At 37.4% G+C, this 67,450-nt stretch overlaps 6 protein-coding genes, 2 long non-coding RNA genes and 1 other non-coding gene across 11 annotated transcripts; 6 read left to right on the top strand and 3 right to left on the bottom strand.

Moving 5' to 3' along the window:
- The first annotated feature begins 11,628 nt into the window (after positions 1-11,628).
- LOC125584709 lies at positions 11,629-11,735 on the top strand. The gene has a single exon (XR_007321618.1). It is a non-coding gene; the product is annotated as a small nucleolar RNA R71 (small nucleolar RNA).
- Positions 11,736-31,216: 19,481 nt separating this feature from the next.
- On the top strand, positions 31,217-31,877 carry LOC106374437. Its single transcript, XM_022698292.2, has one exon. It carries the CDS (start codon positions 31,305-31,307, stop codon positions 31,602-31,604), a length of 300 nt encoding a protein of 99 aa, XP_022554013.1. The 5' UTR covers positions 31,217-31,304; the 3' UTR covers positions 31,605-31,877.
- A 3,140-nt stretch (positions 31,878-35,017) lies between these two features.
- On the top strand, positions 35,018-39,165 carry LOC106383101 (proline-, glutamic acid- and leucine-rich protein 1-like). Its single transcript, XM_013823216.3, has 13 exons — positions 35,018-35,581; positions 35,676-35,792; positions 35,881-35,945; positions 36,114-36,219; positions 36,338-36,409; positions 36,511-36,570; positions 36,669-36,801; positions 36,886-37,070; positions 37,168-37,352; positions 37,481-37,608; positions 37,717-37,964; positions 38,076-38,319; positions 38,403-39,165. Exons 1-13 carry the CDS (start codon positions 35,309-35,311, stop codon positions 39,002-39,004), a joined length of 2,418 nt encoding a protein of 805 aa, XP_013678670.1. The 5' UTR covers positions 35,018-35,308; the 3' UTR covers positions 39,005-39,165.
- A 695-nt stretch (positions 39,166-39,860) lies between these two features.
- LOC106375934 (elongation factor 1-delta 1-like) lies at positions 39,861-41,583 on the bottom strand. Of its 2 annotated transcripts, XM_013815955.3 has the most exons (7): positions 41,469-41,582; positions 41,074-41,185; positions 40,863-40,979; positions 40,688-40,781; positions 40,481-40,601; positions 40,117-40,392; positions 39,861-40,022 (listed from the first exon to the last, which is right to left on the bottom strand). In XM_013815955.3, coding segments are annotated over exons 2-7 (693 nt in total). In that variant the 5' UTR covers positions 41,157-41,185; positions 41,469-41,582; the 3' UTR covers positions 39,861-40,020. The 2 variants fall into 2 exon arrangements, with proteins under 2 accessions (XP_013671409.1, XP_022555687.1); XM_022699966.2 differs by lacking the exon at positions 39,861-40,022 and having other exon boundaries at positions 40,088-40,392; positions 41,469-41,583.
- A 1,711-nt stretch (positions 41,584-43,294) lies between these two features.
- Positions 43,295-46,118, top strand: LOC106375935 (probable inositol transporter 2). Its single transcript, XM_013815957.2, has 6 exons — positions 43,295-43,552; positions 43,639-43,709; positions 44,085-44,420; positions 44,496-44,603; positions 44,813-45,415; positions 45,503-46,118. The coding sequence occupies exons 1-6, from the start codon at positions 43,417-43,419 to the stop codon at positions 45,986-45,988; spliced, it is 1,740 nt and encodes a 579-aa protein (XP_013671411.1). The 5' UTR covers positions 43,295-43,416; the 3' UTR covers positions 45,989-46,118.
- Positions 46,119-49,009: 2,891 nt separating this feature from the next.
- Positions 49,010-53,539, top strand: LOC106383147 (transcription factor TCP24-like). 2 transcript variants are annotated; one of them, XM_013823288.3, is made up of 4 exons: positions 49,010-49,162; positions 49,346-49,532; positions 50,521-51,648; positions 53,299-53,539. In XM_013823288.3, exon 3 carries the CDS (start codon positions 50,693-50,695, stop codon positions 51,614-51,616), a length of 924 nt encoding a protein of 307 aa, XP_013678742.1. In that variant the 5' UTR covers positions 49,010-49,162; positions 49,346-49,532; positions 50,521-50,692; the 3' UTR covers positions 51,617-51,648; positions 53,299-53,539. The 2 variants fall into 2 exon arrangements, with proteins under 2 accessions (XP_013678742.1, XP_013678739.1); XM_013823285.3 differs by lacking the exon at positions 53,299-53,539 and having other exon boundaries at positions 49,011-49,162; positions 50,521-51,886.
- Positions 53,540-58,562: 5,023 nt separating this feature from the next.
- LOC106375144 lies at positions 58,563-61,793 on the top strand. The gene is made up of 7 exons (XR_001275213.3): positions 58,563-60,315; positions 60,458-60,630; positions 60,722-60,807; positions 60,895-60,976; positions 61,042-61,159; positions 61,237-61,375; positions 61,539-61,793. It is a non-coding gene; the product is annotated as an uncharacterized LOC106375144 (long non-coding RNA).
- Positions 61,794-61,937: 144 nt separating this feature from the next.
- On the bottom strand, positions 61,938-63,315 carry LOC106374438. The gene is made up of 3 exons (XR_001274951.3): positions 62,438-63,315; positions 62,218-62,345; positions 61,938-62,135 (listed from the first exon to the last, which is right to left on the bottom strand). It is a non-coding gene; the product is annotated as an uncharacterized LOC106374438 (long non-coding RNA).
- Positions 63,316-64,166: 851 nt separating this feature from the next.
- On the bottom strand, positions 64,167-64,980 carry LOC106383321 (protein TIFY 5A-like). Its single transcript, XM_013823436.3, has 3 exons — positions 64,831-64,980; positions 64,632-64,746; positions 64,167-64,537 (listed from the first exon to the last, which is right to left on the bottom strand). The coding sequence occupies exons 1-3, from the start codon at positions 64,896-64,898 to the stop codon at positions 64,286-64,288; spliced, it is 435 nt and encodes a 144-aa protein (XP_013678890.1). The 5' UTR covers positions 64,899-64,980; the 3' UTR covers positions 64,167-64,285.
- Positions 64,981-67,450: the final 2,470 nt, after the last annotated feature.

Raw genomic sequence — 67,450 nt, 5'->3', positions numbered from 1 at the left:
TTGATTCAAGAGATGACTTTCCAAAGGTTTTTGGTGGTTTTTCTTAAGAACAGAGATGATCTGCCTCCTGGTGGCTTACAGAGTATTAAAACATAGGTTTAGAAAATAAAAACGTGCATAATGAAATGACCAAAAGGCCCTTGAGAAATCATAAGTTCGAGCAGAAATAAGACGCGCAGCGACCTCGGCTCGTCGCTCCATGCTTCGGGAGCGACCTCGCTGTGTCGTTGCGAGAGGTCGCTCCGGACTCGTTCTCGTGTCTCCGGGTGATGAAAACGCGAGCGACTCTTCCCTGTCGCTCTGGTAAGGTCGCTCCGATAGGGAGATCAGAGCGACTTGATGGTGTCGCTCCGGACTGGTCGCTCCCATGCGCTGCTCGCCCAATGATCACTTTAAACACTTCTTTTCAACTCCAAATGCACTCAAATGTCTCCAAGAACTCCATGTGGTACTCCAATACCTGATAAGAACTCATGTATGCAAAATGCAACCTAAACATGGCTAAATCCTAATCTATATGATCAAAATGCACATGGGTGAATAGATAAAACAATAGAAATATGCAAGATATCAACTCCCCCAAACTTGTTCTTTACTTGTCCACAAGTGAACTTTCTAGAACTCATAGGGAGATAGGTTTGAAGGTGGGAGCTCATAGCCAAAAGAAACACAACTAGCTAACACAATTAGCACACTCTCTTATTACACTCTAGCTTCTCTAGGCCTATTTCAACTCTTTTTGCCCTTACACTCATCATCAAGCATCCACACATTCAAATCAACCAACTCTCACATTCATTAAGCACAAAACATCTAGTGAATTCTTGCAAATGGTCAGTCGGTCCAAGTCATTTGGGTAAGGGAAGGCTTTTATTCAAGTGATTCAAGAGGTTCGAAACATAAAATCTTTAAGGTGGTTTACTCTCGAAACAAGTAGCTTTGACATTGCACATAATATATCTAAGAAATGGACCAACTCATGCATACAATGCTCAATCTCCATTGTTCTACCCTTTTCCCAAACATACAATTACACAATCTTCCCCAATGTCAAGCCCAACTCACATCTCTCACCAAAAGATCTCAAGAACACCCTGCACACAAAACTCTTTTCTTTGAAATCTCATAAGGATTTTTCTCAACTTCAAAACAAAACTTAGCTTTAAACAGTTTTGCTAGCCCCCTTTCTTTTTTTTTTTTTTTTTATATATATATATATATATATATTTTTTATATATATATATATATTTTTTCTTTTCTTTTTCTTTCTCTTTTTTTTTTTCGGGGGCCAAGACTTTTCATAAACTGAGCTAGAAGTTTCTCTACTTATCCCATAAAGACTAGTCAATTAAGCACAAGAGTTCACTCTTTTCCTTCCACTTTCTCATACTCCCAAATCAAACTTTACAACACTCACCCCCATCTATGGCTAGACAATGATGTGCCTAATCTAGCAAGAATGAAGATCAAGCATTGTCGTTCCCGATACTCTCAACATTATGCACATGTAAGACTTTCCTAAGAAGGCCTCACTCATCAAACAATGAAAGCTTAAAAGGAGGGAAAGGTTTTTGGGAGTGGTCTACCACTAGAGTTTGTCAAAAAAAGATTGGCATAAAAGATGTGACAACTCAAGTGTGTATAGCCATGACTCAGTACACAAGAGACCCTAAGCAAGAAGCATTAAGTTCGTTTAGTTCAAATAGGGTTGTAGTTGGCTTCAAAGACTAGGTTTCAGCAATCAACAAGTTTCAAGAAGAGTTTTCAAGGCACGAAACATACAAGTCTTTTCGAGAGGTGCATAGCTTTTCAGGTGAAACGTAGTGTTCTTTATAAGGCATTTAAAATCATTGCTCCCAATGCAAGTGAATGCAAACTATATGCTCTAGACTCTCCTAGAAATGCAAAATGATGCAAACTAAATGAATTTGTTTTTTTTTTATGCAAATAGGTATGCAATGCATGACTCCATGAAACAACATCAAAGCAAACATGATCAAATGCTTGGTCCCTCCCCCAAACTTGAGTTACACAGTCTCTGTGTTGTCAAGTAAAGAGAGAGATACCGAAAAGAAAACTAATATGCAAAAAGGAAATGGTATATACAAGGGAGAGAAAGAAGTACCTCCTATGGATAGTAGGTGGGGGCAGATGCCCCAACATCGTCGTCGTCAGGTGGGAAGGTGGTGTAGTAACCACCGGATGCTGAACCGGAGCCTCCATACCATGGTTGGCTCTCAACCTCGTCAATCTCGACCTCACTATCAGAAGAAGCGAGGGATGGGGACTTGTTACCGGAAGTGGAAGGTTGAGTGGGTGGGTTCCTCCACTTACGCTGAAGATGCGCAGCAGTGAGGGGGAAGCCAAGAGCATCAGGCAGAGGTGGAGGCTGGGGGTTTGAGGTGTTCGCAAAAGCGAAGTTTGCTGAGCTACATCCAGCTATTCCTCCCCTGGTTAAGACATCAGCTACTTTCTTTACTGTCTTGCTTAGTGCATTGCACTTATCCTTCAGCTTTTCTATCGTTCTGTCCTGAGCCTTGTTCCACCTCTGAAGGCGACCAATGTGGTCATGAGCATCACGAAGAGCTCCAGGGGGAAGAACTCCATCATGTGGCTTGAAGTAGTAGTGCGGAGGTCCATAGATATGCTCAGAAGTGTCTGCAACAGGCGAGTCAGGTCGCGTAGGAACACTCCTTCTCCTTGATGGAGCAGCATGAACTGGATCGAGATGCCCGTGTTCTCCAAGAAAGTACTCCTGGGGTATGTTGAAGCTGATAGCTCCAGGTATCTCTAAACTCGTCAGGTTCCGGTTTGGAGGAACCACTTCGACAGGCTTGCCCTGCAAGTAGTAGTGGTAGACGTAGTCCTTCCCATACATCCCACTAAAATAGGTGGCAATCCTCAAGTAGGTGCCATCAATAAACTTAGGTCCCGCCGCGTCCTTTCCCAAGGGAACATTCAGAAATTGGAGCAGTGGTGTGATCATTCCACCTATCCCCATCTTTGGGCGCGAATCAGTGGTGTACCACGCCCAGTCTCTGTAGTGCTGGAGATGACCCAAAAAAGAAACTAACCATCCCGAAGGTAGCATAGATGTCGGTGCTGGGAAGGGGTAAAACTCCAGGTTGGGCGTAGGGACGGATAGCCGGACAGAGCAATCGCATGTCTTCCTCAGTAACAGTACCAGCTTGGTTCCGTGGGTAGAATGCATGGACGAGCATCCTGTGGAGGTAACGTACGGACGGGTAACGGATGTGTGAGTTCTTGTCAGCCCCGGTAGAGTGTTTGTTTCCAGTGATCAACTTCCAAAGCTCCGTGGGAAGGTTCTCACACTTGGGTAGGGAGTGGTCTTCTAGGTCTTGGAACCCCATGACTCTCCCAATGTCCTTGAAGTTCATGTTGTATTCTCGTCCATTGACCTTGAAACTGATTTTGCCCCATCCTTGCCTCACATGCGAGGTGTCGTGGTAAGTGACCGCAAGAGAAGATAAGAACTGACAAGTGACATCCTTGTAGAAAGGATATGCCATGGTGAGGAGTTTTGGCATCTTCAAATGTCCTAGCATCTCCTCAATGTCAGATTCAAGACCCAACTCCTTCAGCAGATCAAGGTCGGCGAACCTGGTTGGAGTCCAAGTGACCCCATTCTTCAAGTGATCATACAGCTCCTCCACAGATGGAGTTTTCGCCCTATCTCGATCAGCCGCAACCCCTTTGCCTTTGGACATCTTGGCTTTCTTCGTAGGTGCCTGCTCATCAGCACTCTCAGTTTCACTTTCCTCATGGTTGGGAACTGCTACACTTTTCTCTGCCCTCTTCTCCTGTTCTTTCGATTTCCTTGCAGCCAAAGTCTGCTGTCGAACAGTCCTCTGCGTCCCTGAGCCAGTTGGCTCGCAGGCTAAAGCTTTTCCTCTTAGTGCAAACTCTTGTCTTTCAGCTTCTTGCCTCTCAGCTTCCAACTTTCTCTTTGTCTTCTTAACCATTTTCACCTGAAAAATTAAAAACTTGAAAAGGGATAAGTAGATGGAAGTAAAGAAGGGCAAGACTTTGCAAGTGAAAATTGCAAAAGTGAACTTAACAAATGAATTATCAATTTAAACTCAAGTTCAACACAATGCAACAATTCTCACTCTTGTAACACCTTAACGCATCTAGTTCACCCACAAACACACCCAATTAAGGTCAAATTCGAAAACTGATATTAGGAGTTTTCAAGGCTCCTAAGACAAATGTTGTAGTATAGTGATTGTCGAACCAGTTCTGAGGAATATCAAAGCACTGAGAATGCAAGTACTCACTTAATCTAAGTGCAACCAATGATTTAAATGAGTTTTAAGCTATGACTAAAACTAGAAAGCAATAACAGAATGATACTTTCTTGACTAATGGAAAAAAGAACTCATGGGCATAGGGATTAGACCTTGGGTGATCAAGTATCAAACTAAGGATGGCAAACGATCAATCAAACTATCAACCTTAAGCCTAGACACAATTCTAAGCAAGCTCTATGTCTAGATGAATGCTCATTTGCTAACATATCTCAAACATCAAATATCTTTGGTTGAATAATATGAAAGCAATCATTACTAACAAGTCTATTAGCTATCTTAGCATCTTTAACAATAAATGTCTTTGGCAAAGTATACTAAAATCCTAGGAGAGTTGTCTCAGGCATTTCATCAAACACCTTTCGGGTGGGAAATGCCTATTGATCAACTTTTGAGTGGCCAACTCAGAAGATGCATTAAGAATACTCTACTAGCAAGGAACAAGAATGATCTACACTAAAACATCCTAGAACTAACCTAATCACCCTTAATCTCCCTAACCCATGAATTCAAAAGGTGATTACTCACTAATCTCCATGATTCCTCTTAAACCCATATTGGATTTCAGATTAATCATGTAGAGAAATAGATAAGAAATCAACAATAACACAAGAACATAACAATCAAAATCCAAGAGATGAACTTCTCAAGAGAGTTTTTGTGTATTTTTCAATAGATCAAAGATAATCTGCCCTGGTGGCTACAAAAGATGTTTAAAAACATAGGTTTTCAGAAGTAAAAACGTGCATAATGAAATGACCAAAAGGCCCTTGAGAAATCATGAATTCGCCCAAACAAATAGACGCGGAGCGACCTCGACACGTCGCTGCGAGAGGTCGCTCCCGGGTCGTTTCTTCGCGAGCGACCTGGCTGTGTCGCTCCGAAGACGTCGCTCCCGGGTCGTCTCCTCGCGAGCGACCTGGCTGTGTCGCTCTGAGGACGTCGCTCCGGGCTTCGTCGGGTGTCGTCTCGCCATGGAAACGCGAGCGACCTTGGATCGTCGCTCTGGCAAGTCGCTCTGGGAGGGGTATCACAGCGACTTCATGTAGTCGCTCCAGGAAGTCGCTCCCAACGCTCTGCTCGTCCAATGATCACCTTTATCACCTCTTTTGAGCTCCAAATGCACCCAAATGTCTCCAAGAACTCCATGTGGTACTCCAATACCTAATAGAGACTCATGTATGCAAAATGCAACCTAAACATGTCTAAATCCTAATCTCTATGATGAAAATGTTTATGAATGAATGAATAAAACAATGCAAATATGCAAGATATCAAAAACCCCCAAATCCATGAACCCTAATTTTGCCAAAGTGCAAATTAAACTCAATTTCACCATTTATTCGACAACACAACTTGATAGATAAGCTTTCCCTAGTCTATTTCACCACAATCTAGCAAGAAAATGACCAAATTTCGATTTTCAAATCCTAGGGTTCATGGACCTACGAATTTGAATTTAAAAACTCAATACCTTGCTTTGGATGAAAGGAAATGGTGAATGGGTGGTGAGGAATAGGCTACAGGGGCGAAAGCTTGGATTTAGAAACAAGAACTAGTTGATTTGGGTGAGAATTGAGAAAGTTTTGGGATTTTTGGTGTGGGTTAGTTCGAGAGAGTTTGAGAGTTTGTGAGAGGAGGGGAGAGTGAGAGAGATGGAGTCGAGGGGGTTAGGGTCATCCGGTTCGGTCTAGGGTGGTTAGGGTCGGTTTACTTGAATTAAACCGGGTTTTAGAGTTAGAAAACTTACCTGGACCGGTTCGGGAGCGACGTGAGGGTGTCGCTGCGAGAGGTCGCTCCCTAGTCGTTTTCTCGCGTCGTGATTCGACGAAAACGCGAGCGACCTTGGAGTGTCGCTCTCGAAACCTCGCTCTGGAGCTGGAGCGACTTCGAGGTGTCGCTCTAGGACGTCGCTCCAGGCCAGTGTTTGAGTTCCGTGACGACGAAAAAGCGAGCGACCTCGAGGTGTCGCTCCCGTAACGTCGCTCCCAGCTGGAGCGACTTCACGTGCTCGCTCTGAGAGGTCGCTCCGAGAGTGTTTTTGGAGCACAAAATGTCTTTAAGCCGAGCGACTTCGAGGTGTCGCTCCCGTAACGTCGCTCCCAGCTGGAGCGACTTCGAGGTGTCGCTCCCGTAACGTCGCTCCCGAGACCTCGCTCCCACGCACGATTTTTGCTCAAACCTGCATCGATCAAGCACCTGCACACGACTTCTCCCTTCCCTTTTTTTTTTATGCAATAAGATGAAAATGAAAATACCAATGCAATATATACAAGGATACGCATGAGACTTCCTCCCAAGTGAGCTTGTTTTAAGTCTCTAGCTTGACTTTGCCTCTTTTTGGATTAGCCCGGGGTAGGGTCAGACAGTGGAGTTGAAACCCCATCTTCCTCTGATGCAGTAGCCATGTAGAGCTTAACCCTTTGCCCATTGACTGTGAAGTCTCTTCCATCAGTACTCCACAAAACTATTGCTCCATATGGCCTAACCTCTTTGACTTTGAAAGGACCTGACCACCTTGATTTAAGCTTTCCTGGAAATAGCTTCAGCGTAGAGTTGTAGAGAAGAACTTGATCTCCTTCTTTAAACTCTCTCTTCAGGATATTCTTGTCATGGAAAGCTTTAGTCTTCTCCTTGTAGATCCTTGAGTCCTCAAAAGCATCCATTCTTATCTCATCAAGCTCATGTAGCTGAAAAATCCTTTTCTCCTTGGCACTCTTGATGTCAAAGTTCAGCAACTTTATTGCCCATAGTGCCTTGTACTCAAGCTCCACTGGCAGATAGCAAGCTTTCCCATACATTAGGTTGAAAGGTGTGGTGCCCAGTGGTGTCTTGTACGCTGTCCTATAAGCCCAAAGTGCATCATCAAGCTTATTGGACCAATCCTTCCTTGTGATCCCCACAATCTTCTCCAAGATAGACTTGATCTCCCTGTTAGAAATCTCAACTTGGCCACTTGTTTGGGGGTGATAAGGAGTTGCCACCTTGTGCTTCACACCATTCTTCTTGAGAAGTCCCTCAAGTAGTTTGTTAATGAAGTGGGAACCTCCGTCACTGATCACAACTCTTGGGACTCCAAACCTTGGAAAGATGATGCTCTTGAACATCTTGGTTACAACTCTAGCATCATTGGTGGGGCTTGCAATAGCTTCCACCCATTTGGAGACATAATCAACAGCCACAAGGATGTATTTGTTTCCAAAAGATGATTGGAAATGGTCCCATGAAGTCAATACCCCACACATCAAACACTTCAACTTCAAGGATTGGATTCTGAGGCATCTCATTCCTCTTGGTGATGTTTCCTCTTCTTTGGCAAGAATCACACTTTGAAACAAAGTCTTGTGTATCCTTGAACATATGTGGCCACCAGAATCCAGCTTGTAACACTTTCGCAACTGTCTTGAAGGTGGCAAAGTGGCCTCCATAAGATGATCCATGACACTGTGTAAGGATCCCATCAATCTCCTCATTTGCAACCACTCTTCTATAAAGCTGATCCTTGCAGAGAATGTATAGATAAGGTTCATCCCAGTAGTATCTCTTCACATCCTTGTAGAACTTCTTCTTGGCATAGCCCACAAGATTCAAAGGTTCTCTTCTTGTGGCTAGGTAGTTCACCAAATCAGCATACCAAGATTCCTTCTCTTCTGTTGCCTTGACTTCTTCCAGCTTCCTACCAGTCTCACAAACTGCTATCACTGCTTCAATAGCCATGATCTGCTCTTCAGGAAGTCCTTCGTCAATAGGAATACCAGACTCTACCCTCAACCTGGACAAATGATCAGCTACACCATTCTCAACTCTTGCCTTGTCCTTAATCTCCATATAAAACTCTTGAAGCAAAAGGATTCACCTCAAAAGCCTGGGTTTTGCATCCTTCTTGGCCAAAAGGTGTCTCAAGGTAGCATGATCTGTGTAGACAATGACTTTAGACCCGACCAAGTAGCTCCTGAACTTCTCAAAGGCAAAAACAATTGCCAGCATCTCCTTCTCTGTTGTGGCATACCTCATCTGAGCATCATTGAGGGTTTGGCTGGCATAGTAGATCACATGGGTTTTGCCATCTTTCTTCTGCCCCAAAACAGCTCCCACAACATAGTCACTAGCGTCACACATGATCTCAAAAGGGAGATCCCAATCAGGTGGCTGGACAATTGGAACACTAATGAGTTCACCTTTCAGCTTCTTGAAAGCTTGTAGACATTCCACATCAAAACTGAAGGTGACTTCCTTGCACAGCAGCCTGGTCAAAGGTCTAGTGATCATGGAGAAGTCCTTGATGAACCTCCTGTAGAACCCAGCATGACCAAGAAAACTCCGGATGTCTTTCACTCTCTTTGGTGGGGGCAAACCAACCATAACATCGATTTTGGCTTTATCCACCTCAATCCCCTTCTCTGAAATCTTGTGTCCCAGCACAATCCCTTCCTTGACCATGAAGTGACACTTCTCCCAATTCAGCACAAGGTTGGTGTCTTCACATCTCTGTAGGACCCTGCACAAGTTTGACAAACAAGCAGAAAACGAAGATCCGTAGACGGAGAAATCATCCATAAATACCTCCACAACATCCTCAATCAGATCAGAGAAAATTGACATCATGCACCTTTGAAAGGTGGCTGGAGCATTACATAGACCAAATGGCATCCTTCGATATGCAAAGGTACCATAGGGACATGTGAATGTCGTTTTCTCTCGATCATTGGGATGTATGGGGATTTGGAAAAATCCTGAGTACCCATCAAGAAAGCAATAGAATGGGTGATTTGCAAGTCTCTCAAGCATCTGATCAATACATGGTAATGGGAAATGATCCTTTCTAGATGCGGAGTTTAGTTTTCGGTAATTAATGCACATTCTATGACCTGTGATGGTTCTTGTTGGTATCAATTCATCTTTGTCATTTTTAATCACAGTGATACCACCTTTCTTTGGTACAACATGCACAGGTGATACCCATTTAGAATCTGAGATAGGGTAAATAATAACAGCATCTAAGAGTTTAAGAATCTCTTTCTTTACAACATCCTTCAGGTTAGGATTTAACCTTCTTTGATGCTCGATAGAAGTCATTGATTCATCCTCAAGATGTATCCTATGCATACACAAAGAGGGTGATATTCCCTTGATGTCATCAAGTGAGTAACCTATTGCTTTTCTAAATCTTTTAAGTGTTTTCAAAAGTTCAGATAGCTCAGTTTCAGTAAGTTCACTACTCACAATGACTGGATAAGTTCCATTAGGACCAATAAATGCATACCTTACACCATTGGGGAGAGGTTTAAGCTCCACCTTAGGCGCCTTAAGTTCGCTCCAGTCGTTTTGCTGGGTGTCCCCTTGTTGAATGACTGAGGCTTCCTGATGGACAATTTGAGGTAGCTCCTCATACTGATCCTTACTACCAAATCCTCTGTGTGAATCCAACATCATCCCATAGGCAGCACTCTCCAGGTTCTGAATCACTTCAGCTGGCCTCTCTATCGTCAAAGCATGCTGTAGAGGGTCTTCAATTGACAATTCTTTAAGGAGCTCATCAGCAAGGGCATCCATCTCTTCAATGTAGAAAACTTGCCCTTGAACTTTTGGTTTCTTCATTACCTCCTTGATGTCAAAGTGAAGAACATGCCCTTTACCCAAATGGAGATCAATCTTGCCCTCTTTCACATTAACAATTGCTCCTGCTGTAGCTAAGAAAGGCCTTCCAAGGATTAAACGATCTGCAACTTCCTCACCCATCTCAAGCACCACAAAGTCTGTAGGGATCTCATAATTTCCAACCATCACTGGGAGGTCCTCTAAGATACCCACAGGGTACTTTACTGAACGATCAGCCAATACCAGAGAAAGTTTACACTTCTTGTACTGAGTGAAGCCGAGCTTCTTAGCAACAGATAGGGGCATCAAGCTGACACTAGCTCTCAAATCGCAGAGACATCTATCAAATACCATAGGTCCAAGAGCACAAGGTAATGTGAAGCATCCTGGATCTTCTAGCTTCTTTGGAATGACAAGCCTCTGAATGATAGCACTGCACTCATGAGTGAGAATCACCATGCCCTCCATCTCTTTCTTCTTTGCAGCTACAACATCTTTCAGGAACTTGCTGTATTGAGGAATCAGCATGAAAGCATCAATAATGGGCATTGTGACCTGGACTTCACTCATTTGCTTTTCAAATAGAGCTTTGTACTTCTCTAGCAGCTGTCTCTTGAATCGACCTGGGAATGGGAGCTTGGGTTCATAGGCAGGAGGAACAAAAGAACTTTCACTTGCAGGAGTGACAACTTCACCATCCTTAACTGTTTTCTTCTCTTCTCCAACCTTTCATTTTCCTTTGGCTTCCACTATCTTCTCCAAGATCTCGTCATTGATCTTCTCATCAACAATCACCACTTCATCATCTATGTTGATGGCAACCCACTCACTTTGTTTCTCAGCATCCTTGGTGAGAGCTCTCTGAGGTAACTCCTTACCACTCCTAAGAGTGATAGCTTTCACGGTTTCCTTTGGGTTTTGCTTAGATTTTCCAGGTAGAGAACCTTGTTGGCTATTTTGTTGAGTGTTCATGGCAGCAAACTGGTTCTCCAAAGCTCTGAACTTGTTGTTGAGCTCATTGTAGCTCTCATCAATCTTTGAGTGAAGGTTCTTCAACTCATAGCCAACATGCTTCTCACTTCTTGTTTGAGACTCCAGGATTTGTTTCAGTAGAGCATCAGTGCTGCTGACTTGAGGAGTTGAGGTAGAGGGATTAGATTGCTGTTGGGAAGAATGGTTGCCCTTGTTGTTGAAACCAGGAGGAGGATTTTGCTGAGGTTGATAGCTGCCTTGCTGATTATTCCGAGGCTGATAACCACTCTGTTGGTTGTTGGAATAGAATTTCTGTTGGTAGTTGTTGTACTGAAAGTTGAGCTCTTTCTTGTACCAGCTACCATTGTTGTTGATGAAACACAGCTCTTCTTGACCTTCCAAACCCTCAACTTCATGGACAACAACTGGTGTCTCTTGGCTTGGGTTGCCAACAAAGTGCAGCTGCTCTTGGGTAGCTTTATCAGCAATGAGGATGTCTATCTTATCCTGTAGAGCCTTCAACTCCTTCCTCGTCTGCTTATCATCTGTTCTACTACCTCTGTCGTGGTCTCCACTGTAGACTGCATCACTCTTAACCATGTTGTCAACCAGCTCCTCTGCATCCTCCTCAGTTCTCCCCAAGAAGAACCCATTGCTAGCTGTATCCAGTCTGGCCCTGTACTTAGGAGGAGCACCAAGGTAGAATGTGCTCAGCAGACTCTCCTTAGAGAAACCATGGTGTGGGCATTGAGCTTGGTAGCCCTTGATTCTCTCCCAGGCTTCACTGAAGCCTTCTAAGTTCTTCCGTTGAAAGCTGGAAATCTCGTTTCTCAGCTTAGCAGTTCTTGAAGTAGAGAAGAACTTCTCCAAGAATGCTCTCTTGCAATCATCCCAAGTGGTGATAGAGTCGCTGGGTAGAGACTTCTCCCACTGACGTGCCTTATCCCCCAAAGAGAAAGGGAATAACTTTAGCTTCAGGGCGTCCTCAGACACACCATTGGTTTTTGACAACCCACAGTAGCTGTCGAACCTATCCAAGTGATCAAATGGGTCCTCTAGAGCCAAGCCATGATACTTGTTGTTCTCGATCACGTTGAGGAGTCCTGATTTGATCTCAAAGTTGTTGGCTGCCACAACGGGTGCTCGGATTCCTAGTCTATGACCATGAATGTTGGGCCGGTCATAAGTACCAATGGGTCGAGCTGCTCGCTGTTGGTTAGCTGGAGCATTGTTATTAGCGCCATTGACGCCCGCATCATGCTGATGAACGTCTCCCATATCAGTGTTCAGTCTTTGCAGTTGAGCCTGTTGCTCTTCTTCTCTTTTCTTTCTAGCACTCTCTCTCTCTAAAGCTCTGATGTCTGCAGCTCATGGAACTAGGTTTGTTGGACCCTTGCTCCGCAAGTTCATACACCTGTAGATTAAAGGGAGGTGAAAAAGAATCAGTAACAAAAGAAAATATAAATGACTTAGTCTCAAGCAATTGACTAAATCTCAATGTTTAAATGTACTCAGAATTTGGCAACGGCGCCGATTTGATGTTAGGAGTTTTCAAGGCTCCTAAGACAAATGTTGTAGTATAAAAGATTGTCGAACCAGTTCTGAGAGATATCAAAGCACCGAGAATGCAAGTAATCATTTAATCTAAGTGCAACCAATGATTTAGATGGGTTTTTAAACTATAACTAACTAAAAGGAATAACTAAATGATACTTTCTTAACTATGGGAAAAGAGAACTCATGGATATAGGGATTAGACCTCGGGTGATTAAGTTTCGAAATAAGGATGACAAACAATCAATCAAACTATCAACCTTAAGCTTAGACACAATCCTAAACAAACTCTATGTCTAGATAAATGTTCATTTACTAACACAATTCAAACATCAAATGTCTTTGGTTGAATAATATGAAAGAAATCATAACTAGCAAGTCCAATGGTTATCTTAGCACCTCTAACAACAAATGTCTTTGGCAAAGTATGCTAAAAGCTTAGAAGAGTTGTCTCGGGCATTTCCTCGAACACCTTTCGGGTGAGAAATGCCTAAGGATCAACAACTGAGTGGCCAACTCAGAAGATGCATTATGTTCACTCTGTTAGCAAGGAAATATGAATGATCTACACTAAAACATCCTAGCTCTAACCTAATCACCAGGGCTGTTCAATATGGTAAAACCGAACCGCACCGAACCGAACCGAACCGAAATAGACAATATGGTTTGGTTTTGGTACATACCATATAAACCGAATGGATATAATTTTATAAAAATCGTAGGATTTGGATATGGTTTGGTATATAACCGATTAAACCGAATAAACCGAACAAAACCGATTAAAAGTAGAAACATGTAAATATGTATCTATTTTATAACAATACATGAAAATCTATTTGTTACATAAGTTAAATTTTTGTTAATAACTATTACCATAATTTTATAGTAATAAAGAACCTTAATTTGTAAAACACTTGAACTATAATTAAATAACAATACATCGCAATTCAAACATCTTATTTTCTAAGTCTTCTATTGATCTTTTTGCTTTATTTTAGTCTTCACTAAATTAATATGAAGATTATAAATTTGATGAACAATAATTAATGAAAAATTTTCACAACTTTTTTCTTATCTGTAAACAAACAGAGTTTTGTATTCGATTGAAAAAGCATGACGTTAATGAACACTAAATATGGAAGAGTGGAAGAACTTTTCTTTCATGTTTCTGTTTTGTTTCATATTTTTATTTTCAAAATTTGAAGCTTTGATTTTAGTTATAGATTTGATTATTTTATTTGATGGTAGAAGCATTTTTACTTTTTTTGTTTATTTATTTGAACATGTAATATATTTTTAATAAATGACTTTGTTGACAATATGATTCTAAAATTCATATAATATGATCTCAAACTAAATAATTATGTTTTTTGGTATAAAATCGAATAAACCGAAAACCGACGGTATATAAACCAAACCGAACCGAAGTAAATATGGATTTAGAATGGTAGTTATATTTTACTAACCGAAATACCGAAAACCAAAAAAACCAAACCTAAACCGAACCGATATCCGGATTGAACACCCCTACTAATCACCCTTAATCTCCCTAACCCATGAATTCAAAAGGTGATTACTCACTAATCTCCATGATTCCTCTTAAACCCATGTTGGATTTCAGATTAATCATGTAGAGAAACACAGAAAATAGATATAAGAACACAGAATTTCAATAGCAAAACTGATCAATTGATTCAAGAGATGACTTTCCAAAGGTTTTTGGTGGTTTTTCTTAAGAACAGAGATGATCTGCCTCCTGGTGGCTTACAGAGTATTAAAACATAGGTTTAGAAAATAAAAACGTGCATAATGAAATGACCAAAAGGCCCTTGAGAAATCATAAGTTCGAGCAGAAATAAGACGCGCAGCGACCACGGCTCGTCGCTCCGACAAGTCGCTCCATGCTTCGGGAGCGACCTCGCTTTGTCGCTGCGAGAGGTCGCTCCGGACTCGTTCTCGCGTCTCCGGGTGATGAAAACGCGAGCGACTATTCCCTGTCGCTCTGGTAAGGTCGCTCCGATAGGGAGATCAGAGCGACTTGATGGTGTCGCTCCGGACTGGTCGCTCCCATGCGCTGCTCGCCCAATGATCACTTTAAACACTTCTTTTGGACTCCAAATGCACCCAAATGTCTCCAAGAACTCCATGTGGTACTCCAATACCAGATAAGGACTCATGTATGCAAAATGCAACCTAAACATGGCTAAATCCTAATCTATATGATCAAAATGCACATGGGTGAATGGATAAGACAATAGAAATATGCAAGATATCACCTATCATGTAGGATCCGGATAGCGTTGCTCACTTGGTGAGGCATTTCAAACCTGCTGGGTGTCCACATCCTTCTTTGTGAAATATGACGGAGCGTGAGGCTTATGTGAAGATGGTTGTCGATCATGCTAAGGTTGTCTTATTTGATATTTGGAGCTTTTGAATCTGGTTGTTTTGTTGGTGCTGGCTTGTTATGTTCCAGGCTATGGAGGCTAATAACGAGTTCGCGATGACTTTAGAAAAGCACCTGCAGGATGTTCCGCATTCTGACACTACAAGAAAACACAGTTTTAGCAAGGAAATTTAACGAGGAAAACTATTCCTCGTGAAATTACGATGACTTAACGATGAAATTGCGAGGAAATAAAGTTTCCTCGTAATGGCCTTGTAAAATACCGAGTAAAGCTTTTCCTCGTAGAATCGTCGTAAGTTGACGTGGTTTTTCCGAGAAAAATGTGTTTCGTCGCAAATTCGTCGTAATTTTAGCATGATTTTTACGAGGAAATAACTTACGAGGAAAGAACGAGAAATCCACCAACTTAACACGTTTTTTTTGCCACCAACCTAATTTTTCGTCGTAAATTCCTAGCAAAATTCAACTACCAGATTCGAAAATTTTATATATATATGGAGGTTTGAACATAATTTTAAGCACACCAACAAGAAAAAAAACGTGAAAAAAATGTCGGGCTTGGGAAATATTTTCGAGTTGCGGAGGTGGATGTATATGCATAGAGATGCTAACGGGAGAGTGACGAAAGAATCTCTTGCTGGGTTGGAGCGTTTTATGCATCAAGCAGATTCTACACCGCTCGCCCAAGAAAGCGGTAAAATATTCTGTCCTTGTAGGAAATGTAACAATTCAAAGTTGGCAAATCGTGAAAATGTTTGGAAGCATTTAGTAAATAGAGGTTTCACGCCAAATTATTATATCTGGTTTCAACATGGAGAAGGTTATAGTTAATGAAGCTAGTAGTAGTAATAGCAACTTTCAAGAAGAACCGGTTGATCATCAATTGCATAATGCACATAGTTACCATCAGGAGGATCAGCCGATGGTAGATTATGATAGGGTTCATGATATGGTAACTGATGCATTCGTAGCTCATGATGATGAAGATGAAGAACCTAACATAGATTCAAAAAAGTTTTATGAAATGTTAGATGCGGCAAATCAACCACTTTACAGTGGTTGTAGAGAAGGTCTCTCTAAATTGTCATTGGCTGCTAGAATGATGAATATTAAAACTGATCACAATCTACCTGAAAGTTGCAAGAACGAATGGGCAGATTTATTTAAAGAGTATTTGCCGGAAGACAATGAGTCTGCTGATTCTTATTATGAGATTCAGAAACTGGTTTATAGTCTTGGGTTGCCTTCGGAGATGATAGATGTTTGCATCGACAACTGCATGATCTACTGGGGAGATGATGAGAAGTTGGAAGAATGTCGATTCTGCAAGAAACCACGATTCAAGCCGCAAGGAAGGGGACGTAATAGGGTACCGTACCAAAGGATGTGGTACCTACCAATTACAGATAGATTGAAAAGATTGTACCAATCGGAGCAGACTGCTGGAAAGATGAGGTGGCATGCCGAGCATACTCAGACGGATGGTGAGATGACTCATCCATCAGATGCAAGAGCCTGGAAACATTTTAACAAAGTACATCCGAATTTCGCTAGCAATAGCCGGAATGTGTACCTCGGATTATGCACAGATGGATTTAGTCCATTTGGAATGTCAGGGAGACAATATTCATTGTGGCCTGTCTTTCTTACGCCATACAACCTGCCACCGGAGATGTGCATGCAACAGGAGTTTTTATTCTTGACCATATTAATACCCGGTCCGAAGCATCCAAAAAGGTCACTTGATGTTTTCCTACAACCACTGATAAAAGAGTTGAAGGATTTGTGGTCAACAGGGGTGAGGACGTATGACTGCTCAACGAAGAAGAATTTTACGATGCGAGCTATGCTTTTGTGGACCATAAGTGACTTTCCTGCCTATGGGATGTTGTCTGGATGGACTACACATGGGAGATTAGCTTGTCCATATTGTAATGGAACGACAGATGCATTTCAACTGAAGAATGGTAGAAAGACAAGTTGGTTCGATTGTCACCGTCGATTTCTTCCAGTTGGCCATCCGTACCGAAGAAACAAGAATTTGTTTAGGCACAAAAAGGTTGTGAGAGACACTCCTCCTCCATATCTAACTGGAGAACAAATTGAAGCGCAAATCGACTACTACGGAGCTAACGAAACAGTTCGCTGGGGTGGTAATTGGCATGTCCCTCGTAATATGCCTGATTCTTACGGTGTTCATCACAACTGGCACAAGAAGAGTATATTTTGGGAGTTACCATATTGGAAGGATCTTCTTCTGCGCCACAACCTTGATGTGATGCATATAGAGAAGAATTTCTTTGAGAACATCATGAATACAATATTGAATGTCCCAGGGAAGACAAAAGACAACATAAAATCGAGGTTGGACTTGCCGGATATTTGCTCAAGAAGTGAGTTACATATAAAAAGCAATGGCCAAGTTCCCGTTCCAATTTTTAGATTGTCTTCAGAAAAAAAGTCGGTTTTGTTCAATTGGGTGGCATCAGAAGTGAAGTTCCCTGATGGGTATGTTTCAAATCTTTCAAGATGTGTTGAAAAGGGTCAAAAGTTCTCCGGGATGAAGAGTCATGATTGTCATGTCTTTATGCAACGACTTCTGCCATTTGCATTTGCGGAGCTACTTGCAACAAACGTACATGAAGCACTTGCAGGTAGTTTACAATAGGACAATAATATTAAATTGGTTTAGTTTACAATAATAGTATTTGACTAACAATGTGTTTAATTGTTTTTGGAATAGGCATTGGAGCATTTTTCAGGGATTTGAGCACACGCACTCTTAAAGAAGAAGTCGTAGAACAGCTTCAGGAGAACATTCCTATCTTATTGTGCAACTTGGAGAAGATATTTCCTCCAGGCTTTTTTGACGTGATGGAGCATCTAGCTATCCACCTCCCATATGAGGCATTGCTTCGTGGACCGGTACATTACGGATGGATGTATCAGTACGAGCGAGCCATGAAATATTTGAAGGGAAAAGCAAAGAACCTCGCCAAAGTTGAAGGTTCTATAATTGCTGGAAGTTTGACAGAAGAAGTTTCTCACTTCACATCGTACTACTTTGCGTCAAAAGTACGTACCCGAAGAAGAGCTCCAAGAAGATATGATGATGGTGGCGTTGCGCCCACATATGCAGTTGTTGGTGTTCCAGAAATCTTTAGCCAGATTGGACGACTTGGTGGGAAATCAAAACAGGTTTGGTGGTCGAGTGAAGAAGACGCTCATAGTGCACACACCTATATTCTACTCAATTGCGAGGATCCATTGATGCGTTATTTTGAAAGGTAACTTAAATTGAGTATACATTATATAATTGAGAGAGATTAATTCATGTAAAATGTGAATTTACAGCATGTTTGTTTCACAAGTCAAAGAAACATTTCCTGGTATATCCACAAGTGACGTAGACAAAAGAAAAGATCAACACTTTGTTAAGTGGTTGAAGAATCAGGTATTAATCAAATACTTTTAAAATTTTCATACATGAATGATTTGTATTTCAACGTTCTTTTTATTTTTAAATAGGTTGATTATGACGACGATGCAGATTATCCTAAGTGGTTACACGAAGTAATTCAATCTCCACTTGTAAAGGTCACCACATCACAGATGTATTTCACACGAGGCTATACTTTTCACACATATGAGTATGGTAAACAGCGGGCAACCAGTAACTATGGAATTTGTGTGAAAGGAGAAACAGATTTCTACGGAATCTTGACGGAGATTATTGAAGTCGAATTCCCAGGGATATTGAAGCTAAAATGCGTCCTCTTCAAGTGTGAATGGTTCGACCCCGTCGTCAATAGAGGTGTTCGGTTGAACAAATTCGGTGTAGTAGATGTCAACGGTGGCCGGAGGTACAACAAATTCGAGCCCTTCATCTTAGCTTCACAAGCAGACCAAGTTAGCTTCCTTCCATACCCACGGATGAGAGAGTCGGGTATAAATTGGTTAGCCGTGATCAAAGTTACACCTCGAGGACGAATCATCGTAGGAGAAGAACCACCATTGCAAGAAGAACAAATAAATGAAGTTCATGAACCTGAACAAGAAATTGATGACATCCTTCTCATTGATCCGCATAATCACGAGTATGAAGATCTTACCGAAGATCCCACGGAGGAAGCTGTTGAAGACGAGTTTCATGTAAATGATGATGTTTCAAGTGATGACGAGAATGTCGATGAATCCGATTAATGTATTTCATATTTGTATGAGTTTGATTTATTATATATAATTAAAGATAATGGGAGTTTATTTATAAATAAGATATCGACATTAATTATAAGTAAAGGAATTGTGTTTTTATAATTTTCGGTTTGGATTAGAATGAATTGCTTGAGGTTAAAGGATAGAAGTGTTTGATATATGAAGTAGAAGATAAAGAAGATGTGGTTTGGGATTTGGGGTTTCGTTTTAGGGGTTTAGAGACAGTCGTCGTACTTTCCACGTTATCTCACGGGAATTTTACGACGATTTATAATACATTACCTCGCATATTCCACGGTAACAGTAAACGTCGTAAGAGCCTCGTAACTTACGTGGACTAAGCGACGATTTATAATTAAAAAAGCGGACCTCGCTTATTCCACGTAAGACCAAAACGTCGTAAGAGCCTCGTTAACTTACGTGGAATGAGCGAGGTTAGCTTTTTTATTTTACTTTTCGTCGTTAATTCGTCGGTAAATATAAACCCTAAACTAAAATGAAACCCAAATCCCTAAACCCCAAATGTGCAAACCCTAAAACTCCCCATCCTACTTCATATAAACTAAAAAAAAATTAATTTTCAATTTTATATAAACTTAAAAAAAAAGAGAAGAAAGATATTGGAAACACATATGACGAGATACGTAAGTGTAGCCCACATAAATCTACATCATTTGTATTCAAATATCTTCTTCTCTTTTTTTTTTGTTTTTAAACCTTTCATATATGATTTGTAGCGTGTGTTTGATTTGTTGTGTGATACGTCAAATTCAAAATTTGTAAAATTGTTTTCCAACGTATTAAACCTTTCAAATTCAAAAAATATATATATTGAAGTTAAAGGGTTAGAAATATATGAAGTATTAGATAAGAAATATAAGAAAGATAGGGTTTGAGGTTTGGAGATAAGAAAGATAGGGTTTGAGGTTTGGGGTTTAAGATTTTAGGGGTTAGCAAAAAAAGCCTCGCTATTTGCACGTAAAATCGATGATAAAAACAAAAATCGTCGCAAGAACGACGTTAAATAAAACACGGGCCTCTGTATATCCTCGTTAATTTGCTTGGGCCTTGCGACGAAACGAAAGACGGGCCCACGTAAAATCGATGATAAAACAAAAATCATCGCAAGAACGACGTTAAATAAAAGACGGGCCTCTGTATATCCTCGTTAATTTGCTTGGGCCTTGCGACAAAACGAAAGACGGGCCTCTGTCTTTCCTCGTTATTTTGCGACGAATTTTCGACGAACACTAATCCTATATATAGGCGAAACCGCAGCCCTCTTCATTTCCTCTCTAATTCCTCTCTACAGCCTCTCCATTTCCTCTCAACATGGTAACTCTCTTTCCTCTCTAAGTAGTTTAGGGAATTTAGATTAGGTGGTTAGTTTAGGGAATTTAGTTTACGAAATTAGTTTACAAAATTTAGGTTTCCTCATTTTATTAATTACGTAGTTAATACTGTTCATAATTTTTTATTTACTCTTGACTTTAATTTAGAAATTTAAATTTTGCAGACTATTCGTAGACACCAGCGTAGTGCTCACTACTCGCAGATGTTCGGTCCACCGGGTAGTCGGTTAGACCCGCCTTCACTTCCCGGTTCTTCTTCAGCTCCCGGTTCTTCGGGTCAGCAGGAGACCGTCCCCGAGACTCAATCTTCTCAGAGAGTCTCGCCTTCTTCTACGGCATCGCCATCAGTTCCTCATGTGCCTCCTCCGGTAGCTCCTCCTCCGATGCCAGCTCCTCATGTGCCTCCTCAGATGCCCGCCCATCAGGTTCATGCTGATTTGATGGTGCCAGCGAGTTGTCCTTACTCTCAGTACACTGTTGAGGACATTCTCGGTTTGCCAGGCAGAGAAGGCTTACCGATCATAGACCCCGACCGACCTGAAGGAACACTTTGGTATGTATGTTACATTTATTTTTTAAAATTCATTTGTGACTTTAATAAATATTTAAAACTTTGAATTTTTTTTTTTCCAGGTTTGGGGTTGATAACTGCCTTGCAACAGAAGTAACCGAGACGATTAAAGGTTACTTCTCCATGGCACATCCCAACTGGAAATCCACTCCGATCTACATCAGAAGGACGTGGTTCAAGATTTACGCTGTAAGTTTTTACAATTTATTCCTGATTTATATTTTTTTAAATTTTATTTTTCTAAACTAATTATTAATATTTTTTTTTTTGCAGCAAAAATTTAATTGGTCCATGGGGGTCACTGAGAAGGTGCGGAAAGAGTTTATCGACAAGGCGAAGAAACGTTTGTTGGACACGGTCTCCAACTGGAAGGGTGACTGGATCGTGAAGGGCTATGAGCGGGGCAAACCCACAACCATCACCACGGACGTGTGGGATGGCCTCATCCGTTACTGGAGGGATCCTGATGCCATGAGAGTCGCCCAGTCTTGCTCCGCCTCCCGTAACTCGGTAGATGAGCACGGCCACAGGGCGATGCAACATAGTACGGGCCAAAAGCCACACGCCCGCGTCCGTTTGGAAATGGTACGTAATTTAAATATTTAACTTTTTGATTTTTAATATATATATATATATATAAAAAAACTTTCTTAACTATTTTTAGGCCAAGGAGTTGGGACGTTTACCGACTCTTATGGAACTTTTCGATCGGACCCACAAGAACAAGGCGGGCGCATTTGTAGATGAGAAGTCTGAGAAGATCTACAATGATGTGGCAGCTCGTATTGACGAGCGTGAGACCCAGCTGGCGCAGGAGTCCGCCGACGGATCACCCGTCGTCTTATCCACAATAGAAGTGGATAGAATTTACGAGGAGGTAAATTTTATATAAATTTTTTATTAATTCCATTTTACTTTAAAATTTAAATTTTAATATATATTTTATTGTTTTTTAAGGTCGCTCCCAAGAAAAAGGGACGTGTGTTGGGGATTGGTTCCGTCAACGATGTTCCGAGAGCGACTTCCTCTTATGGCCAGAGACGGGATGATGAAGTCTCTCAGCTGCGCGACGTGTTGGAGACGACACAACATCAGCTGTCGTCGACACAAAACGAGTTGGCCTCGACAAAATCGTCGTTCACAGCTCGTATGACTGGTCTCGAGAACTTCTTGGACGTCATAGCGGCCACAAATCCGGAATGGGAGGCCATGTTCAGGACCATGAGACAACAAAACCCCATTCCAGGCGAGACATCCGTGCAAGTCAACGAGGAAGATCTCTCGAGAAGGAGCGAGGAATTCTACGACGCGGCAATGCAGCATTAGTTTTTTTTTTGTTATTGTATTTTAAAATTCAAAACTTATTTATATATTATATAATTTCATTTTAATTCGGCCAAAAAAAATTTTCTATTCGATTTAATTTCAATTAAAATTTTATTAATAAATTAAATAAATATAATTTTTATTTATAAATTCAGTAAATAGAAAACAAAGTAATTGCGTCGCTAATTCCCGATGTATTAACGAGGAAAATTAACGACGAAATATCGAGGAACAATTAACGAGGATTTTACGTGGATTTAGTTACGATTCTATTACGACGAATTGTTTTCGTGTTCCTTACGTTTTTATTACGACGAATTTATTTAAAGGTTTTTGCGGGTCTTTTACGACGAATCATTTACGAGTTTCTTACGAGGAAGCACAACGACCGCGTTAAGTGGAAACCCCACGTGGTCTTTACGACGAAAACTTAATTCTTATTTACGAGGAAAATATAACCTCGCTAATTAACGAGGAAATGGCGACGAATCTTCTCTTACGACAATCATATAACGACGAAACGCCTTTCATCGCCATTTCCTCGTAAGCCTTCTTTTCCGAGGAAATAACGACGATTTTGGCCGTCCTTAAATTTGTGTTTTCTTGTAGTGTGATGAGCTTATTGAAATAAAGAAGGTCGTTCGGGAGCTAAAAGTCGGTATGAAAATGGCTCAGGATCGAGAGCGTGCTAATGCTGCTCAGCTAGCCGCTGCTGAGAAGCCTGGGAATCATGCTGCTTCGCTTGAGGCTCGTCTGCGAGTCGTGTGTAACGAGAGGATGTCGGCTCTCGAACAAGTTTCCCTTTTGGAGACGAAGGTCGAATCTTCTACTAATAAGTTCTCTGATGATCTTCGTCGCGCAACTTATGACGCTAAAAAGACTCTGGCGATATCTACTTGGATGTGTTGATATCTCTCAAGGAGAAGTGGGAGAAGAAGAAGGCCGCAACTGATTGTGAAGCTCGTCTTAGGGAGGTCATGGCAAATATAGATCTCTTGAAGGAAATCATGAACAATAGTCTTTTGGCCTCGGATGAGTTGTTGCGCCTTCGAACGAAAGAGGTCGAGCTCGGGTCCGAGCTTGACGTGATGGCGGTTTCGGATTTCTCTGTTGGGAAGCTCGATCTGCCTCAGATTTCGGAAGATCTGTAAGAAGATTTCTTTGCTAAAGTCCCTTATGTGGTGAATGGTACAGATGACGTGAAGAAATGCGCGGGTGACCAGTTCGAGGATGGCGAATTCGGCGTCGACGAGTAGTTCTAGGGATTTTTTTTTCCTTTCCCCTTTTGTTTTTGTTGCTTTATTATCATTATTATTTAATAAGGAGGGGGAGGGGGGTCGTGAGTTCCCGGGTTGTTTGTTTCTATTTTTATGTTCATGCGAGGCCGATCTTTTAGGACCGTGTGTCGATTTGTCGTAGATACTTTCATCGATGGTTTTGATGTAATAAAAGATTTTGTTAACTAGTTTCGCCATGCTTGTTGGCAGATTTGGCTGCAACCAAAGACTTGATCAGGGTCCTGGTTTACAATCAACTGTCATGGTATCGCGATTTTCGGATATAGGAAATCTAATAAATTTGAACTGCAAAGTCTAAGAACTGAATTTTATTAAGATGTCGGGTTCCGGTTTGTTACAAATTTGGGACAAAGTAGGCAACTTTATCTTTTTGATTCGAAATCGATATTGTCGTACCAGCGTTCTTCGGGTGTTGTGACACGCATCCTTCGAGCTTTGTAATTCGTGGGTGACTGAATTCGTGTCATGAGTTGCCTACGTACCCTCGGCGAGGGATCAAGTTATAGCGTAGTTCGGTTATTTTTCCCATGGATAGGGTAGGTTGTTCGATGTTTCGTGTACGTGAGTACTTCTGTTGTTAGTCTTGATAGCTTAGTTAGGAGTGCTGATCGATGTCTTTGAATCTTGCGAGGTAGCATGTTCTGGAGTTCTTATGGCTTCTTTTAATAGTCTCGATTCCTTTCGGAGTTGGGAATTTCAGGCACTGGTGATAGGTTGAGGGGACTGCCTTCATCCTGTATAGTCAGGGCCTCCCAAGGATTGCGTTGAATGGGGCTAGACGGTCTACCATGATGAACTGTAAAATTTCCCTGACTTCTCCAGCGGTTACAGCGAGCTCGATTGAACCGAGGGAGTACGTGGTTTCCCCTGCAAACCCGATGAGAGGGGTTCGTTCTTGCTTGAGAAGTGCTTTGGTGAATCCCATTCTTTTGAATGCGTCGTAGAAGAGGACATCAGCCGAGCTGCCGGTGTCGATCATTACTCGAGACAGTTCGCAACCGCCGACGTCGAGTCGTATCACGAGAGCGTCGTCGTGTGGTTTGTCGAGATCTGCGGTCTCATTTTCGTCAAAGGTGATTTCGTGGTCAGGACCTGACAGGGGCTCTCTGACTCCTATGATGTTTTCGGCTCTTCGTTGGTATGCTTTGATTGAATTGACCGAATTGCAGAACTTGGAGCCTCCGTAGATAAAGTTGATTCGTTTTTTGCCTTTGTCATGGGCCGAAAAATTCCATCTTTTGGTTAGTGCTGGTCGGTAGTGTCTCTGTCCCCCAGATAGGTTGCGATTAAGGGTTCGCATGCTATCTTTCTTCTGAATTTGTGAGGCAATCGTTTTTTCTAGCAGTTCGCAAATTTTGGTCATCTTGTGCTTTCGCTTGAAGTTGAGGATTTTTCTAAAGGGAAATTTCGTGCTTGGGTTGTACTGAGGGACGCTAGGAGGAGGGGTAGCTTCATTGGGGTTTCTAATGCGCGTATTGCTACCGTAATCTCGACGCATATTTCTCCCTCATTCTGACTTTCGATTTCGTTAGTTGCATTGCTGTTTGGCCCCCATGAAATCATGTCAACTCTTTTCTTTGGTGCTGGGGGTGGAGAGCTCGGCGATTCCGGCTCGATTTCCCTGCTTCTTTTATTTGACGAGACTTTAACTTTTCGGTTGGATTTTGGAGTTGATGGCTCTTCATATTCTTCCCCGGTTTCTTCGCTGGTCTTTTTGGTTTTGTTCTGACTGCGAATTGCTACTCAACATTCTTCTGTCGAAAGACCTTTACGATCATGGAAGGCGCAATATTTGCCGAGATAGTATGTTGACGATTTATTTTGCGGCGAGTTGTTTATCGCATAGGAATGTTGTCCTTTGGTCGCTGGCTCTTTAGGAGCGGTAGTCTTTTTGGTGACGTTATTATTTTTCGCGCTGTACTGTTCCTTTAAGGTTGTGACCTCCTCCTCATGGGTTGCGAAGTACGAGGCTCGATTCAGGGCGTCGTCCAATGAGATAGGTGCTTGTACTGCTAGTTCCTCCCTGAATTTGGATGAGAACCAAACGCCATTTTCAACGCTGCCAGGGCCACGACCTCGTTTGGATGCCAAATTTTGGCTTTGATTTCTCGGAACTTGTTTATGTACGCTCTTAATGGCTCGAAAGGTGCTTGCTTGAGATTCCAGATGTCAGTCTCGGTAAGTCTTGTCTCTATGAAGACTGAGTATTGTTTGAGGAGTGTAGATACTAACTGGGTGAAATTGTTGATCGAGTTTTCTTCTAGTCCAGCGAACCACTTGAGGGCTGCCCCGGTGAGGTTTTCGGCGAAGAAGCGGCAATAACCAGCCTCTTTTTCGTCATCGTTGAGGTGTGCTCTTGATATCACTAGACGGAAGGCTCGTACGTGGGCCTTTGGGTCCGTGTTCCCTGCGTACTCGGGGAATTTCAACTTTCCTACATGATGTAGCCTCACGCTGGCAATTCGATTCGTGAATGGGGTCCTTCTCGTTTCCTCGATGACCATGTCGATATCCGGGGTGGAGCTCGTTGCCATATGCATGATGGCATGTATCCTTTTAAGCTTGGCGTGGTTCCTTTCAATGTAATTTTGGAACGCTCCGGTTTTATTCGGGATCCCTAGGTCTTCCCATTGGAGATCCATATCGACGGGCCCATGAAGGTCGTGCCTCCGAGCTTGTTCTATTGGGTTACCGAACCTCGCTTGATGGAAGGTCCTCGTGGTGGATGGAGTTCGATTTTCGGGGTTCGGATGATTCGGCGGTGGGACCTGCGTTCTCGGCTCCCGCGGTCTTTCTGTTGATTCGTTTTGCAATTGGGTTGGAGTGCTTCGTGGACGTTGCAGCCCAGTGTCTATTTCTTCCAATCCATTGTAGCTTAAGCTTCGGTGAGTCATGCCCTGCTGCGGGGGTCATTTTGAATTTTCTCTTGTGTAGCGCCCGGATCGGGCGCTTGGGATCTCCGGAGTGCCGAACAGTCATGTATTTTGAGGGTTCGACGTTCCCCTTAATGGATCAAGCGGTGTTTGATTTATTTCTCGAGCGTTGGCTCGATATTCAGCGAGCTCCTTTTCAGCCTGGTCTAGTCGGTTAACAATGGTTTGATTGGCGATCTTTTGGTTACGAATTTCATCGATTAACGATGAGACCATTCCTCGAAGCTCGGTCACTTCTTCTCGAGTCTGGGCTAGAGGGATCGGTGATATTGGTCTAGTCGATTGAGATCAGGTTAGATCATCGGCGTACTGCCTTTCTCTGGGACGGTTCCAGACTCGAGCTCTGACTCGTTCTGGGATGGATGTTCGATTGGTCGGGGAAGATCAATCTTGACTCGATGTCCCGATCGAAGGGATTCGTTGCGTCTGGGTTGTTCCGGTTGCGCCATCGGCTCCCGTTGGCCCAGTGGGTATGGTTTCGGTCCCTGAGTCGGGTCCGATAGGATCGATGTCGTTGACTCTCGAGGGTGTGGTTACGACGGTTTGATTGGGATCCATAGTCGCGCTTAGGAAACTTAGATCGGTTTCTTAGCAAAGATGTTTTTCGTTTATCTTCCCCACAGTCGCCGCCAAAATGTAGATCCTAAAATCTACACTAAGAATTTGATAGTGACCAGGAGTTTAATCAAAGGAAGATAAATGATGTAGGCAACAATATCTTTAGAACACAACGATATAATCAGTTTCCGGTAGGCAAAAATGGACTTTTATTGATGAATAAGATCGAATACAATGAGTAAAACAAGATCGAACGTTACAACGAGATCGTTAAGATAAAGGATCTAAAGATGGATTAAAACAAGGTCGAAGTGCGGGTGTAGCTCTCTAGGGTTTTCAATGTCTTCTTCTCCATGTATGTTCTCCTCTCTTTATAGTAGGTCGATTTTGTAATCTCCGTAACCGCTCCGCGACCTTCGTCTCTTGTTCCGCGACCGCCGGGCCCTCGAAATTTCCGCCTCGAGCTCGTACACTCGCTATGGGCTTCAGCTCTTTACGGCCCATATCCGCGATCGTGGCCCATTAGCATGTTGACCGAAATTGGGTCCAACAAGGACCACGCCATATCTATCTGATATACTCTTGAGCTTAACGTTATTTTGGGTTTCAGTGCTTCAGCCCTAATTACTATAGATGTATTTGGATATCTACGTACTTTGTGGCCTTATCTTAATATACGGCAATGAAGACCAAAAGCAGTCACTATTAGTCTGTTATTGACGGACCTCGCTCATGTTTGCCGTCAGAGACACGGCAGATCCACCGCCAAAAGGAAAAAGAGCTTTTAAGCTTTTTGCCATCAATTTTTTTGCCCTAGTGAAGACAAAGGTTTTGCAGAACCCACCAAAATTCTTAGTTGTATTTTCTAAACTTGGAGGGTCCCTTACCCACACCATATAATTCCATAAATGAAATAACATTAAAGCGTAAAAGTGTAAAAGTGTAAAACTGGAACATAGCCATCGGCCTAGCCTCTTGGTCAGTTTCACGCGGTTTCTTCCATAATTAGAGCGTAAGCATGACGAATATAACAATTAATCTCCACACCTTTTCTTTTCTATACTGATATTAAAGAGAGTACTACTACTTTCTCATAGTTATTTTGCTTTCAGGAGAACGTGGTAGGATCTCAAAGTGGGTTAATCAGTTAATCTTCTTTCATATTAGTATATTACTCTAAGAACTCGATCGGAACACTAAATATATGCCTTGACTTGGATGATCTAGTTCTGGAGAATGACAGTGTCTTTTTCAACATATTGTTCCAAACTAGTGAAGAGGACATACATCCCTATAGATTAATTAGCCTGCTTTCTCTACTCACATAGATAAGTTTATGAGGATCAAGCAAAAGTTTTCTTCATTCTGCTTTTCTTATTTCCACGCAATTTTGACACCAAAATCGATTGTTTAGCATATAGTGTTATGTTATATTCTTATGATATCACCTTTCTAGAACCATATGCACCGCTAGTTTGGGATTATGAAACATTTTAATTTATTTTTATGTATCTTGACAAAAAAACCTTGTTAATTTTGGATTAGAACGAGAATATATTAATGTATTTATATTAATTCTAAGAATACTTCTTTTCAGTCAATGAGCATACATGAGTAATTATTCTGCTAATTTACTAGCTAGGTTCTGGTTCGGTTTATCAGTAAGTACAAGTCCACTTTAGGTAATGATAAATCTTTAATTTTGTGGGGGCAGGTTAGTTCTTAGACTTTATCCATGTTAAAATAGGTCAGTGTGGAATTAGGAACACGCCATATCTATCTGATATATGCTTGAGCTTACTTCTATTTTGGGTTTCAAATTTTCATATACATGTATCTGGATATACACGTATGTGTACACCTTATCTCATGTGTTCAAAAAAAAAAAAAAAGTGTACACCTTATCTCATAAAGGAAAAGAGAAAGCCAAAACCCATCAATGTTATACTTATAGACAGGCCATTCTTACATTTTCCGTCAGAGCCACGGCATAATCCACCGTCAAACAAAAAGAGACAGTTTAAACGCCTTTTCCCATTAAATTTAGCACACACATCGATACACAAATTTTGCAGAAACCTCCAAAACTCTTCTTTTTTCTTCCATATATTCATAGGGTCCCTTGCCCACAAAATATAATTACGAAAATGATATGGTAACCACATTAAAGCGTAAAAAGAGAAAACGCTGTATTCTAGCCATCGGCCTCTTGTTTAATTTTACGTGGTTTCTTCAATAATTATGGAGACTCAAAGCTTCTAAGAGTATGTCAGTCAACCGCAGCATATTTTGTTTTCTCTACACCTTATAACAGTTAGATCATTCTAATCAAATTCCCAATATGTTATGGTTAGTGGTTACCATTTGAGTTGGATTGCCTATCACCGTCTATCCATTTGAGCTGTATATATATAAATTATATGCTCATAAATTTAAACTATTCTAAGTATTTTAGAAGAAGTGAACAAGGTTTTTACTGATTAAATGAAGAGAAAAAGACAAAAATAGCACTAAATCAAGTTTTTGTTCCCAAACTAGCACTCAAGATCAAAAGTCATAAAAATAGCACTTAATGTTTTATCAAAAGTCACAAACTTAGGGTTTAGAGTTAAAGGGTGAGGTTTAGAATTTAGGGTTTAGGGTTTAGGGTTTAGAGTTTAGGGTTTAGAGTTTAGGGTTTAGGGTTTAGAGTTTATGGTTTAGGTTTTAGGGTTTAGGGTTTAGGGTTTAGGGTTTAGAGTTTAGGGTTTAGGGTTTAGAGTTGAGAAATGAGGTTTTGGGGATAAGATTTCAAATTTTGAAAAATAAAAAAATTAAAATTTTCAATGGATAAACTTAGAAATGTGCTATTTTGGTCATTTTAGTTTTTGAGTGCTATTTTTGTGATATAAACTTAGAAATGTGTTATTTTGGAGATTTGCCTTTAAATGAAGAGAAAAAGATAAAAATAGCACTAAATCAAGTTTTTGTTCCCAAACTAGTATTCAAGGTCAAAAGTCACAAAAATAGCACTTAATGTTTTATCAAAAGTCACAAACTTAGGGTTTAGAGTTAAAGGGTGGAGTTTAGGATTTAGGGTTTAGGGTTTAGGGTTTAGAGTTTAAGGTTTAGGGTTTAGATTTTAGGGTTTAGGGTTTAGATTTTAGGGTTTAGGGTTTAGGGTTTAGGGTTTAGATTTTAGGGTTTAGGGTTTAGGGTTTAGAGTTTAGGGTTTATGGTTTAGGGTTTAGAGTTTATGGTTTAGGGTTTAGAGTTTAGGGTTTAGGGTTTAGAGTTGAGAAATGAGGTTTTGGGGATAAGATTTTAAATTTTGAAAAATAAAAAAATTAAAATTTTCAAATGATAAACTTAGAAAGGTGCTATTTTGGTCATTTTAGTTTTTGAGTGCTATTTTTGTGATATAAACTTAGAAAGATGCTATTTTGGAGATTTGCCCTTAAATGAATTAGAAATATATTTTTTAATCACAAAGGGTATATGTGTTTAAAAAAAAAAAAAATCACAAAGGGTACATAAAAGCGATAAATGTAAACACGTTGCAGCAAGTACGTAGGAGCAGCAAGAATGACATCTTATCTAAAAATGATAGACTATCGCTATTTAGGTTTTGGATTTTGGAAGAAAGAAGAATGAAGAAGCTAGCTGAGTTTTGAAAACTCTTTGATTATGTCCAAAACTTGCATTTAATTCATAAAGTTGTTACTGTCCAAAACTTGCATTTAATTCATAAAGTTGTTACTGCTGTCTTTTTTTCTTGTCCTTCGGATTGAATTCAATCTTACTCAAAGCAAATATATTCTTTATCCAATTATTTTATGACATTTACAAAGTAGAATATTAACATAATTTGATCTAGAAAACCCTTTCTCAAAAAAAAACCATAATTTAATCTAGTATATAACTATTAAATAGTAGTTTAATGTTTTATATTATTATGCAAAAAAATATTTAGATAAACGTTTTTTCTCTGCTTCATTATTAATTTATTATTATACTAACCGCTATAACGCTCTAATATACATCCGTCAAATATACCATTTTGAAACAAATAATTGAGGATAATATGGTCCATGCAACTCCTATATAAACATAGAGTTATCCATCTTCCAATTCAACAATACAACATCCAAACGCAAAAAAGTTCCACTTCTAAGCCCTAACTCCACAAGGAACACAAAACCCATTGATAAAAATGGCTGATACCCAAAATACCATTTTCGTCTTCCGACCAGACCAGCAGAATCTGGCACCTAAACCTCTGACTCCATTCTCTGCCGTGACCCCTCACCGTGCTACGGCCTCACGAGCACGCCGCCTCATCTCTACCACAACCCTCGAAATGATTATTGAAGAAGATACCGCACCGGAAGAAGATCATCCTAGCACTGTCGCTGCGAGGGATACTCTTCCGGTATTTCCGTCGACCTCCTGTTTCTTGATGGCCAATAAACAAGTCTCTTTCATGTTATACGGAAGCTGCAAGTGCCCTTGATTATTTTCACTACAAACCGACTGAAGAATGGTGTTTTTTTTCTTGTACTAGTCAAGTTAGTAATATCTGATGTCAGTTATGGTCGATGCTTTGTTTTTACAGAAGTTTATTTTCTGTTATACGGAAGCTGCAAGTGCCCTGGATGTTTTTTCACCACAAAGCAATTATGGTGTTTTTTTTTTACTTTTCTTGTAATAATCAAGTTAGTGATGTCTGATGTTCGATAGTGCATGGTGCTATGTTTTAATAGAAGTTGAATCAACTTTCTCCGCTTTTACAGTTTCCACTGGAATATAATTATGCCAAATTGCCAACCATTAATTTGAAAATTATTCCAAACATGTCCAACGGGATATCTCACACATGAGAGAAAATGAGAGCCGATTAATTTTCGGGTTTTAATCATCAAAAACTCTTATGCAATTTCTACATTCATGATTGGTTCAATTTTCTTATATAAGAATACATCTAGTGCAGGTAACACAAGTATGTAGAGGAGGAGAACCAAGCGTTTGTGGCTTGGTGGTAAAGGAGGTACAACTGTACTGCCCGCCATCCGGGTTCGAGTCTCGGCCACAACGGATTTAACATCTCTTCCGTTGGGACGCTGGACCCCCTACGGGGATAGTTGGGAATGTGGCTGTCCAGATACCAGAGTTACCAAAAAAAAAAAGTATGTAGAGGAGTATTTCAAAAACTAATAAAATAAAAATAAAAATATATAGATTGATAGAGTATCTCATGAGTTATTTTTGCTAGAGTTTCTCAACTATACAATTTGTATATTGTTCTTTTTATTTTATAATTTTCAAAATATTATTTAAAATATTTGCATAAGATATTCATAACATTTGTATAATATTATATTTGTGAGATACTTTTTTAGAATATCTTACTGTCAAAAGTGTATTTATTGGTTTCAGTTTAAAACCAAATTAAAAAAAGAGGTAATTTGCTGAATATAGCCAAAATTAAGTAACTACCCTAACAAACTGGATCGCTGTAGCAAAAAATGCTTAACCTGACTGTTTTGTCCCTACGCTTGCTTCTGTATTTGCCTCTGCCTTGCCCGAAACATTCTTCTTCTTTCTTTTTCTTCCTAGATTTTCCTCTCTCTTTCTTCCCAAATTTCTCTATCTCTTTCATTTATTTTGTTTTCCTTTTCTTGACAATGCATTCTCTCATGATAATATTTTTTGTTAAAATAAAAAGCTTCTTCTCAAATCCATTGTCAATCGTGTTATCAAGTTTCTTATATAATGCCCACTATGTTTCTGGCACCAATTATACATTATGTTTCCGACACTAATTACGTTGATGTTGGATGCTACATATATACATGTGAATTACAGACGAAAAGAAACCCAAACCTTCCAAAAATTACAATTGGTTACATGATTTTACCAACTCAACATTTATCTGCAACTATTTTAGGGGAGAGAAAACACGAGAAAAAAAAAGAAACACATTAAATTATTAATTAGTACGTTAACAATGGATGTTTGATGCTAAGATGCATCATAAAATATTATAAGAATTGCTGGTAGATAACTTGTTTAAGAGAAAATATAATTATCTAATAACAAAAACAATGACATCAATCTAATATGTTATTTACCTTATACTTAGTTAAGCACTTGTAACCTAGGATCTGTTTCGCCGGAACGCCGTTGATGTACTTTTACGATGCCCAATTATGGGTTGAAAAAAAAAATTATTTACCTTATATACCATAGTATATACCATAGTGTCAAATATAATTTTTCATTTAAATATAATACAATAATTGTTAACCGTTAAGAAGATATCAGTTGAATAGTTAATGATTAAGTTAACCCGATAACCTATTTTGTACCATCAAACAAAATCTATATCAGTTAATCGGTAGTTATTTTTAACATCTTATAAACTAATTTGAAAAACGATAGCATGTTTTGTAGCAGCTAATCGAACATGTATCGGCTAATGACAACATATTATATAAAATGTAACCAAATTATATAAAATGTAACTGCTAATATTTGAAGCACTATGTTATATGACTCATTAGATCGGTAATCAATTTTGTACCATCTAACAAACTATGTAACAGCCAACATCAGCTATTTATTAACATCTTACAAACCATTTTAAAAAGCTTCAACATTTTTTGTAACAGATAAGCAAACATTTATCTGTCCACAATACTTAATTTGTAGAATTTAATCAAATATTTATCAATTAAGTTTTTTAATAGCAACTACATATACTTGCAACTGAAATGTTAAATTTATGTTTTTTAATCGATGTCGAGGACACCCCACTCTTCTGAATATATGGCCCATCCATACAGATATGTGCTTGATCAGCACGTGAATTGACACTCATTAAATCCAAGCATTGTGTAAAATGAAATATACATAACTGAAAACTAATTGCATCTGTAAAAATAGAAAAAAAACAAGAAGAATTCATTATACAAGTGAAAAAATATAAATTATATTAGAGAATCTAAAGAGATATGAAAGGGAGAGAAAAATAGAGAAAGAAGAAACCATTTGGAAATGAGAAGTTATGGAGATACAAAAGAAAAAAAAAGTGATAGTTTGGGCAGGGATAATATAGGATTATGAAAATGTTAATAGTGTCAAAAATAGTGTTAGAGTAGTTAACTAATATTGGTTTTTTTGTGTGTATATGCAGCCTAAATACTTTAAAAAAATTGGGTGCATTAACATTTTTCCTGATTACAAAATTTTATTTATAAGTTACTAGTTGCATGCTTAAGTTATTCGGGAAAAATAATCGATAATTTACCTTTTTAAAGCTAGCGCTATTAAAAATTACGAAAAACATTAAAATAATTATATTTATTTTATGTTTATTTACATAAATGGACCACTTTGAACTGTTAACGGTTCTATTTGCATATTAATGCGGAAAATCTTATATATGTTTTTGTTTCTATTAATTTGTATGATTATTAATGAAATAAAAAATGTATTTATTAATTTGCTTATCAAAAGTTTATAAACTTGGATGAACAATAATAGCTTTTGAACCTTTAAAATTTTATTAGTTCTGATATTCCTAGTTCTATTAATTTCATTACTTTGTTAGTTGGCAATTCTACTATTCAGGTGGGATACCAATCAAACTCACACACTATAATATATATATATATATATATATATATATATGGTCATGATTGTATGGTTGCGTACTAAGTAAGACCTGTATCCCTCTCAAAGTCTCAAGTCAGTATAGAGAGGGCCAAATGTACGTTTTAAACGGCCACCACCAAAAATGTATGTTATACAACAAAACCCTTGTAACTTGGGCTTCATCCCTTTTCATGCAGCCCATAAGCTATTTATAAGGTCTATTATGTTGGCAAAATAATGTTTTTGACTGAAATCACAGAATCCACAAAACCCCTGACATTTTTCTCTTACCGGTTCCCCAAGGTTTCATGTGTATATGTCATCAGGACCAAACTTTTAGTTTCTGTTTACATAACGTTTTAAACTTGTAACGTTTTTGGGCTTAGTTAACCTTACTTAGGAGCTGTTTTGTAGTTATAATAATATTTAGTTCTATTTTGCAAATTTATTAGAGTTGGGTTGCCGAACTGCAAATTTAAGCTTCGTTTCTAAAACCCTAAATCTCTCTCTCTCTCTCTCTCTCTCTCTCTCTCTCTCTCTCTCTGGATTCTGTCTGCTTCAATGGCGTCTTTTGAGCGTTTCGACGACATGTGCGACCTGAGACTGAAGCCCAAGATTCTCAGAAACCTTCTCTCCGAGTACGTTCCGAACGAGAAGCAGCCTCTCGTCGACTTTCAATCACTCGCCAAGGTCGTATCGACCATCGCCACCCACAAGCTGTTATCCGAGTCTCCGTCGTCTTCAGCTGACCAGAAGAAGCTTCAAGCCAAGCCTTCCAAATCAGCCGTTGATGATTGGGTCGAGAGGTTGTTGGCTCTGGTTTCTTCAGACATGGTACAGACAGAGACTCTGTCTTTAAATAGTAAAAAGTTAAAAAAGAGGAAAGGTGTCGACTTTGGTGTTTAAAATGTATGGTTTATTGATGTAGCCAGATAAATGCTGGGTGGGTGTCGTTTTGATTGGAGTAACTTGCCGAGAGTGCAGCTCTGATCGTTTCTTTAGCTCATACTCTGTTTGGTTCAACTGTTTACTATCGCATATCAAGGTATATATGGCTATATGGCTTGCTCTGTGGTGAGATTTGAGTGTTTGTATTCAGTTATTCTGACTTTTTGTATTTTGTTTGAAAGCAGAATCCAGAAAGTTCTAGAATTGTTCTAGTGGCTTCATGTACTTCAGTCTCTGATCTCCTTACCAGGTCTGTAATTGAATTATGTCTTGTCATCATTTACACTGGAAATGCTGTGTAGATCAGATTGTTATACCATTTTTATATTTGTTTTTTTCTTGTGTGTGTGTTCTACTCTACGTTAACCCTTTGGGTTTTTTTTTTGTAAATCTAAGCTGTTTTTTTAATTGGAATCAGGCTGTCTAGATTCACTAATACAAAGAAAGAAGCAGTTTCACACGCTTCGAAAGTAGTCTTGCCGATTATTAAACTATTGGAGGAAGAATCTTCAGAAGCACTATGGGTAAGTTTCATATTTGAGAAGGCCTTGAAGTTTCTCTTTTTAGCAAACATTAGTTCTGTTCATGTCATTGCTAGAATCCTCAATTTGAGTTTTTTTTTTATTGCTATTGGGTATGCAGGAAAGCATTGTCCATCTGCTAAGTACAATTGTTATCTTGTTTCCTGCTGCCTTCCACAATAGTTATGACAAGGTCAGCTCTCTTCACTTCTCAAATGTTTTTCTTTTCTATCTGGTGATTTGTTATTGTAGCGCTGTTTTGTTAGAGTCTATTTGAAACGATATTCCTTGCAGGTTGAAGCCATTATTGCCTCCAAAATATTTTCTGCGAAAACCAGTTCTAATATGTTAAAGGTATTCACCGTTTTATGCATTCACTAATTCACAATTTCCATCAACAAAGTAAATATTGTTATATTAACGACGCCCACTTTTCTATCTCAACCTTTCAGAAATTTGCTCACTTTCTAGCATTACTCCCAAAAGCTAATAAAGGCGATGCAGGCAGCTGGTCCTTGATGATGCAGAAGCTGTTGATAGCTATAAACGTGCATTTAAATAATTTTTTCCAAGGTTTAGAAGATGGTAATTTTCTTACTTCCCTTGTTCCTTTTTTTTTGTCTTTGGCTATATAGTTTCTCTGATAGAACACTGTGGCATTTATCACAGAAACAGTAGGGAAAAAAGCGATCCAACGATTGGCTCCTCCTGGAAAAGACTCTCCTTTGCCTTTGGGAGGTCAAGATGGGGCTTTGGATGATGCATCGTGGAACTCTGAGCAGTTGATTGTTTCCAGAGTTTCTGCACTTATGTTCTGCAGCTCAACAATGCTAACTAGCTCTTACAAATCCAAGGTAGTGTGAGCTTACTTCTCTCTTGATGTGTGCTATCCAAAAAATGCAATTTGGTCCTGGAAGATGCTGATATTCTTTCTTTCTTTCAACCTTTCAGCTTAATGTTCCAGTTGCCTCATTATTATCCCTAGTAGAGCGAGTGCTGGCGGTGAACGGCTCTCTACCACGATCCATGTCACCTTTCATGACAGGGATCCAACAAGAATTGGTTTGTGCAGAGCTTCCTACTTTGCATTCTTCGGCTCTTGAACTCTTGCGCGCTACTATTAAGTGCATACGCAGGTAAACCTTTAGTAGTTTATGTCTTGGTTGAAAGCAGTTTTACGCTGACTTTTATTTGCAAATAATGGATTGTTACTACACGTTTCTATGGTACTAAACAACATCCTTGTGTTGATTCAATTTTGCAGCCAACTTTTACCATATGCTGCATCTGTGGTGAGAGTTGTTAGTAGTTACTTCAAGAAATGTTCATTGCCGGAACTGAGGATAAAGCTCTACTCAATCACTAAAACCTTGCTCAAATCCATGGGTGTAGGTAACTTTTCGCAAGATCTTCCCCTTTGTTTTGCATTTTTCATTTCTCAGCTTGAGGTGATGAAAATAAAGATCCTTTTCTGTGCTATAACATTAGTTCTCTGACCAGGAATGGCAATGCAACTGGCAAATGAAGCTGTATCTAATGCCTCTGTGGATCTTGAAGGATTTGATGCCGTATCTAGCAAAACCCCATCGCTTACAAATGCTGCTGTTCTTAAGGGTGGCAGTAAAAAAAGGAAGCATGCATCTAATTCCGGAGCCGAGGCAGAGAACTCTGCTGTTGAAGTGGGCGTCCCTCACAATCACTCGTTGAAGATAGCAGCTCTTGAGGCACTAGAAACTCTTCTCACCATCGTAAGCTTCTTTTTAACGTATTACTGTTGATAGTTTAGTATGAAGTTAGACTCTGTGGTTTGTTGAGTTAGTTACCTGAATCAAACATTCTTCTTTTCTTATGGCTTTCAGGGTGGTGCATTGGGATCTAATGGCTGGAGAGAACGTGTTGATAAGCTTCTAATGACCACAGTAACAAATGCTTGTGAAGGGAGATGGGCCAATGCTGAAACCTACCATCATTTACCCAATAAGTCTTCAACTGATCTGGTTGAGTTTAAGCTTGCAGCACTCCGTGCGTTTTTGGCATCTCTCGTTTCTCCATCACTAGTACGTCCTGCATTTTTAGCTGAAGGACTTGAGCTGTTCCAAAGAGGTAACTAAAGACTGTTGGCTTTGAATTAAACTATAAGCTTTTAAAGCCAAGAAACTGATGCATATACTGTGGACGGCGAACAGGTAAGTGTCAGGCGGAGATGAAAGTTGCCGAGTTCTGTGCTCACGCTCTCATGTCTCTTGAAGTTGTCATTCATCCGAGGGCACTTCCACTTGACGGTCTCCCATCACTGAGCAGCCAATTCCCTGGAAGCAATTCTCTGGCTAGCCAAAAACATAACGCACTTGGTCTGAATAAGATGGACCGTATTGCTGGAGATAGCAGTGTTCTATCCAACTTATGGCTGGCAAACGTGGATGTTCCAGCTAACAGCGAGATTCAGAGAAGCATAGATACGACTCTACCTCTCCCAGAGGCCAAAAGATTGAAAGTTGGGAACGATTTGGTTGGATCAGAGAATGTTCAACAAGCTGATGTGCTTATAAAGGTTCCTGAATCAACTAAGGAATCTCTAGGGCATGTTTCAGAGAGAGATGATGATATGGTTCCCAAAGAAGTAGTGATTGAGACTCATGAGGGAGAGGGTTTAGAGGGTCAGGATAGTTTGATGGAGGAAGCAGCAGTTGGTAAGAAGCATGAGTCCTTAGGTGAATCTGATGATGATTCTATTCCAAGTCTTAAGGCGGATGATTATCTTTCTTCTGATTCTGATATTGAATCTTAATGCAAGTCAAAAAAAGAACTCACAAATCTGTCTTAACAGTATCTTTTTTGTTTCTGAAGTTGTAGTTTTATCATCTTGATGTTGTTAACATATATGGTTTTAACAATTTTGATATTTTCATAAAACAAATCAATATTATCTAGTATAGTAAATTTGATTTATATTTGAGATTTGGTGGAAAGTTGAAATTTAAGCTAATACTGGATTGTAGTTGTTTACTTAAAAATCAAAACTAACGGATACACAAATTTGGGAAACTCAGATCTTGTTGAAGGCAACAATGTCACAACTCTGAACATATTCAACTTTAAGCAACACTTGAACACCTACGAGGAGCGAGTCTAAATCCAGACACTGATGACTTTCCAAAGAACATGAAGACCTTCTCTTGAAGGATGTAACATCAGCGTATGCTCTCACCTACTATTTCTAAGTTTGGATCACGACAGAAGCAATGAACTAAAAATTTCTTGTGGCACAAGGCATTGCTAAATTTTGAAAGTCCGTACTATCCGTTCGAAACAGGGTCCATGCTCTGATATCTCAACCCGATGATCATGGTTGTCCTCTCGCACGTGCGCTTGAGACAGGTCAAGCTTCTTTCTAGGTTTTAGTCCTTGGCTATATAAACAAGGTTGTCAGGTTGATGTAATCCTTATCCAAGTTATCAGATAACTTGCCTGAGAACAAACTCTCGGGAGAAATTCTACAGGAGACGATCGTTTCTAGCCTAATGCCTTTCATGTCAGAGGCATCAGAGACCTTAAGAATTAGCTTGTTTCTGTACTTCTTTTCTGGAAGCCTTTAGAGGCTTTTCTATGTTCAAACCACTCCTCAAAGATAATTTAATGAGACGTTTGGTAAATTTAACTCATATTTGAGATATAAAGAAAACACTGTATGGCATAAGCATCAGAATTATTCAGATATCACAAATCAAAAACATAGGAAACTCAAATAATCAAAATAGAGAGAAACACACAAAAGACCATCCTCGAGCTCTCTTGACTCCATCCTCCTGCATTTTCAAAAAAGACCCCAACAAAAGGAGTCAGTTACATACAAAAGTTATATAGTATCAAAAAAGTTGAGAATCAATTAATGACGCTCACAGATTTTGTTGAAGGCAACAATGTCACAGCTCTGGACGAACTCATTGATGGGTTCGACAGTGAGCTGCTCTTCAATCATGGTGTCAACAGACACAAGGTCATCAACAATTGTGCACATAATCTGCAACTTCTTGATACCATAACCGACTGGGACAAGCTTTGACGCTCCCCAGAATAATCCTTCCATCTGGATGGATCTCACAGCTTCCTCAAGCTTCTTCATGTCGGTCTCATCATCCCATGGCTTGATGTCAATCAAAACTGATGACTTTCCAGCTGATAAAGAAAAAACACAAGCCAGTTAGAACACAAGACATATCAGCATATGTAATTAACAAATGTAAAGACAAAACATCAAACTTACATTCCTTCTTCTTTGTAGAAGCCTTCACGGAAGCAGCTCTCTCTTCAGCAGCTTTCTTCTCCTCTTCGGTCTCTTCTCCGAAGAGGTCAACATCATCATCATCTTCCTCATCAGCAGCATCCTACAATTAAATTTTCCCATGAGGCTCGCTGATTCACAATCACAAGAGGCAAAATGAGATAAAGAATAAAAACAATCTGAAAGTACCTTAGAGTCAGCTGCTGGTGGAGTAGCAACAGCCTCTTCAGCGACTGGGGCTGATCCCTCAACAACGACACCGCTTCCTTCAGCAGTGACACCACTACAAAACACGGAAGCAAACATTAGATGACTCCAAACAACAACAAACCATAACGAAGTGGGAACCAATGACGAAGCTTACGAGATCCTCAGGAGGGCATCGATGTGGTTGTACCAACGAGAAGCGTTGACATACTGTGAAGATGGGGGCTTGGCAAGAGCAGTAAAGACAGTGATGTCATCCTTCGAAGCCTGGTACCTGTAACACAAACACAAACTGTTAGTCTCATAGCTTCGAACAAAGGTAGAAACTTTAGGATCTAATCTTGTTAGAAGAGTTCACAGAATCTTACCCAGTGATGTAACTGCGAGTGAGGAGATGCTCATCAAGCTTCTTCAATCCAGAATCGGAGTTAAGGTTTGGGAAAGCAGCCATTGCTTTTCTAAAGCTCGAGTCTTTTTTCACTGAATATAAAGCAGATCCGAACAGATCAGAACAGGAAACTTAATGTTGGGAAAAAAAACACGAAACGGAGATTCATTAAGACATTAGCTCAGAACAGGAAGCAGACAAGACATGGCGCATTGGTCTAGGTTTCGTGATTCAACAAGGTTATGTTTAATAAATACGTAAATTTTGAATTTCCAGTCAAATACTAATAGAAAGATATATACTTTGCGATCAAACAAACCAAACAGTAGTCGCAATAACAACTATAACGATGAAAATCGAAGAAGAGGAGCATACCTGAGTTGCAAGGGAGGACTTGAAGAAGATTGAGTGAGGCGGACGAGGGATGCTGGAATGTATATAACGCCTCTAGGTTTTCTAGTATTGGGCTTATGTTGGGCCCAATTAATACCTCTCTGTGAGGCCTTTTTAGATATACTCATATGTTTACTTTTTCTTAAATGTTTGTTTTCATGTCGCCAGTTTTGGTCACGGTAGTATTTTGTCGCTTCTGTGATATAAAATCTTTAGATGAAAATTAATGGACATAAACTACATAAGGCCACCACCATTATCGCGGGTGGATAGTGGGTTTCTAATGGCGTGGACCCTACAAAAAGAGTAAGAATCAGTTATAGAAGTAATGAAATAAGGATCGATTTTGGTGTGTTTCTTGCACTGTTCGCGGATTCCACTGACACATGACGGTCCGCGATTAGTTCAATTTGAATTTTTTTTCCAGACAAAAAAATTAAAAAATTAAAAAAATTAAAAAAGGTTTCCTAAAAAACCATAAAACGATAATTATGATCTAAGAGCATCTCTATCAATGATAATTAGAAAGAGTTTCTCAAACAAAAAATGTATTTTAACATAATTAATTTTATATGTTAAATTTTCAAAGAATTAAACCAATGTCTGATTGACAAGTGTCTCAAAAAGAATCATAAAATTTCTCAGTTTTCATTTAATGATTTTATTTTCTCTCAATTATCAATTATTATTTTTATTATTATTTTAATCATATAACATATTTTCTTCTTGCTTATATTCTTCCAAGTAAACAAGAAGAAAATACTCCAATAGTTATTCATAAACTGAAATTAATGTATCAACTTTTGTATCAAGAAAAATAATTACAAAGGCTGTCTTTTGCTTGTCGAATTAATTCCCCATTATTTCAAAGGACAATTCATATTCTTTAGAAAGAAAAAAACCTTTATCAATAAAAAGGTATAAATAAAAGAAAGTTTAGACTAAACTACATTCAGGGAATATATTCCAATGCAGAAAATTCTTACGTGGTGTAGACGACTAGTGGTCTCGTATGTCCTTTTTCAAACATGATTATTACATGACCGATACACAAGTAAACAAAGAAAAGTCTTGATTAGTGACATTATAATATTCGGGAAATAATATGATATTATGATGTCAGTTGTCAAATTACGCAGCTATGTTGTGTAGACTTGCATCGTATTCCTCTCTGATATAAATTTTCATATCTTCACTAGATAGTAATAAATCATGGTATACAAGCATGTGATCATAGTTTGTCTTCCAAATCGGGCCGTCAAATCACCCATTTGATTTAAATACTCTTGATAACTTACTTTTAAAATTATAAGCATGCATGATTAAGCTTAGATAATCTAAATTTTCAAAGTTCTTAAATATTTATACTTATACAAATGACTAATCATGTACACTCTTCAATAGTCCAGCATATCCTTTTCCGTGTTATTTTTGTCTAATCAGGATGACAATGATCTTTGACCAAATGTTGGTTACTAACAACAAACTAATCAAAACATGCAACCCAACCATTGTTAATTGATTCAATCATTTATGTTTTGTTAGAAGGAAAAAATGTTATAATAATTATGTATATTTAAAGAAAATATGCAAATGCTTCAAAAGGTAAATAAATACAACAAAGTATAAGTAAATACAATAGAAATGAGAATAGAAATGAGAAAGAAAAAAAAGCAAACAAATGAGTTATAGAAGAAAATTTGGACAAGTCAACTGGATTTTTCTAGCAAGAGTGTCTTGTACCATATCAATTCTCCATTGAATAATAACCACTTATCATTCTCTCACTTTATCAGCACAAATAAAAATACAAAAAAAAAAAAACAGACCACAGCAGAGAAACTCACACTCTTTATAAGTTTATATTTGTTGTTCAGTCTCCTTCATCTAACACTTTAAACTAAAACTTACACACACAAAATAAAAAAGAATGGAAGGAGGAATACATGGAGGAGCAGATAAATCAGCTTTCAGAGAATGTTTTTCTCTAACATGGAAGAACCCTTATGTTCTTCGTCTTGCTTTCTCCGCAGGAATCGGTGGTCTTCTCTTTGGCTACGATACCGGCAAGTTTCTTAATCTGTTATCTGCAGTTTCACTCATCTATATACACGTGTGGCTCAAGTTTGATGGGATTTATATATACATGCAGGAGTTATATCAGGAGCTCTGCTTTATATCAAAGAAGATTTCAAGACTGTTGACCGAGAAACTTGGTTACAGGTTCTTATATGTTTGTTTTATAGTTAGAATTTACAAAAAAAGTGTGTTGAGTTATGACTATTTTCTAGGAACTATTTCAACAAGATTGATGTGGTAATTAAATTGTATTTGTCATCCCAAAACAACACAGAGACCATAGTGTCAAATTAAAGAAACCTTAATAACTTTAGGTCTAATCATTATGAAGTCCTTTACAAAAGCTTAGGAAAAGGTTTTCAGAAATTTCGGACAAGCATAAATACAAGCAGATCATTAAGAGTTTCAACTCTGTTTTGCGCATGCCGTTTTTTTGTATTTACAGTTAAGAATCACGTAACTAACTACCCAAACGTTACAGACATACACTAAGCTCCAAATCAATTTTATGAAAAACAGGAAATGATAGTGAGCATGGCGGTTGCTGGAGCCATCGTTGGAGCCGCCATCGGAGGTTGGGCCAATGACAAATTCGGGAGGAGAAGCGCCATTCTCATGGCGGATTTCCTCTTCCTAATAGGAGCTATCGTTATGGCTGTTGCTCCTAACCCGTCCCTCATTGTCGTTGGTCGTGTTTTTGTGGGCCTTGGGGTCGGTATGGCCTCGATGACTGCCCCGCTCTACATCTCAGAAGCATCTCCAGCTAAGATCAGAGGAGCTTTGGTCAGTACCAATGGGTTTCTCATCACCGGAGGACAATTCGTGTCTTACCTCATTAACTTAGCCTTCACCGATGTAAGTGATATTAAACAATTTAACATTTTGGATTATTCTAAAGGTGTTAATGTTCTGTTTCTCTTATTGTTTTAGGTGAAGGGAACATGGAGGTGGATGCTTGGAATCGCGGGAGTTCCAGCTCTTTTGCAGTTCATCTTAATGTTTACACTCCCTGAATCGCCTCGCTGGTTATACCGCAAGGTATATATGAACGTGCTCAATATAATACTTACTAATATGGCAAAATATAAAACCAAATCTACTATGGATTGTTTGGTATCATTTCTCTAAAATATTTTAATCTTTTTAAGCCTACTTCTAGTTTACATTTTTGGTTCGGTTTGGTCCGGTTTATATGAGAAGAATATACTCATAAACAACTTTTATTTTTTCATTCTAATATAAAACAGGGAAGAGAAGAAGAGGCTAAAGCAATCATGAGAAGAATATACTCAGCAGAAGATGTAGAACACGAGATTAGAGCACTAAAAGATTCAGTTGAATCAGAGATACTAGAAGAAGGATCTTCAGAGAAAATCAACATGATCAAACTATGCAAAACCAAAACGGTTAGACGAGGACTAATAGCTGGTGTTGGTCTCCAAGTGTTTCAACAGTTCGTTGGTATCAACACTGTTATGTATTATAGTCCAACCATTTTCCAGCTGGCCGGTTTTGCCTCAAACAGAACAGCTATTCTCTTGTCTCTAGTTACTGCAGGACTTAACGCATTTGGTTCCATCATTAGCATTTACCTCATCGATAGAGCCGGAAGGAAAAAGCTTTTGATCATTAGTCTTTTAGGAGTCATTGTCTCTCTTGGATTACTAACTGGTGTTTTCTATGAAGTGACTACTCATGCTCCTGCGGTTAGCTTCCTCGAGACACAAAGGTTCAATAACGTTACTTGTCCGGATTACAACTCATCTTTGAAAGCACAAACTTGGGATTGTATGACTTGTTTGAAAGCTTCTTCTCCTTCTTGTGGGTTTTGTTCATCTCCCAGTGGAAAGGTAAAGACTTCAAAACACACAAAATGTTTTCTTTTTTAAATTTGAAAACATTTGAGTTCCATGTCTTGTTTTGTATGATGAATGCAGGAACATCCTGGGGCTTGTTGGGTCTCTAATGATTCTGTTAAGGACTTATGTCATAATGAAAACCGTCTTTGGTACACAAGAGGATGTCCTAGTAATTTTGGTTGGTTTGCTCTTCTTGGATTGGGACTTTATATCATTTTCTTCTCTCCGGGGATGGGGACTGTTCCATGGATAGTTAACTCAGAGATTTATCCATTGAGATTCAGAGGAATCTGTGGAGGAATAGCTGCAACTGCAAATTGGATATCGAATTTAATCGTGGCTCAATCGTTTCTTTCCCTGACTGAAGCTATTGGGACTTCTTGGACTTTTCTCATGTTTGGAGTGATCTCAGTCATTGCTCTTCTCTTTGTTGTGGTGTGTGTTCCGGAGACAAAAGGAATGCCAATGGAGGAGATTGAGAAGATGCTTGAGGGAAGATCTCTTCATTTCAAGTTCTGGAAGAAAAGATCACAGCCCGTTGAGAAAGGAAACCAAACTGCATAAGAGAACTCTTTACATATTTCATTAGTAATATAAATAGGAAATCACATTAGACTTGTAACTTTGTATTTGAAACTTGATAGTGACAGATACGTGATCCTCTCTCTACCATAAAAATACTTCTTTTTTTTTTATTTTTTTTGAAAAATCCATAAAAATACTTTTATGAGTCAAACTATTGGAGGAAGATCCTAAAAGCTATCTCTTACCATAACAGTGAAGTGTCACCAAAATCATTTTGATAAAAACCAATTACATTACACAACCTCTCTTTTAACTATTGTCAATTAATGGTGAAGAACTCCTATGGTCATTGGTACATTCCAGGTTATTTAACTTAAAATAAATAATTTTAAATAAAATCTTGTCTTTTGAGCTGTTGAGGATGAAGCTGACAACTACAAGATTATATGCAGATAACAAAAATTTACTTAAAAGTTGAAAGGTAGGTAATTCCAAATGGTATTTTGCTCTTTTTGCATTAGAAATTTTCTAATATTAAATCAATTCAAATACGGCCAACTAAACTGCTACTGAGGTTGTAAGTCCATTGTGCATTTCTTAACTCGGAAAAACAAACCAATTATGTATAATATAATAAACATTCGAAAATACATTTAAGATTCAAGAGATACATTGGAGTAACTAGGCCTGGGCATTTCGGGTATCGGTTCGGTTCGGTTCGGGTATTTCGGGTTTTGGGTAGTTCGGATAGGGGCTAGAGGATCCATTTAGTACTTGACCTATTTTCGGTTCGGTTCGGTTCGGATAGTTTCGGGTTCGGTTCGGTTCGGATAGTAAATGTAGGAACCGGAAAATATCCGGAGAAAGTTCGGTTCTCATTTGGATCCGGTTCGGGTTCGGATAGTTCGGGTAGTTCGGATAATTTGGATAAAATATCGGTTATTTAGAGTAAAATATCAAATAATTAGGATGATTTAGATAAAAAATTTGGATATTTCGGATTACTTTGGATATTTCGGATAAAACTATCTGGATAGTTTGGATACTTTCGGGTAGTTTGGATACTTTATAATAATTTAGTTATCCTCAATTATTTTCAGGTACTTTTAATAGAATTTTAAATTAAAAATATATATTTAGTGATGTTATATGTATATATAATTAATATTTTTATATATTCGGATACCCGTTCGGTTCTCGGTTCGGTTCGGTTATTTCGGATATAAAAATATAGAAACCGTTCGGGTATTTGAGGGTATTAGTCCGGTTTCGGTTTCGGGTATTTCGGTTTGGTTCCGGTTCGATTCTTCGGTTCCGGTTATTTTGCCCAGGCCTAGGAGTAACTATGTATTTTGGCAACAAAATGGTGAAATTCGATGTGAAACAAAATATTCTGAATGTGCATCAATAAATGCCTTTAGACAGCGACACGTGCCTGGTGCCTCACAGTCTCGAGCCCGTCGTTAAGCACTGTTACCACCGAAACCCAAATATCACCTTCTTTTTGCATTGGTCTTCTTAAAAACCATTTTATAATTGAAGCCACACAAATATTAATGCAACTCTGGAATATTCATATCATTAAAGACATCTGATTATAGAGAACGTAACAATTCCCATTTAGGGAATCTATTTGGTTAGTTAGTCCAAGTGGGGTTGTCGTGTGAGATGTAACTATTGGTTTGGTTTGTTTTTATTTAAGTGGTTCGAGCATCAAATTGTTTAATGTGGATTCGGCATACTTGAACTTGGATTGGTTATATAGCGACTACAGTTCAAAAGAATCCATGCGTAAGGGAGAAAACATAGTTTTATCGAATCAAATTTATCTGAAAAGAGGAAAATGATAAGAGTTATGCCTTATCTGAAGATCATGTGTCCACTTAATTAAACCCCTCGACAGGGCCTTTTTCACTATTGATTTTAAATCAGCATGAAACATGATGCAAGTATGGTTGTTGAATAGATAACAATCCTTTAACGAATTTAGACTAAATATTTGCATCAATGATTAAAGTATATCGATGTACCTCATGGAGCCATAATTTAAGGAAGGTTCCTTTCTCCCTTACATTTAAAACTGGAAGCTAGCGCTAGTGTCGGATATGAACTGTTACAGCTGTATATTTGAGCACCATGAATTTGTCAGTGACTTTTCATATAGATTGTTCGAAGCTGATAATGCCAATCCCACATATTGGTTAGGTCAGCGTTTTCCACACCTTCAGATTAGTTTGAGCGACTTAGTATTTGCTTATTATATATAGCTTTTCTATTTTGTTTGTTTTATCCCCACGCTAAGTAATTCGAATTGACTTTGAATGTTTGGACATTCTTCGTTTTGACTTGTACATAAACTCAAAAACATGTGATGGAGATATCAATCTCTGATCTAAGTGGGTAGATATACATTTTTTTTTGAAACACCGATATACATTTGTTTAAACATTACATGTAGCAAATATAGTGTAAATACTAATTACCCTTTAAAGATTTTTCCTAATAAATTATATGCACTTGCCTTAATCTTATTTGTATTTCATCTACAGATACACAAACAAAGAATATGTACCTATGTGCTTAGATTCTTAGGACATGGACATTGATTTATTATTTGAACAGGTTTCTCATGAATATATAATAGGAATGAAGTAAAGAAATAAAGAAAGAGAGAAAATAATCTTATTTTGTTTGAGACATTTTAACACATATTTGAAAATAATCAATATTTTAAAATATTTAATTTATTTTTAAAAAATCTATGGGTATGAATAGTGACCAATAAACGACGAAGAATAATGCATTCATTAACATTCCTAACAAAAGTCACAATTCATAAAGAATAATTTTTCTTTCTTATTCCCTACCATTTCTTTTTTTTAGAGAAATAAAGAATAAAATTATTCATTATTAAATATGACATGAAATAACTATTCATTTTTATTACTACAATTTTATTCATCTGTATTATTTTCTAACGGTTCCTCTTGTCTCCGGTAACTGGGTCATACCCTATATTCACCAGTGCTGACGGATTAATACTACGGAGACTTCATAATTGGATTAGTTGTGGACTATGAATGGCAGATTTGTAAAACCAAAAATTAAAGAAGGGTAAAAGAGAGAAAACAGCATAACGAAAGTACTAAATGGTCCGAACAGTGCACTTGTATTCCTTGTCCGAAGGCTACTGTGGATATTTTCCTCAAACAGGTAAATAATACTTTCTCTCTCTAGCATCTCCCTCCGATTCCCATTTTCGCCATTTTTCTTTCACTTTCTTGGCTGATTTTCCCTGGAAAAAGAAGAAAAATATTATAAACCCTCACCACAAACTCCCCTGAAAACGAATACTTGATGCTATATTAAATGACCCTTTTGATTTAAATATTTCAGATCTGTGTATCTTCTTCTTATACCACTACGCTTATGATGAGGAGATCTGAGTTATAGAAGAATCATACCAAAGACTGAGAGAAAAAAGCTCATGAAAAGAATCCGAAGGAAATTTCATTTTTACCATCTTCGCAGCCATTGTTGTCCGACAGACAGTGAGCTTGAACAGTTGACACCTGTAATCCAAGTGAGTTTCTCTTGTTGGTGATTATTGAGGCAAAACCCTTTCTCTCTTTTATTTTTTTAAGGATTAAATCTATGCTTTATTTATTGTATCTATATTGTTAACTTCTGTGATTGTGTTAACTTCTGTGATTGTTCCATTTTAAGGGCAAGCTTTTAGCTTCTTGAACAAAAAATATCATTACTCAGGTAGTCAGGTTCTTCGACTAAAAAAAATATATTTGTTGTTCTTCAACTAAAAAAAATTTATGACCAAAGCTCATAATCTTTGGAAGTATCTTTTTTTTATTAAACAATAATAGTTTAGGGTTTCTGAAAAGGCTCTTGCAGGCTATGAAGCTATATATACTACGAAACTGAAATGCTATGAACATGAGTAGGTTTTGCAGATCTACATATTAGTATAAATTAATTAATTAGCTGACATTAATCCTTATAGATAAAAAGACAAAAATAGCACTAAATCAAGTTTTTGTTCCCAAACTAGTACTCAAGTTCAAAAGTCACAAAAATAGCACTTAATGTTTTATCAAAAGTCACAAATTTAGGGTTTAGAGTTAAAGGGTGGGGTTTAGGATTTAAGGTTTAGGGTTTAAGGTTTAGGGTTTAGATTTTAGGGTTTAGGGTTTAGAGTTTAGGGTTTATGGATTAGAGTTTTGAGTTTAGGGTTTATGGTTTAGAGTTTAGGGTTTAGGGTTTAGGGTTTATGGTTTATGGTTTAGGGTTTAGGGTTTAGGGTTTAGGGTTTAGAGTTTAGAAATGAGGTTTTGGGGATAAGATTTCAAATTTTGAAAAATAAAAAAAATTAAAATTTTCAAATGATAAACTTAGAAAGTTGCTATTTTGGTCATTTTAGTTTTTGAGTGTTATTTTTGTGATATAAACTTAGAAATGTGCTATTTTGGAGATTTGCCCATCTTTATATATATATATATATATTCAGTATTTCAATAGCAATGACTTTAATTTCTTCTTCCTCTTCCTTTTTACAGATTCCTATCACTGCAACTTAGTCAGGCTTTTTTGGCTTATCGTTAGCTCTGCTACTGTTTCGCTTCAGAGAGAGAGAGTAGTGACTGCTTAATTAGGGCTTAGCTGGCTTCACCTGTCCACTGTCTCTCGCCGACGACTATCTTACCGGAAAAGCATGAGAGTAGTGTTTCAATGGAGGAGGACGACGACATTGAGACACAGCAACAAACAAGCAGAAAGCTACAGAGACTCTCCTCGGACAAAACTGAAATGAGGGATTGGAGCAATCCATCGTCTAGGATCATTAGGGTTTCACGAGCCTCCGGTGGCAAAGACCGACACAGCAAAGTCCTAACATCAAAAGGGTTGAGAGATCGGAGGATACGTCTCTCCGTCGCTACAGCGATCCAGTTCTACGACCTCCAGGACCGTCTCGGATTCGATCAGCCGAGCAAAGCCGTCGAATGGCTTATCAACGCGGCTTCTGATTCAATCTCCAATTTGAATCCGATCGACACAAACTTCGACCAGACACTTTCGCTGTCTAAGTCCAGCACGTCTGAGAGCTCGTTGTTGTCTTTGTCGAGGACAGAGAGTCGTGGGAAAGCTAGAGACAAAGACAAAGACTTGCAAAGCTCCTTCACTCAGCTTCTCACACGCGGTTTTGACGAACCGAACCGGAGTTGGACCGGTGGTGGTTCTACTGATTGTTTCAACCCGGTTCAGCTCATGCCAAACTCAAACTCCTTGAATCATCGTCAAGAACCGTCGTTGAATCATCATTGTCAAAACCAATACTCTTTTTTACCGAACTACAACTTTGGAATCTCTTCTTCTGATTCTCCCGGGGAAGCCGGTTGTTACAGTAGTAGGGGGACCCTTCAGTCCAATTCACAACCTCTCTTTCTCAACAACAACAAAAACATTAACCAAAGATCGATATCTTCGTCTTCTTCTTCATCTTCTCCAATGGACAGTCAGAGCATTTCATTTTTCATGGCTCCGCCTCTCCACCACCATAGTCCTCAGCTTCCAGAGGCTTTTGATGGCCGGTTATATCTCTATTACGGTGAAGGAAACCGGAGCTCCGACGATAAAGGAAAGGAGAGAAGATAGTACAGCAAAAATGTTTCATTAATTCCGTCTTGGTTAGTACTTTCTATCTATTTTACAATGTCAATCTTTCAAGAAATGGATTAGTTAATGTAGTAATGGTACCATGTTGTTTGCTTTGGGTTCTTGATTTTGTAAAAGAAAGATGGTTTATTGGGGCGTGGGTGGCATTGAGTCTTATCTTTATTTGTGTGTCTCGAAGTAAATGACATTTTAAGATTGCTAATTTGATGGCATGTGGATGGATGTATTTGAAAAGAGGGCTTCATCGTCTGTGTTGTCTCCTCATGTGTTCCATGTTGGGTTCCCTTCTTCCTCAGCATCATTTTGTTCCGCTTGTTGTACTTTCTTGCTTCACCACACGTATTGTCATACATAATTTAATTGACTTTTTTTTTTTAACTGATAATTTAATTGACTTTCATATATAGGAGTATTCACCTAACCACCCTCTTGATTCCATATGTTTCTAAATAACGTGCAAAAAAGTAAATTTAAAATTGTGCAAAAAAGAGAGTAAATTTCAATTCATAATGACCAAATGATCAATTGTTTGAATTAATAATAGTAGTATTCAAGTTTGGGTTTATGAATCTTTTACTGAAAACTAATTTATAGTGGAAAATGTGGTTAGTTGACGAACTGTTTTGGACAAGAAAGCAGTTGGTTGACATTTAATATCCTTTAATATTTGGTATGAAAGAATCAAAGAAACTTTTGTACTTTATAGATAGTACATCCGTTCCTAAAAAATAGATTTTTTTAGTATTTTCACGCATATTAAAAAAATACATTAAACTACCATAATAAATGTATCGTTTTCTATAATTTTCAGTTTTCAATAACTTTTAACCAATAGTAATTCAATAAGTCAATTAATTTTCTCGAAGTTTACAATTTTTTCATAGAAAACACAAAAACAAAGATACTTTTTTTCTAAAAAGTCTATCATTAAGGAACGGAGGGAGTAATATTTTATTTCAGACAAGATGGGAAGTCTGTGCCTGGTAAGAGCATGATTAACCCGGGGTTCTTAGAGTGGGGTTCTTAACGGAAGTTAAGAAACTGTTTCTTAACTTTTAACTAAAAAAGCTAAGAACCAGTTCTTAACTTTAAGAACTGGTTCTTAGCTTTTTAGTTAAAAGTTAAGAAATAGTTTCTTAACTAACGTTAAGAACCCCACTCTAAGAATCCGGGTTAATCATGGTCTAAGAAATCCAAATTGTATTAAACGTTGGCCTCCTGAAATGGCACAACATGCTGTGAGTCGGAATCTAAACCATCTCTTCATTGTGTTGTCCCATGAGTTCCCCTTTGCCATCAATCACATTTTAAATCCCTTACACATTATTTTACATAGAAAATTTTACATTTGAGTGTTTTTTTCTGTTAGCTGAATTCTGAATTGATAATTAGCCTTAACCAACATGAACATATTAGCAAATTAATTCAGCTTGGTTGATTTATTTCTGTTCGGATTTGGATTAAGAGCACTGCACTAAAGGAACCTTTATTTGTGTGAATGCCGAAGGGAATGAGTACTCTCCAATGCTTGTACACATTTGCACACTTCAACTGTTTGGTTTCATAATGGTGGTTTTAGCAGCTTGATTGGTGTTCATACCTTACCTTCATCAAGATATATGGCTGATCTGTGAATTTGTTTCTTCAAATTAAAAATGCAGGAGAGTAATTGAAGGAAGATTATGTTTTGATCCTCCGTCGCAATCATAAGCCTGAGTACATATCTGTTCAGACCGAGAGGAATTGTTGTTTGATGAGAAAATGTGTAATGTAACAATATGCTTTTTTTATCAACTAACTAGGTGTCTTCTTCCTCCATGTGCAGTAAAAAAATTTAAAATATATTTAACAGATAAATAGAAATTATATTTTAAAATAAAATTTTATTAATATTGTAAATTTTATTTTTCGTATCAATATTTTAATATAAATTTGATTTAATTAAACATGAAAATTATATTTAAGAATATGCATGTATATATTTGAAATTATAATCTTAGATAGATTTTTCTATCTATTTATTTTAATTAAATATATTAAATAAATTTGTAAAAGTTGCGTAATTACCAAAAATTAAAATTAAACAATATTTATAAAATTTGTAGATATATAAGAAAATAATGATTTTACGATTAAATTTTTATAATTTTCAAAAAAAATTGTATTCATTTTTGAAAATTTTAGTAATAAAATTGTATAATATAAAAATATATAATTAAATTATATTTCAAAATTTATAATGCCGTATTTAAATATATTTATTTTAATGATGATTTATGAGTTATTCTCATATTCTAAATAAATTTCCAAAAATATAAATTGACATTAAATGTAATATATGAGTTATTAAGCTATAAGATATGTCATCAATTTCAGTAGCCATGTCATATTTATTTTGTGAAATTGATTGTAGAAATGACATGTGACAAAATCACTTTGTAAATATAGTCTAGGGGATGTAACAATATGTTTAATTAGTTTTTATCTCGAATATATTTATCTCTTTCTGTGTGTTCATTTTTTTGTCATAAAACTTTGCATTAAACCTGGACCAAGGCCCAAGGTTATCATAGCAAGTCATCGTCATTCTCTCAATTTTGGTGAATGATACGGCTCATGAGATATGCTGACCATAAATCAAACTAGATTATATATAGTGCAAAACAGAGAAAGAGAAGAAACGCAAAAGACAATCAACGGCTTGAGTAATTAGCTTTCAATAAGTGTCCAACAAAGCTTATACTGTATATATATTTATTACAAAATGTGACATAATCCCTTCCTGGCGATTCCCATCCTAATAAACACACACTACAAAACATGTTTTTGCTCATTGGCAGACTTCTTTTACAAGAGTGTAGGTACAATTGTCTTCTTCGGTTTCAGAAGAAACACCTTTAGTCTTGCATCCCTGCAAATTCAGTTAGAATCTCGCTTTGCATGATTGGTGAAATGCAACAATCATGGCTCAGAACGTGGAACACGCCCCCTAAATCGCAAAAACACCAAATTCATGGAAGGCGCATCAAGTTGGCCGACTATATTTTCTCTTTTCATTCATGTATGATTTTTAAGTTGGACCAATTTTAATTATTTTTATTAAATAAATTTTAATAAGACTAACAATATGTAGAATCTTTAAACTACTTTCATTATAATATATTTTGATATCTTTTCATTTAAAATATAAATATATATATATATATATATTACAAATTTCGAAAAAATATGTTTAAAAAGATTTTAACAAGATCTCAATTTTCAAAAATTATATGTAAATATTTTTACTAATTTTGTGATTAATTTTTAAATATTATTATACATGAATATATTCAGTTATCGTTTATAAAATAAAAAATAAATATTATATCATATTTTTATCAATTATATAATCACAATCAATCATATTAAAAGAAAATTATTATCTTGATTTAAATATTTTAAGAATATATTAATTCTAAAAACAATTATGTAAATATTTTCAATAATTTTGTAATTAGCAATGGAATTTATTATGTATTAATATCTATACAGTTATTGTTTATACAATTAAAAAATAAAAAATTCTATCATACTTTTATATATTTTATAATCATAATCAATTATGTTAAAATAAAATTATTATATTTAACTACGTATGATAAAAATATAAAATATTTATGTTAAAAAATATAATATGATGACAGACTACAATATATATATAAAAACTAGCATATCTTAGATTTTTGTATATACAATAATGTATTATGTAAAATGAATAAACATAAAAATATTACTAAAATGAATCAAGTTTTAAAAGACGGGTAAAAATTTAAAATAAATTAAATACAAAATAATTTTCAAATATGTTTTTTCATGCACATAAGATAAATATATAATAAGAAGCAATAAATACATGTAATAATTTTAAACAATTGATTATTTACAACATGTAAACTATAAATTATTTTATTTTAAATAGTTATATAAATATTTAAATACGTGATTAAAATTAAAAATGTATACCACTAAAGATCTAAACTAAATATATATATATACATATAAAAAATTAAAAATAACACTTGAGCGGTTGCGCGGATCAAGATCTAATTTTCAATCAAAATTAAAAAAATATGATTTATCTAAATTTTAAAATCGTCAAGGGAATAATTCATGATGAACATTTTGTGGACGGGAAAATTCCTAACAAAACTTTGGCTGTTGGAAAAAATTCTCGACGACGTAGGTTCGTTGGGAAATTCATGATGGTAAGTTGTTTATTGAGAATTTTTTGGACGATGATGTTTACTGGGAATATTTCTGACGATGGGATGATCGTCGGGAATTATATTCTTCAAGATTTTTCGATGACCAAATGTTTGTCACAAATTTTCCCAACAAAATTTTCATCAGGAACTATTATCAAGAAATTTTTCATTGAGTTTTCAGATGGTCGCTTTTTTGATAATGCGGTCAGTGTGAATTGATAAGAGGATTTTGACAAATTTTTGTTTCTGACAAGATATGTCAGACAAAATGTGTCCGTCAAAAATGCGTAAAAAAGTTATTTCCGACGAATTTTTAACGGATACGATCATCATGAATTGTATGTTTTCTTGTAGTGTCTAAATAGTAAATAAACAACAATTAACCAAATAGTAGTTATAATGGGAAATAATAAATTATGCATGGAATAATATAATTATGTCATACAGTAATATAAATAGATGCATGCAACAATATAATTATGTTTTGCTTGCACGTAACCACGATCCATATACAGTTGATTCAGTTGTGCGAGATGCAAAGAAAGTAACTTCTTTTTTATGTTTTTTACTACTTTTGGGAGTGGTAAATTATTTTCTTTCAATTTCTAGTTCATATTTTAATATAGAACATCGCTTTTATTACCTTCAAACAAATGTTGTATGTAATATTCCTACTACCATTTGCTCTTCTCTTCTATATATATGTGTCACTACACTCTTCACAAACCACATCTATCTCTCTCTATCTCTCAAAATGTTTAATCATGCTTGGAAGCCGATTATGAACAGGGTTCGGCCCCAGTTCCTCACTAGATTCAAAAACATAGTGAGGGAGATAATGTCTGGCCATCGTTTTGTCGGGGAGTGCATCCCTACAGGCCTGGAAAAAATAAAGGCTGGAAGCCCAACAAATAAAAAGGCTGCCAAGAGGATTCAAACTCTCTACCTATGAGAAAAACCGATGCTATATAAACCATCTAAACTAGTGAAAACTTTTGAAAAAATGGCCGCAAACTGTGTATTATATTAATGGCCGGAAGCAGATGCTTCCACTGCTTCTGCCCAGGGCCGCTGCTACATCCCTACATGGCATAGCTGAAACCTTTTATACTAAAAAGTATGCTGGAGTGGTGATGAATGTATCTTAACCTCACCACCCATATTTTTGCCATCTTCATTTACCTTGATTCGCGAAGCTTCTATTAAAGCGCTTTTGGCATTTATCATGCAACAACTCATTCTAACCAGCGAAGATACATTCACCTTTTTAAAAATCAATAAGATACAGTCATCGAACATCATTATCTGCGAGAAAACAAAAATTTAAACAATATAAAATTTTGAATATATTTAAGAAGTGTATGAAAACACATGGGCGGACCTTTTAGAAAACAAAACCGGTGTGCAGGTATATATATATTGAAACGTTGCTTCAATAGTTGTTCACTGATGCTATTTGTTACTCTTATATATTGCTAAATATTTGCTCACTATATGTAATTACTAGTAGTATTCTGTTTTTTTAATTAGCATTCTAATATATATGAAACTGAAAATAAAACTGAAATAGTGGTCTAAATATTAGCATTCTAATATATATGAAATTAGTGAGATTATAACTTTGGAAGGTGAATATATAGATTTAAACCATAAAAACTGAAAGATAAGAATTCTTTTGCTATGCTATTTTAGTTTTTGAAGCCGCACGACTCCTTATCAATTTTAACAGCCATTATTATCTAAAAAAGTATTTACATATGTTGGGTATTGGACTATATGATGAAATGGAGGTTTCTATTTGCTTGTTAGGAACTCCAACGATAAATTTATTGTAGTTTTGCCTTTTATAGTAGAATCTGTGTTTGTATTTTTGATTTTTCTAATAGACTAAATTAAAATGTTAAAAAGTAAAATTTTATGTCTTGAGCGTATAGATTTAAAAAAAAACAGATATAAAATACAATAAAAATATTGTCTACTTTTTTATACATATTAAGATAAATCTTAAAAAAGTTGTTACAAACATAGATATTTATGGTTAAAACATGTGATTAAACACCTTTCCAGGTATAAAATACCTATGATCAACTTAATATACAATTAAATTAATTTTGGGCAAAATCTAGCATCAGCACAACATAATATAAATGATACAATAATCTAGTTATAAGCATCGTTATCCAACCATATATCAGCCTAATTTATAGCCTAAAGTGAGACTATTCACACATGCTTGAAGTAAAAACAAAACATGGTTAAAGTAAAAAAGAAAAGGAAAAATCATAAGCATAATGAAGGCAAATTAAAAAAGGGATTGATTAGACATCTTCACTAAATGGATTAAATGTTGAAATCTATATACCAAAGAAAGAACAATGTTTAGGATTCAGAAGAGGCATATGAATTTCAAAGTTAATCAAACATTGTAGGGTTTTTAGCCCAAAACATATTCTTACAAGAAATAAAAACAAAGTGGATCGACTCAGCTAGATATTGATTGGATCTTGGATTATTGGTTTGGAATAGCCTAAAGAAGGATTTCAACTGTTCGATATGATATCTTCTATGACTTTGGATGAAAATCTAGAATATCTGTTGGGGCTCATATTGGGCTCCCTATTGCTCGTAATGGACTATATGAGGTTTCATCTCCCCTTATGGCGGAAGCGCTGGCCATGAGGGAAGCAGTGCTGGAAGCAAAGCGCACCCCTCTTCTCAAAGTTTGGCTTAGAACCGACTCTCAGGAGTTCGCTAGAGCTATTAACTCGAAGAAATATCTGGTGGAGCTTTTTGAAGTTCTCATGGATATCAAATTTCTATCTTTTTCTTTCAGTTTTTTCTTTGTTTCCTTTGTTGGTCGTGAGCACAATGTGATAGCTGACTCCCTCGCGAAATCAGCTCTGCATAACCTCCCTTCTATCTTGTACTGAACTCCCGTTTACATCTATAAATCTTCATGTTGCCCCAAAAAAAAGACTATATGAGGTTTCAGTGACTTCAAATTCTACTTTTAACTTTTTTTGTCTTCTCATCTGAGCTCAACTCTATTATTCTTGCTTTCTTTTCTCCTCTTAGTTCATAGTCATACCATATCTTTACAAGGAACCCGTAACAAAAAAGATGAAGGAGACTTTCAAACACCATTACACCAGATAGTACTAGAGGTATAGGGAGAAAAAAAACCCAATATTACTAGAGGTATAAGGAAAAAGCCCCAATAGCTAGTGGATATTTCAAATTTAAAGTCCTACAGAAATTTAAGATATGGAACATACAACGACATATAAATGTTTTTGCCCATATTGAAACTATTAAAATATGAAAGTTAGGGCCCTAAGATTAACTATGTGAAATGGAGCCTAAGACATTTGCCCCTCTTTTTTTGGTCGTCACTGGCGACTCGTGGACTATATTCATGGTAATTCATTACAATCTTAATGTCCCGGATGCTGGCAATTGCATAGAGTGGAGAATCCATCATTGTCGTGGGTCACAAGTTGCAGCGATGCTTTAGAGAATTTGATCAGCACCTCCTCCGATTCTATCATCTGGTTCTCACATATGGAAACATAGAAAGGATGACTGTAGGCACTATTTCTCCACCCAAAAAAAAAACATGGGATCATTTAAAAACGATAAGCTGGCAGTGCCATGGTAGAAGATTGTCTTGTTTTCTCAATCTATCCATCAGCATGCGTTTCTATACCTCTCTGATTTTCCTGCTTTGTCATTCGATTGATCTTTTTGATCATTGTAGATGAGATATTTTTATCAACATACTTTGCATCTCAACAGAATAATCTTATTATATAAAATAGAGTTTGCTCTCTCCGTAGAGAGACACCTAGAATGCCACATAGGAAAGTCGGCTCACATCATGTCGACACGTGTCCCATTTTATCTGTGCTCTGCGTTTCATTTATTTGAGTTTATTTGTTTTTGTGTGTATGGGTTGGGAAAGTGGTGGGTTGTGGTTGATGTAGTACATGTCTGTAACCTGAATAAGAAAACCCTAGACTTCTGGCTCTGGCGTTGTCTTCTCCTTCTTTGTTTTCAGAAACTTTTCATCTTCGTTTGAATCATCTGTGGCATTGAAACGCATCCGTTTGTTTCTTCTTCATGATTAATCTCCATTACTTCAGTTACCACGATGTAGCCTTGACTGCATGCTTTGATTAGGAGTCGGTGAACCTGAGCGTATAAATAGGCCAGCTTTCTTTCTCTTACAGTCATCTTATTAATCTGTTTAAACAGGAAAACACATTTTTCTGAGATATAGCTAACTCCCAAGTTTTCCTTACCGAGTTGGAGTCTGGAAGATGTTCTTCGAAAGTTGAAGTTAGATTGCTGCGATTCTGGGAGTATAGATATGTTAGGCGTGGTGGTGAAACTGATCATATCACAGTCGATATGTTTTTGATTGATTGGAAGGTGAGTCGGTTGTTATGCTCTTGATAATAATGATGCAATTGCAAGTGAACTATCACGAAAATTACGAATCTGTTCTTTAATAATTTCATTAGCCATCTATGATCTGTTTTGCTATTCTGATATATTTCCAATCATTTTTCAGGGAACTCTCATGCCAGCCACTGTGAATGCAAGCCGTGTTCCAACCTTCCGACCTCATCTCACGGCGGGAGCGATATATTCTATCGCCGGATTTGATGTGGCTCTGTTGTAATCAAAACTTTAGGCTGTCTGACTCCTCCCTTTTGGTTCGATTCGGTGATGCAACCTCCTTAAGTAATTCATCATTTCATATTTAGCCCTCCAATTTATTCATATTTATTGTAAATAATATGTTCGATGCATAATCACATTTTTAAAATTGCAGGGATGTTTCTGTGACCTTGAGTATGTTCGACTCAACAACAGTTTCGTTTCACAAAAGACTCAAAGCCATGCGTGGTGATCCAAAAGGTATTATTTCGATTGAAAAGCTTCTCATATGATATAAATAACAGCTCAAATATTTTGTCAATACATTCATGAAATTTTATCATGCAGGTCGTCTATATCTTAATGCCACATCAGGAACACACATTTATTTCGATAAAGAGACTAATGTAGGAGAGAGCTACTTTTACAAGTGAGTAGTATGATGATTTTATATGCATTAGAATATTTTTATATAAGGTTTTTATATTTATGCAGGTTGGTCTCCACAGACACTGGGCTTCCCTCAGCCGCTCCACTGCTGAGGGGATATGCTAAGGTTGAGACTCTAACCATATCTGAGCGTAATGAGTTTATAATCACAGCTCTAACTCAGGTAATACATCTTCCCTGACTAATTTTAAAATTCCACGTATGGCACCATCGATATGATTCTGGTCATCCTACATGTAGGATATTGATTTCATATGCACTGGGAAAGTGACAAGCAGCAAGATAGAGAAAAGGATGATGTTCTGTTGCTTGCTCCGTTGTACCAAAAAAACTGCAGCGCGCCGTTGTTGATATGGAAGGAAAAACATTCACCTTTCAGGTCAGGGTCAGTACTTACAACTTCACGTCTAATCATCAGACTTTCACAGTCGCATCCTTAACGAACGTGAACGCGTACCATACCCTGACTTTGTTAATAATGCAAGTTTTGTTATGTTTCTTATAAGTTATACAAATAACTATAGTTTATTCGATGTGATCAGGGAGGCGACAACAACAATGGACCTGCAGGTGATGACACAGTCGTTGCTAAGGTTGAAACTGGTGGAAGTAGTGAACAGTCAGCATCAAATACGGGAACAGCCCCGACTGGTAATGAGCAGAAGACCCCTCCCGAGAATGCATCTTTGAAGATGGTCAAGAAGGCACTCATGGCATAAGTTGTGATAATAAGATCTATGGACGCAGTTTTTCCCTTTTTAAATAATGCTATGACATCAGTTTTCGTGGACGAGTTTGTTAGAGCATGTTCATTGCAATAAACCCTAAGTGGGTTCTTAGGCAATATTTTAGTATTAAAATTAAATTAAGAGATTATGTTAAGAAACACCTAAAATTAGTCCTCTATTGCTAGTTTCTTAAGTTAAGGATTCTTAAAAAAAAATGTCAAAAGTGGGTTTGTATCAAAAAAACATCAAGTCTCAAACTGCAAAACAGATCCAAGCATATCAGACTATTGATTCCATTTTTAGAACAGATAATACACTGAGACTAACAATTCTCTTACAACGTTTAAGAAGAAGTGACTAATACGCGTTGGTGATCCAGGAACTAAAATAGGCTCCCATACTCTCTCCAACCTATGATCAACCAAGAAGGCAAGGTTTAGACAGAACAGGTGAGATGATTGATAAATAAATACTAACAAAGCTGAAGTCTTACATGTAATGCAGGCGCTCAAAACCAGTACTTGATCCTAGGCGCTCAAAACCAGTACTTGATCCTAAACCAGAAACACCAAGACTTTGAAGACTATTGGGAGTGAGGATGTCTCCTGATGGCAGAGGTACCTAAAGGCAGAGAAACAGAGACAAGTAAGTAACTTAAAATAAAGTGGTCAATGGATTTGCTGGAGCCATTGATATAGCATTTGCTAACGCACATCCTATGTTTTGAAGCTCTCTGCAGTTTCTCAGATTTCCTCTCCATAGAATCTCTTTGTATTATCTCAGTTTTTCCCTTCTTTGAAGTTGTACGCAACCAGCTTAACACACAAACAGTAATCAGCCAATCCACATTCTTAACATGTTGAAACTTGAATCCTTTGAATGGAGTGTGTTGCAGAACAAGAGTATCTCTGTCTGTGACTTGTTCCAACACCATTAGAACCCCACAACCATGTAATTTCTTTCCATGAAAGTCTTCCAACAGAATCTGGAAAGGAACTCCTCTTCCCAAAGTTGTTTTTTATATATTTGAACCAAGCTTCATTCTCTGTGCATTCATCTTTAAGGCTATGTCCTGAGAACGTCAAACAACTTCCAAGCTGTTCCTCTGGATTTATTTTGAACTTGAATCGCCGAGACTTTGACCACTTTTGCTTCCTCCTGGTTCTCTGCCATCCTTCTCGATGAGACAAAGTCTCTTCTTTCAGCTGAGTGCGGTGCTTCTCATTCTTGCACAGCTCGTCTTAATTCCTTTCAAGATCAGATGCAAACTCTTTCATATTATCAACTACAAACCTGTCACACTCTGTTTCTGTACAGATGCAGAGCCCTTCATCGGAGTTAACTACGGTCAAGTCGCCGACAACCTCCCTCCGCCTTTTGAAACCGCCAAGCTCCTCCAATCCACTTCAATCTAGAAGGTAAGACTCTACGGCGCCGATCCCGCCATCATCAAAGCCTTAGTCGAGGCTACCTCCGACAAATCTTCGGGGAAGATACAACCCAAATCTGATGTCGAGTTGAACTTTTGTTTTGCTCCCAAAAAAACCTATCCAATGCCCATCCAACACGTGTCCAGAAGAACTGTTCTTTCAAGTGCTTAATTAAGAGCCGCGTCTTAATTTAATTGCCATTTTTCATTTATTTTAGTTACTCATTTATACTAAGAACCACCCTTAAGAACTTCCAATAAACATGTTCTTGTTTTCTTAAACATCTATGTTTGACACGGACAATCTTTTTAATAACTAATTAATTTTTATTACGATTTTACACCTATGTTTAAGTTTATCAGTAGAATAAAACAATCTGGCCATGTACGATGTTTAATTAGTAAGGCTTTATTTTTCTCTCATCAATAGTATGGCCACTAAACTGATAATAATATTTTATTGCTTGCCTGTTGTCATATTTTTTGGTAAATTAATAAAGTCACTCGAGACCATGAACTCAGAAGGTTTGCATGTATTCTGGAAAGAAAGGTGAATGTCACGATGAGAGAAAAATAAAGCATGATCAATATGGTTGATACAAGAGAAAAACCATAGAAAAAGCGCTGGTGGAAAGAAACATATCCCCTTTTAACATGAAAAAATTCTTTATATATAATGCTGTAAAATCACAAGAAATGATGTAATACCACATCCATTTTTTCGTATATAACTAAAACATAGATTACTTAACAAAAGAAAATTATCTTAAAAATCATATTATAAAAAATAACAAGTATATTTATTTTTAAAAAAAATCTTAACTAATTTTTAGATAACATGGTTTATTTAGTTTTCAAATACAATAACATTGTACAAAATTAACTAATATGTATATTTTTAAATAATAAAGTTTATATTGAATAATACTCTAACTACTTTAATTATTTGTTAATTTTTATCTCGCCGGTAGGGCGGACCGGCCCTAGTAAAGAATATAGTAACGTAAAATTATATTCAAAATCTATCTTGGTATTAGTATGCATATTGGGAGTACATCACTAATACCAAGACATGAGAAACATAATACAACTGAATTTCCATTTTGGATCACTTATACAAAATACAAAACTGCTAAAGTATGTCAAATAAAAATTGAGAAACAAAATAAAAACAATATGGTCGTGAATGATGATGGTACGGTGAAGCTGCTTGAATTCGAATCCTCCGTTTCTGAAGAAAACTTTGGAGAGATCTTTTCATAGAAGCCTTTGGATTTGGAAGCTGATGATGATGTAATCGGGTCAACCTGTTCCGAGGATCCGACCCGTTTGAGGATGACCTCTCTTCCATCTCTCTACTCGCGATCAATATTATAGATTTCGCCTGCATTCATTCATAAAACATTAATGATTAATAAAATCCATTAATTGCTAATAAAATATAAATCATATAGGTGAATGCCTATATATGTACATACCTGAAGATGGGCAACATTCGAAGAAACACACATTTTTTCACTGTAGAAAATTGTGATCCTCTGAGATTCTTCTTCCTTCGATAGTGAATTTCCACAGCTTCTTGATTCTACCACCCTTCAAATCAATTAATGAAATTTATTAGATTCATGTATATTAGTTAAATTTCATAGATTAGATTCCAGAGAGAAAGACACTTACGAGGTATCTGACTCATCATAAGAAGATGTTGGAAAGAGACGAAGTTCCAAATCGCAGTTGTTCTCCATCTTCTGAGTTGTAAGAACAAGAATTGATGATGCTGATGCTGGTGGCGGTGATATTGTGTGTGGATTGATAAATATAAGTTTATATATATGTTTGGTTTCTGAGAAGGCAGAGAACACGAGAGAGCTAGTGGAGACAGAAGACGGTATCTTAGGACAGAGACAGACAGATCACAGCTTCTTTCTAATTATATCATGTGGAAAATGTTTTTTTTCTATTTTTATATTTGTGCTATTTATGCAGTATTAAGGTTTTGGATTTTTTTATTGATTGAACTACAGAAATAAAAGAACAAAAGCTTCATTTTCGCTGCAGTTTAATACTTATCCTAAATTTCTACTGGCGGTTCGACGCATTTTACACATTTTAATACTCACTAGTTTTTGTCAAAGTGTCGATTGCTGAATAGTTCACCGGTTTACTATAGTTCACAGGCGGCGTATTTTTCCAAGTCAATTCTATAATCACTGCAGACATGCGTTTACGAATTTTGACGGTGTTTGACAAAACTTCTCTTGTATGATATGCGTTTACGAATTTTGATTCACTACAAGAAAAATGTCTTTTATTAGCGTAAGAAAAATGCTATTATACGTCATTGTTAGTATTATTGAAACCGCTATGTCTGCCCCAACTATTTTAGGTCTACTCTCTATTATAGCAATTTTCTAAATGCTACCGTGTATGAACGTTATGATAGCATTTGTTATTTCGCATTTATATTTTAGAATTATTATTATAAATTAATATATTTTAAACCAAAAAAATAATCTTTTTTGTCAACCAAATAAAAAATATTAATTAATTTCTAATACAATTAGTTTGAGAAAAAATGGTTTATTATTAATATTTTGGTTTACAAATGATATCAACACTGGTTTACACACAAACCCGGTTTAGAAATCTAAACCTAAAAAGGCTTAACCTAACAAAAAAAAATTAACCCTAATTTGTTTCTTCAGCCGCCATGACACATGAGAGCAGACGAGGAGAGTAGCCGTCGCGGAGCAGGCGAGGAGAGGAACAGACGCGGAGAGGAGGCGTGACGGAGCAGAGGAAGAGAGGAGCCGTTGCGGAGTAAACGAGGAGAGGAGGCGTCAAGGAGCAGAGGAGGAGAGAGACGTCACGGAAGAGAGGAGCCGTCACGAGCAAACGACAAGAGGGGGCGTGAAGGAGCAGATGAAGAGAAGCGTCACAAAATAGTGGATAAGAGAGTCATCGCGGAGCAGAGGAGGCGAGAGTCGTCGCGGAGCAGAGGAGGAGAGAGTCGTCCCGGAGTAGAGGCTTCGTCACTGGCGCTATCGGCGGCGGCTTCACTAGCCCTATCGGCGGTGGCTTCTATAGCTTTTCTCCATACGGTCGTTGGTTTGTTGCCAAGAAGAATGATGAGGTAGATACAGAGGAAGAGATTGTGAGACGGAGATGAAAGCGAGATTCATTAGAGAGAGGAAGAAGAACAAAAACAAAAGGAAAGAGATAGAGAAGAGGAGAGTGAGATGAAGACACGTATGAGGGAGAGGGGTGAAGAAACAAAGTTTAACTAATTCTGGACCATTGGATTACAATTAATCAACGGCCAAAAATATTAATTCTAATTTTGAAGGATAGGCCAATAAGAAAGAAGGACGAAGATTACAAGAGAGTGATTTTGGATCTTTGGATCAAAATCAATCAAAGGCCACAAAAAGCTAATAAAAACTAGTGTTAAGTATGAAGTATATTTTTTTACAAGGTTTGAAGTATGATGTTTAGGGTAAAGATTAATTTGTATAATATAGAGTTTTTGAGATTACTATTTATGATATTGAATGTTTGAGATTATTGTTTGAACATAATAAACTGTTATTTATGTTCAGATTTGGTGTTTAAGTTTCAAAATATTAGATTAATATTAAGATAATGAATTAAGATTTAGATATAGAGTTTAGGGTTTGAAGTATGGTGTTAGAGAATATTATATTTGAAATTTGATTTATGAATTAAATATATGGGGGTTGGAGTTAGGGTAAGATTTGAGTTTATCTTTTGAAAATAATAAATTGATAGTTTATATTAAGGTTTGGTATTTAAGTTTGAAAATATTAGATTAATATTTAGATTATGATTTGGATGTTGAGTTTAGGGTTTGAAGTGAAATGTCAAGGGTTGGTTTTAAGATTTTGAGATTAAATTTTGAAATAACTAAATTTTGAATTTTAATTTAAGATTTGGAACTAAAGTATGAACAATAGAGGTATTGAATACAATATGTTAGTGTTTATATTTATTATTTGGAGTATAATTAAAGATAATGGATAGAGTTTAGGGCATAGAGTTTGACTAAGATTTAAAGTTTTTGTGTTTTGGAAGTGAAATATTAAGATTAAAAGGAATAACTTTGAGTTTAAGTTTACAATTTCAGGTTATTGTATGTAAATATTAGAGTTTTAAGGTTTATGTTTAAAGTTTATGGTTTAAAACATGTTTAGAGTTTAAAATTAAAAAGATTAAAAATTGAATTTTCATAGCAATTCTTAAAACAATGCTATCATAATGTGCTATCGAAAAAAAGAAA

The sequence above is a fragment of the Brassica napus genome, chromosome C3 (genome assembly GCF_020379485.1).
Source record: "Brassica napus cultivar Da-Ae chromosome C3, Da-Ae, whole genome shotgun sequence".
NCBI lineage: Eukaryota > Viridiplantae > Streptophyta > Magnoliopsida > Brassicales > Brassicaceae > Brassica > Brassica napus.
This window is presented reverse-complemented; position numbering and strand designations above follow the sequence as displayed.

What these genes read in the sequence shown, in the direction of transcription:
- LOC106374437 (XM_022698292.2), top strand. Translation starts at nt 31,305, where the DNA reads ATGGCTGATACCCAAAATACCATTTTCGTCTTCCGACCAGACCAGCAG.
- LOC106383101 (XM_013823216.3), top strand. Translation starts at nt 35,309, where the DNA reads ATGGCGTCTTTTGAGCGTTTCGACGACATGTGCGACCTGAGACTGAAG. An exon ending in TTTCCAAGGTTTAGAAGATG is followed by an intron (nt 36,802 to 36,885) that starts GTAATTTTCTTA and finishes CATTTATCACAG; the next exon opens with AAACAGTAGGGAAAAAAGCG. An exon ending in TAGAAACTCTTCTCACCATC is followed by an intron (nt 37,965 to 38,075) that starts GTAAGCTTCTTT and finishes TATGGCTTTCAG; the next exon opens with GGTGGTGCATTGGGATCTAA.
- LOC106375934 (XM_022699966.2), bottom strand. Translation starts at nt 41,156, where the DNA reads ATGGCTGCTTTCCCAAACCTTAACTCCGATTCTGGATTGAAGAAGCTT. An exon ending in GATGCCCTCCTGAGGATCTC is followed by an intron (nt 40,782 to 40,862) that starts GTAAGCTTCGTC and finishes CGTGTTTTGTAG; the next exon opens with TGGTGTCACTGCTGAAGGAA. An exon ending in CACCAGCAGCTGACTCTAAG is followed by an intron (nt 40,602 to 40,687) that starts GTACTTTCAGAT and finishes ATTTAATTGTAG; the next exon opens with GATGCTGCTGATGAGGAAGA.
- LOC106375935 (XM_013815957.2), top strand. Translation starts at nt 43,417, where the DNA reads ATGGAAGGAGGAATACATGGAGGAGCAGATAAATCAGCTTTCAGAGAA. An exon ending in TTAACTTAGCCTTCACCGAT is followed by an intron (nt 44,421 to 44,495) that starts GTAAGTGATATT and finishes TTATTGTTTTAG; the next exon opens with GTGAAGGGAACATGGAGGTG. An exon ending in GTTCATCTCCCAGTGGAAAG is followed by an intron (nt 45,416 to 45,502) that starts GTAAAGACTTCA and finishes TGATGAATGCAG; the next exon opens with GAACATCCTGGGGCTTGTTG.
- LOC106383147 (XM_013823288.3), top strand. Translation starts at nt 50,693, where the DNA reads ATGGAGGAGGACGACGACATTGAGACACAGCAACAAACAAGCAGAAAG.
- LOC106383321 (XM_013823436.3), bottom strand. Translation starts at nt 64,898, where the DNA reads ATGGAGAACAACTGCGATTTGGAACTTCGTCTCTTTCCAACATCTTCT. An exon ending in TATGATGAGTCAGATACCTC is followed by an intron (nt 64,747 to 64,830) that starts GTAAGTGTCTTT and finishes ATTGATTTGAAG; the next exon opens with GGTGGTAGAATCAAGAAGCT. An exon ending in CGAATGTTGCCCATCTTCAG is followed by an intron (nt 64,538 to 64,631) that starts GTATGTACATAT and finishes GAATGAATGCAG; the next exon opens with GCGAAATCTATAATATTGAT.